The 72,089-nt window shown below is 37.2% G+C and overlaps 1 pseudogene; it reads left to right on the top strand.

The window, feature by feature from the left end:
- Window positions 1-28,484: 28,484 nt before the first annotated feature.
- On the top strand, window positions 28,485-62,936 carry LOC104682327 (annotated as a pseudogene).
- Window positions 62,937-72,089: the final 9,153 nt, after the last annotated feature.

Raw genomic sequence — 72,089 nt, 5'->3', positions numbered from 1 at the left:
CTAGTATTTTGTTGAAAATTTTTGCATCAATGTTCATCAGAGGTGTTAGCCTGTAGTTTTCTTTTTTGGATGTGTCTTTGTCTGGTTTTGGTATCAGGGTAATACTAGCCTCATGAAATTAGTTTGGAAGTATTCCTCTTCTTCTATTTTTCAGAATAGTTTGAATAGGATTCGTAATAGTTCTTGAAACATTTGGTAAAATTCAGCAGTGAAGCCATTGGGTCCCAAGCTTTTCTTTACTGGGAGACTTTTTATTACAGCTTTGATCTCATTACTTGTTATTGGTAAGTTCAGATTTGAGATTTTATTGTTGATCTTGGTAGGTTGTTTGTGTCTAGGAATTTATCTGCTTTTTCCTAAGTTTTCAAATTTATTGACATAAAGTTGCTTATTGTACCCTCTAATCATCCTTTGAATTTCTATAGGATCAGTTGTAATATCTTCTTTTTTATCTGTGATTTTATTTATTTGAGGCTTCTCTCTTTTTTTCTTAGTCTGGCTAAAAGTTTGCCAATTTTGGTTGTCTTTTCAGAAAACCAACTTTTTTTTTATTGTTTTCTTAATTTCGAGTTCATTTATTTATTCTCTCATCTTTATTATTTCTTTTCCATTATTAACTTTGGGTTTGGTTTGCTCTTGCTTTTCTAATTCTTTAAGATGCATTATTAGGTTGTTTATTTGAAGTTTTTCTTCTTTTTTGATATAGGCACTTAAGCTATAAACTTCCCTCTTAGTACTGTTTTTGCTGTATCCCATAGGCTTTGTTATGTTGGGTTTTTGTTATCATTTGTTTCAAGAAATTTCTCAATTTCATTCTTCATCTCTTCATTGACCAACTGGTCATTCAGGAGTATATTGTTTAATTTCCATGTGTTTGTATAGTTTCAAAAATTCCTCATTATTCATTTCTAGTTTTATTCCATTGTTGTCAGAGAAGATGCTTGATATATTTTTAATTTCCTTGAATGTTTTAAGACTTGTTTTGTGATCTGACACATGTTCTATCCCTGAGAATAATCCTTGTGCTGAGGAGAAGAATGTGTTTTCCACAGCTGTTGGATAAAATGTGCTGTAAATATTAGGTCTGTTAGGTTTATAGTGTCGATAATATCCAATGTTTCTTTGTTGATTTTTTTGTCTGTTCAGTGTTGAAAGTTGGCTGTTAAAGTCTCCAGCTATTATTATATGCAGATTTGTCTCTCTTGTTAGCTCTAATAATATTTGCTTTATATATCTGGGTGCTCCAGTGTTTGGTGCATATATATTTACAGTTGTTATGTCCTCTTTCTGAGTTGACTCATTTATCATTATATAATATACTTCTTGATCTCTTTTTATAGTTTTGCCTTGAAATCTATTTTGTCTGCTAGAAGTATAATGACTCCTGCTCTTTTTTGTTTTCATTAGCGTGGAATGTCTTCAACCATCTTGTTATTTTCAGCCTATGTGTATCTTTGTAGGTGAAGTGTGTTCCTTGTAGGCAAGAAACTTTAGGTCTTGTTTTTCCCCCATTCAGCCACTTTATGTCTTCTGATTGGAGAGCTTAGTCAATTTATATTTAATGTTATTGTTGATAAATAGAGACTTGTGCCATTTTGTTATTTGTTTTATGGTTGTTTTGTGGTTTCACTTTCTTCTGTCTATTCTGTCTTTTTTTTTTTTTTAATGCGAAGGTGTTTTTTTCTGGTAGTATGTTTTAATTTCTTGCTTCTTATTTTTGGTGTATCTGTCATATGTTTTTGATTTGAGGTTACCATGAGGCTTGCAATAATATCTTATGACCCATTATTTTAAACTGATGACAACACTGGTTACATAAGCAAACATATAGACAAGAAAACTCATAAAAACTTTACGCCTTAACTTCATCCCCTTACTTTTAAACTTTTTGTTGTTTCTACCTTATTGTACTATGTCTTAAAAAGTTTTTATTATTTTTGATTGGTTCATCTTTTTTCTTTCTATTTAATACATAAGAATTTTATACACCACAATTACAGTGTTATAATATTCTTTGTTTTTCTATATATTTAATATTACCATGGAGTTTTGTACCTTCAGAAAAAAATTTTTAGTTAATCTTTGTTATTTACTTATTTTTTGAAATATTTTCTTGTTTTTTAAAATTTATTATTTTTTACATAAATGAGTTCTTTAGTGCTGATTTCTGAGATTTTGGCGCACTCATCACCCAAGCAGTGTACACTGTACCCAATGGGTATTCTTTTATCCCTCATCTTCTTCCCACACTTTCCTCCAAGTACCCAAGTCCACTGTATCATTTTTATGCCTTTATGTCCTCATAGCTTAGCTCCCACTTATGAATGAGAACAGTCAATGTTTGGTTTTCTATTCCTGAGTTACTTCACTTAGAGTAATGGTCTCCAATTCCATCTAGATTGCTACTAATGCCATTATTTCAATCCTTTTTTATAGCTGAGTAGTATTCCGTGGTATATATCACATATTTCCTATATCCACTCATTGATTGATGGGCATTTGGGCTGGTTCCATATTTTTGCAATTGCAAATTGTGCTGCTATTATACAAATATGCATGTGCAAGTATCTTTTTTGTATAATGACTTCTTTTCCTCTGAGTAGATACCCAGTAGGGGGATTGCTGGATCAAATGGTAGATCTACTTTTAGTTCTTTAAGGAATCTCTACACTGTTTTCCATAGTGGTTGTACTAGTTTACATTCCTACCAGCAGTGTAAAAGTATTCCTTTTTTACTACATCCATGGCAACATCTTTTTTTTTTTTTTTTTTTTTTTTTTGATTAATGCCATTCTTGCAGTAGTGAGGTTGTATCGCATTGTGGTTTTGATTTGCATTTCCCTGATCATTAGTGATGTTGAGCATTTTTTCATGTTTTTGGCCATTTGTATATATTCTTTTGAGAATTGTTTATTCATGTCCTTAGCCCACTTTTTGATAGGATTTTTTCTTTTCTTGCTGATTTGTTTGAGTTTTTTGTAGATTCTGAATATTAGTTTTTTTGTCAAATGTATAGATTGTGAAGATTTTTTCCCACTTCGTGGGTTGTCTATTTACTCTGCTGATGGTTTCTTTTGCTGTGCAGCACCTTAATAGTTTAATTAAGTCCCATTTATTTATCTTTGTTTTTGTTGTATTTGCATTTGGGTTCTTGGTCATAAAGTCTTTGTCTAAGCCAATGTCTAGAAGGGTTTTTCCACTGTTATCTTCTGGAGTTTTTATGGTTGCAGGTTTTAGATTTCAGTCCTTGATCCATCTTTAGTTGATGTAAGGTGAGAGATGAGGATTCAGTTTCATTCTTCTACATATGGCTTGCCAATTATCCCAGCTCCATTTGTTAAATAGGGGGTCCTTTCCTGACTTTATGTTTTTGTTTGCCTTGTCAAAGATCAGTTGGCTGTAAGTATTTGACTTCATTTTTGGGTTCTCTATTCTGTTCCATTTGTCTATATTGCCTATTTTGATACCAGTACCATGTTTTTTGGTGACTATTGCTTTATAGTATAGTTTGAAGTCAGGTAATGTGGTGTCTCCAGATTTGTTCTCTTTTGCTTAGTCTTGCTTTGAATATGCAGGTTCTTTTTTGGTTCCATCTGAATTTTAGGATTGCTTTTCCTAGTTCTGTGAAGAATGATGGTGGTATTTGGATGGGAATTGCATTGAACTTTTAGATTGCTTAAAATTTTTAATTTTGTCATCCATCTCCCATTTCTCCCATTTCATTTGCTTTTGCTTTTTATCCCTTTACACTTTAATCTGATTTGCTTCCCTTCTGTATCATTTTTCTCATTTACCTAGAGGTTATCCTCCTCTCTGTTTTTCTCCAAATCTGAAAAGTCCTGTGCTCTTTTGAAGATGCTAAACAATTGTGTGATCTGTCTTCTGGTTTTAAATTTTTCAATTTTTTTTTCTTTGGTCTCATTTCCTCCCCATTTCTTTATGTATTTCTCTCTCTCTCTTTTTTTACACTTGTTTTTCTTCCTTTTTTTCTCATTCTCCAACATATTTGCTTAATCCTGGTATTGACGAAAAGGTAAGGTAAACAAGTAGAACTCCATTTTTTTTTTTTTTTTTGCATGAGACTTAAATAGCTTTTTAGATATAAGAGAGTGGAGGTTGTGATTCACAACTTCCAGCAAAATTCTCAATTTTTAATAATCTACTTAGGGTATTTCTCCCAACTTCGTTTTATAATACTTGAGACTTTGTTCCTAAAATCTAATTCCTAGCTAAATTCCTATATGTTTTTCTTCTCAACAATATGGTTTGTATAATATATTGATATATTGTAATCAATCCACACTATTTCTTAATCTTTCAGGCATATAGAAATCAAATTATTCTTCTTCATGTCTACTCTTCTTGAATCTCAGGGTTAGTTTGAATTCTGAGTCCAGTGCAAGTCAGTTCTTGTTAGTTCTAAATTGATTCACACATTTGTATTGCTTACATTTTTTCTTCATTTCCCCATGGAGTTCTCCAACAATGAGAAATATAGCTCCCAAACAACCACCATTCATTTAGTAGTTGTTCAGTTGCAGTATGCATGTTTTAAATTGTCAATATTATTAACCTGGATCCCATGTGAAACTTTTCTCTACTAGAGCCCAGTGATTTTGTACAGCATGTTTTGCTTTTTGCCTTATAGACTTCACTCATTTCTGAAGTTACTTGGGTTAGTGTCTTTTTCCCTTCTTCTCTTCAGTGCGATTATATTATACATATTTTAATAAGATAGGTTCTTCGGTCACAATCCACATTCAATGCTGGAATTCCCCCAACTTCCTAAACATGTTTTAAAATTTGCATATATTAAGGCTTACTTTGTGCTGTAAAATTATATGGGATTTGACATATGCGTACTGTCGTATATCCACTATTGCAGTATAATGCAGAATAGTTTTGTTGCCCTATACCACCCTCTTTGCTTCACCTGTTCAACCCTTACTCCTCTGAAAATCCTGGCAAACATTTGTCTCCTTCACATCTCTAGAGTTTTGCCTTTTTTAAAATGTCATGTAAGTTGAATCATGTAGTAAGTACACTTTCCAGGCTGGCTTCTTTCACTTAACAATATGCGTTTAAGATTATTCTATGTCTTTGTATGGCTTGATACCGCATCCTATTTTATAACTTAATAGTATGCAGTTGTATGACTGTACCAGTTGTTTGTCCACTCCTCTATTTAAGGATATCTTGGTTGCTTACAGTTTTTGATCGTTACAAATAAAGTTCCCATAAGTATTCACTTGTAGGTTTTTGTGTGAACATAGGTGTTTTGAGCAGTTGGGTAAAGACCTAGGAGGACAACTGCTGGATTGTATGGTGAAACTGGGTTTAGGTTTGTAAGAAACTTCCAATTGTCTTCTAAAGTGGTAGTATCACCTTGTATCCCACCCACAGCAGTTACTGATGGTTGTCGTACCTCCACATTCTCACTAGCAATTGGTGTTTTCTTTTTTGCTTGTTTGTTTTATAGCCATTCTGATAGGTCTGCAGTTAATATGTAATTATTTTCTTTCTCTCCTTTTAAAATATCTTTTTAAATTTAAATTTTTATGTTTTCTGAGACAGGGTCTCACTTTGTTGCCCAGGCAGGAGTGCAGTGGTGTGACTGCAGTTCAGTGTAGCTTTAACCTCCCTGGCTCAAGTGATCCTCCCACCTCAGCCTCCCTAGTAGCTGGGACTAGGTATATGCTACCAAACCTGGCTAACTTTTGTGTTTTTTTTTTTGAAATGGGGTTTCATCATGTTGCCCAGGCTGGTCTTACACTCCCGTGCTCAAGCGATCTGCCCATTTCAGCCTTCCAAAGTGCTGGGATTACATGAGTGAGTCACCATGCTCTGCTTAATTATTTTCTTAAATTGCGTTTCCCTAATGACAAATGATATTGAGTATCTCACAGTATACTTATATGTCATCTGTATATCTTCATTGATGAGTATCTGTCTAGAACTTTTGCCCATTTTAATTAGTTGTTTATTTTCTTATTGTTAGGCTTTGAGAGGTTTTTTTTGTGTTTTTTTTTAGATCAACTTCTTTATCAGGAGCGTGTTTAGCTAATATTGTCTCTCAATCCATAATCTGTCTTGATTCCCTTTATAGTATAATTTGCAGAAAACTTTTCAGTTTTAAAGAAAGTCCAACTATTCTGCTTTTTTCTTTCATAGATCATGCTTTAGTGTTGTATCAAAAAATGCATCACCAAACCTGTGATGGTTAATATTGAGTGTCAACTTGATTGGATTGAAGGATGCAAAGTGTTGTTCCTGGGTGTGTCTGTGAGGATGTTGCCAAAGGACATTAACATCTGAGTCAGTGGTTTGGGAAAGGCAGACTCACCCTCAATCTGGGTGGGTACCATCTAATCAGTTGCCAGTGCAGGTAGGATAAAATCAGGCAGAGGAACATGGAAGAACTAGACTGGCCTGAGTCTTCTGGCCTTCATTTTTCTCCCATGCTGGATGCTTCCTGCCCTCAAACATCAGACTCCAAATTCTTCAACTTTTGGACTCTTGGTCTTACACTAGTGGTTTGCCAGGAGTTCTCGGACCTTTGACCACAGACTAAAGGCTGAACTGTTGACTTCCCTAGGTGAGGTTTTGGGACTCCTCACCTTGCAGATGGCCTATTGTGGGACTTCACCTTTTATGATTGTGTGAGCCAATACTCCTTAATAAACTCCCCTTTATGTATATGCCTATCCTATTAGTTCTGTCCCTCTAGAGAACCCTCACTAATACAAAACCTTCTAATGAATCTATGTTGTACAGGTATTTCATCTGTAATCCACTGTTTTTGTACTGGAGTTCTGTTGATGTGGTGGTAAGGTAGGGGAACAGGTAGTACTCTATAATCTTCTTAATAAATCTCAGTCTTTTAGTGGACTTAGATGTTACAGTTGAACCCTTTGCAATTGTTTCTCCTTGATGTAACTTTTTCCCCATATGCTTCCTGGCTGCAGTTGATCCCTGTTTACTCTTTTTGTTTTCATTTAAGTGAGATAGAAGGGCTGCCAGTCAGAGTGGTAGTTCTTTCTTTCCTCCAGCTGGGATAAGGCTCTGACAAAGTGCTTTTCCCTGTGGAGTTAACCTTTGTTATAGAGAAGGCTCTGGATACATTTCTCAGTGATTACTGTCTTCTCCTCATGCGACAGTCATGAGGGAATATTTTTTACTCTTCACTGTAAGAACTGCATGTGGTTCCTAGATATAAAGTCCACAAAGTGTTTGCTTCCTGTTAGACCACAGTCTTCAGGATCTTCTAATGCTAGTCCATACTCAGCCACTGGCATATTTGCAAAATGATCACTTGTGTTTTTACTAGTTTATGTTTTTATTAGCTTTAGCTCCAGGTAAACAGGTATTCATTGGGGCACCTGCTTCTCTAGAATTTAGATCGGTGATATGCCCTGTGATGTTAAATTCTCTGTTATGTTCAAGGAAAGTCAATGATTTTCAGCTTGTCTAGCTTTTTTTGTTACAGGAATGGGAGGAATGTTGGAGCTGTAATAAAAATGCCTCATATTGTTAGTTTTTTTATTAATGAGTCCTTAAGTATTTTTATTGTTTCCATCTTCATAGCAATTATTTTATTTTGTATCTTCCATAAAGATCACCTGTGAGAATTTCTATTAACACTGATAGTATAACCTATACAATTCTAGTGTACATAAGTTGTGCCTTAAGTATTTTGTGCCTGAAAATGTAGCATTTAGTTTACAGTTTCTATAAACAATAATAATCTGCTGATAAATATTATCCTGATTACCTACATATTTCATAGCATATATCTAATTCTCTGTGAAAGTCATTTTATTACTGAAAAAAAAAAACATGATTCTAAATGTAAAGAGAACAGGATGACTATGGTACATGGTCCTAACTTTTTGGAGTCCTAACCCTTAAAGGACTTGAAATTTAATATTCTTCCAAAATATACATAGAGTGCATTTACATGCTTCTAGTCACAAGGTAATTATGCTGCAATCTCAGATTTTTATGATCCATGTCATCCCTTAAATCCCATACACCCATCTGATTGTTGAATATTCCTATATGTCTTGTAAGCATCAAATATCCAATAAAAGGAGTAATCAAGTAATTAAGATGAAGTGGGACTGAAGTAGAAAATGAGGCAAACTTAACATTATCCTGATAACAAAACCTGGCAGAGAGAGAACAAAAAAGGAAAACTTCAAGCTGATATTTTTTATGAATGTCTGTGAAAAAATCCTTAAGAAAATCTCGCAAACTGAATCCAGCAGCAAATCAGTAAGCTTATCCACTATGATCAAGTAGGGTTTATCCCCGGGATGCAAGGTTGATTCAACATATACAAATCAGTAAGTGTGATTCATCACATAAACAGAACTAAAGACAAATCCACATAATTATCTAAATAGATGCAGAAAATGCTTTTGTTAAAATTCAACACCCATTCATGTTAAAAAAAAAAAAAAAAACTCTCAATAAACGAGGTACGAAGGAACATACCTCAAAGTAATAAGAGCCATATGTGAGATATATGAGCCACAGCTCATATAATAAGAGCCACAGCTTACATCATATGAATAGGCAAAAGCTGGGAGCATTCCCCTTGAAAACTGGCACAAGACAAACATGCCCTCTCTTACCACTTCAATTCAAAATATTAATGGAAGCACTGGCCAGAACAATCAGGCAAGAGAAACAAATAAAGGGCATCTAAAGAGGAAGAGGAAGAGAGGAAGTCAAGCTATCCCTGTTTGCAGAAGACATAATTCTATATCTAGAAAAACCCATAGTTTTAGCCCAAAAGCTTCTTAAGCTGATAAACAACTTCAGCAAAGCCTCAGGATAAAAAATCAACATTAAAAAAAAAAAAAAAAAAAAAAAAAAAAACCACTAGCATTCCTATACATCAACAATAGTCATGCAGAGAGACAAATCAGGAATGAACTCCTATTCATAACTGCCACAAATATAGTAAAATACCTGGGAGTACAGCTAACCAGGGAAGTGAAAGATCTCTACAAGGAGAACTACATATTACTGCTGAAAGAAATCCTAGATGACACAAATAAATAGAAAAATGTTCCATGCTCATGGATAGGAAGAATCAATATTGTTAAAATGGCCATACTGCACAAAGCTATTTATAGATGCTGTTCCTATCAAACTTCTGATGACATTCTTCACAGAGCTAGAGAAAAACTATTTTAAAATTCATATGGAACCAAAAAAGAGCCTGAATAGCCAAGACAAACTTAAGCTGAAAGAACAAGCTGGAGGCATCATACTACCTGACTTCAAACTATATGTTACAGGGCTACAGTAATCAAAACAGCATGTTACTGTTACAAAAACAGACACATAAGTTAATGGAACTGTTAAATAAAGTTTAGCCTAAAGCTGCCTTCTTACATATTTTAAGTTTGGCCTAGAGGTTTCTTTGTACGTCGTAAACTATAACAAGTGCAATAGTAAACAGACCATAGCCCACACATGACCAAGTTTTGGCCAATCAAATATAGCCAACTGTTCAAACCATGTTCAATAGCTGTGACCAATCTGGCTGTTTCTGTACCTCACTTCCATTTTCTGTAAGTTACTTTCCTTTTTTTGTCCATGAGTCCTGTTCTACCATGTGGCTGTCCTGGAGTCTCTGAGCCCACTCTGGCTTGTGAGGCTGCCAGATTTGTGAATTATTCATTGCTCAATTAAACTCTTATAAATTCAATTTGGCTGAAGTTTTCTTTTTTTTGTTTTTCAGAACAGATAGCCCAGAAATAAGGCCACATACCTACGACCATCTGACCTTTACAAAACTGACAAAAACAAGCAATGGGAAAGGACTCCCTATTCAATAAATGGTGCTGCAATAACTGGCTAGCCATATGCAGAAGATTGAATCTGGAGTCCTTCCCTACACCATATATAAAAATCAACTCAAGATGGACAAAAGACTTAAATATAAAAATTCAAAACTATAAAAACCCTGGGAGGCAACATAGGCAATATCGTTCTAGATATAGGAATGGGCAAAGATTTCATGACAAAGGCACCAAAAGTAATTGCAACAAAAGCAAAAATTGACAAATGGAATCTAATTAAACTAAACAGCTTCTGCACAGTGAAAGAAACTGTCAACAGAGCAAACAGACAACCTACAGAATGGAGAACAATTTTGCAAACTATGCATCTGACAAAGGTCAGCATCTATAAGGAACTTAAATGAATTTACAGGAAAAAAAGATTAAAAAGTGGGCAGAGAACATGAACAGACACGTCTCAAAAGAATACACGCTGCCATCAAGCATATGAAAAAAAGCCCAACATCACTGATCATTAGAGAAATGTAAATCAAAAACATCTCACACCATTCAGGATGGCTATTACTAAAAAGTAAAAAATAACAGGTCCTGGTGAAACAGGAGAGTTCCCTCAACTTCCTTGCAGGACATGTGACAGGGGTGTGGCTCGCCTGTTCGATCAGTCACCGCTGCTGCTGCTGCTCAAACCCCTGGCAGGAGCGGGAACACAGAGACAGGCAGGTGCAAGAGCCAGGGAGAGAGTTTTGGTCTCCAGGGCTGCAGTAGTGTCTAGGGGTGGGTGCCTGTGGCCCCAGTGTTACAATGCTCTCTTAGCCTTGCCTTCCTCAGACAGCTTAAGTGTTAACCAGCTCAGTGAACCCTCTGCCTTTTCACAAGGGCAGAGGGCCAGTGTGACAGCTTTCTGTATCCCAAGCTCTTGCCCAGCCTCCTGGAAGAATCGATCAAACACAGGCTTGAAGGAAGAATGTGGGGTTTTATTGAGTGATGGAGGTGGCTCTCAGCAGGGTGGATGGGTAGCCAGAAGAGGGAATGGAGTGGGATCTTCCCCTGGAGCCTGGCCATCCAGTGGCTGAACTCCTCTCCTACCATCCCCAGCCAAACTCCTCTCAGCATTCAGACGTTCCTCCTCTTCTCTCTTTCTCTGCTGTGTTGTTCTTCCATTTGTCTGCTTGTCTTGTCTCTTTGTGTGCTTGTCTGCTTCTGGAGCCTAGTGTTTGGGATTTATATGGGTACTGGATAGCGAGGCATGGCAGGCCAAAAGGTAATTTTGGGGGCATGAAAACAGAAATTCTGGCTCTACTTAGGGCTGTCGGTCTCCAGGCTTGAGGATGGGGCCTTTGCCGGGGAACCGCCTTCTTCTACCCAGTATTTCCCTGTCTCTTGTCCATATCCTTTGTGAGGTTGTGGAGAAAAAGGAGTGCTTATATGCTGTTGGTGGGGGTGTAAATTAGTTCCACCACTGTGGAAAACAGTGTGGCGATTCCTCAAAGACCTAAAAATTGAAATGCTATTTGACTCAGAAATTCTGTTATTGGGTATATACCCAGAGAAATATGCATTCTTCTACCATAAAGACACATGTGCATGTATGTTTATTGCAGTGCTATTCACAATAGCAAATACATGGAATCAACCTAAATGTCCATCAATGGTAGACTGCATAAAGAAAATGTGGTGCCTTTACAACATGGAATACTATGTAGCCATAGAAAGAATGAGATCATGGTCTTTGCAGAACATGGATGGAGCTGGAGGCCATTATCCCTGGCAAACTAAGACAGGAACAGAAAATCAAATACCACATGTTCTCACTTATAAGTGGGAGCTAAATAATGAGAACATGTGGACACATAGAGGGGAACAAGAGAACAGACACAGGCCTATTGGAGTGTAGAGCATTGAAGGAAAAAGAGGATCAGGAAGAATAACTAATGATCACTAATCTTAATACCTGAGTAATGAAATAATCTGTATGAGAGACCTTCATGACACAAGTTTACCTAAATAAAAAACATGCACATGTGCCATGAACTTGAAATAAAATTAGAGAAACTGTTATTGTAATTGCGCTTGAGAACCTCTAGGTGAATAAAATTTGCTAACTTAAAAAGTAAAATAAAATGTGGCAAAGTATTCTAAATTGGGTGAAATGAATTTTAAACTTTCCATGTTTAATACATCTGCATATGCTGTATTACCTCTGTTAAGAAGAATGTGCCCTGGGGCAGCATCCTCATTCCCAGCTCCAATCTTGTAACAAAATAAAATGAAAACAGAAAGAAAAATAGAAAGAGGGAAATATCCTTAAAAACTAGAGCACAAGCATTAGTATTTTTGTGAGGCCATCTTTGATAGGCTTGTGCAGGTGCAGATATGTCCTGTCTTCCATGTTCCCAATGACTCACTTTTAACTTTACCACATTGTATGAAACCCACTGTTTGTATTTATCTTTCTGCTTATGAGGCACTGTTTGACAGCAGTGAACATGTCTTTTCTCTGGGACCTGTGATTAATATGACGTTGACATTTAGTTAATACAAAAGTAATATATTTGAAATAAAAGGATATACTTAGACCAAAAACTATCAAGGAATATGATTAAACTTTGGTTATCTTTAATTTAGATAAATACATTTAAACTAGCTCAGATTCTTTTCTTTATCTCCTAACATTGATTTTGAAAGAGTTGAATTGTTGTGTCAAGTTACTTTGACATTAAATTGACATGGAGGGGTAAATGTTTGGCTTTGTTGTTGGAATACTCAGATTTCCAGTATAGACTTCAGCTGTCAAAATGACTTGGGGAATTACAAATTTGTTTTTATAGCTCTCATCTCTTCACCTATAAAATTGAACTAAATGTCCTGTCCTAACTTTGAATACAATAAAGTTACACAGTTTTGCTAAAAACCTTAGTAGCTTATAGCCTTTACATACTCATTTTTCTTTCTATGATGTCCTTTACCTATCTTGTCTGTTCTCCATCTGGTCATACACAATATCCTCAAATCATTTTCTGCTTCTCTGTGAAAGCTAAGCTTTTGGTTCCATTTATTTTTAAAGAATATGTAAAATATTATATGACATGGGATCAAACTAAAGTGGCAGAAGAAAACAGATTTTTTCACAATACTTTATTTTACTGTAGACACTGAATTAATTCTACGCTGCGTAACTATGAGATCAACTACTATAAGAAACACTACACCGAAACCGTGTTCCCAGCACACAGCAATTAAAGACAGGTTGTCATGGGTATGGCCACTAGTGTCTAAACATTAGCTGGAAAGGGCCTAAGAAAGAAGAACTTAATGTGTTTGGAATTTTATTACTCGTAAATGCAAAAGAAAAAGAAGACTAGTGGTTTGGCTGATAGGATTAAATATGGCAAATAGAAGGCAGGACTAGCTTGTAGCTCTTGCTAGGACAGACAGAGCAGTGAGTGGAGACTCACATTGTGAACTCTTGCTCCAAGAACTACTGCAGGAACATACCAGGAAAGCTGAGAGAATCCACAGACCCTTTGAAGGAACTGGATCACTGCTGTAGGCTCCCTGAGATGCCGAAAACTGTGAGTCCACTTGCTTTCTCAGGAGGGAGGCTGGTGGTCTGGGGCAAGTTCTCAGCCCTGGTCACTGGCTGCCTGGAAATAGACTTAGTGCTGTTGCAGGGGGCACAGCGGGAGTGAGACCAGCCTTTAGAACTGCAGGCTGCATGGGAATGGGGTGAGGCTTGTGACTACTGGCTTTCCCCCACTTCTCTGGTGACCTGTATAACTCAGCAGAGGCAGCCATAATCCTAAGAACATAACTCCATTGGCCTGGGAACCACACCCCCATTACCCACAGCACCCTCAGAAAGCCCCATCCAAGGAGAGTCTGAGCTCAGAGACACTTAACCCTGCCCCAGCCTGATGGGACAAAAGAATCTGAACAGCAGCCCTTGAGTCCCAGATCTTCCCTCTGACATAGTCTACCCAAATGAGAAGGAACCAGAAAAGCAATTCTGGTAATATGACAAAACAGTGTTCTTTAACACCTTCAGAAGATCATATCACCTCACCAGCAATGTAGGTAAACCAAGATGAAATCTCTGAATTGCCAGAAAAAGAATTCAGAAGGTCGATTATTAAGCTAATCAAGGAGGCACCAGAGAAAGGTGAATTTGAAATCAAAAACATGATACGGGAAATGAAGGGAAAAATCCTCAGTGAAATAGATAGCATAAATAAAAAACTATCACAACTTCTGGAAATCAAGGAAACACTTAGAGAAATGCAAAATGTACTGGAAAGTCTCAGGAATAGAATTGAACAAACAGAAGAAAGAACTTCAGATCTTGAAGACAAGGCTTTAAAATTAACTCAATTCATCAAAGACAAAGAAAAAAGATTTTAAAAAATGAACAACACCTCCAAGAAGTTTGGGACAATGTTAAGTGTGGAAGCCTAAGAATAAGTGGTGTTCCAGAAGAAGAGAAATCCAAGTGTTTGGAAAAAATATTGGAGATAATAATTGAGGAAAACTTCCCCAGCCTTGCTACAGATTTAGACATCCAATACAAGAAGATGAAAAAACATCTGGGAAATTTATCACAAAAAGATCATTACCTAGGTACATCGTCATCAGGATATCTAAAGTCAAGAGGAAGGAAAGAATCTGAGGGCTTGTGAGGTAAAAGGATCAGGTAACCTATAAAGGAAAACCTCATATTGAGTAACAGCAGACTTCTCAGCAGAAACCCTGCAAGCTAAAAGTGATTAGGGCCCTATCTTCAGCCTCCTTAAACAAAACAATTATCAGCCAAGAATTTTGTATCTAGTAAAATTAAGCTTCATAAATGAAGGAAAGATACAGTCTTTTCCAGACAAACAAATGCTGAGAGAATTCATCACTACCAAGCCAGCCATATAAGAACTGCTAAAAGGACCTCTAAATCTTGAAACAAATCCTCAAAATACACTAAAATAAAACCTCCTTAAAGCAAGACCTATGTAAAAATAACACAATGAAAAGAAGGTATTCAGGAAACAAATAGGACGATGAATAGAATAGGTACCTCACATCTCAATACTAACGTTGAATGTCAGTGACCTAAATGCTTCACTTAAAAGATCCAGAATGGCAGAATGTCTGTTCACCAACCAAATTTCTGCTGTATTCAGGAGATTCACTTAACACATAGACTCACATCAACTTAAGGCAAAGGAGAGGAAAAAGATATTCCATGCAAATGGACACCAAAAGCAAGCAGGAGTAGCTAGTCTTAGACAAAACAAACTTTAAAACAACAGCAGTTAAAAAAAGACTAAGAGGGACATTATATAATGATAAAAGGACTAGTCCAATAATAAAATATCAAAATCCTATATATTAAATCAGGGCAAAGGTAATTGTGGTTTTTGCCATTCAAAGTAATGGCAAACCAGCAATTACTTTTGAATACACCTACTATATATGCACCTAACATTGAAGCTCCCAAATTTATAATTACTACTAGACCTAAGAAATGAGAGAGAGAGCAATGCAATAATGGCATGGGACTTCAGTACTCCACTGATAGCACTAAACAGGTCTTCAAGATAGAAAGTCAACAAAGAAGCAATGGACTTAAACTATACCCTAAAACAAATGGACTTCACAGATATTTACAGAACATTCTGCACAACAACTGCAGAATATACAATCTATTCATCAGCATGTGGAATATTCTCCAAGATAGACCATATAATAGGCCACAAAACAAGTCTCAGTAAATTTAAGAAAACTGAAATTTTGTCAAGTACTGTCTCAGGCCACAGTGGAATAAAACTAGAAATAACTCCAAAAGGAACCCTCAAAACCATGCAAATACATCGAAATTAACCTACTCCTGAAGGCTCATTGGACCAACAATGAAATCAAGATGGAAATTATAAAATTATTTCAACTGAATGATAATATTTCAGATAACACAACCTATGAAAACCTCTGGGATACAACAAAAGCAGCACTAAGAGGAAAGTTCATGGCATTAATTGCCTATATCAAAAAGTCTGAAAGAGCACAAATAGACAATCTAAGGTCACCACTTATGGAACTGGAGAAACAAGTATAATCTGAACCCGAACCCAGCAGAAGAAAAGAAATAATGAAGATTGGAGCAGAACTAAATGAAATTGAAACAAACAAAAAATACAAAAGTTAAATGAACAAAAAATTTGTTCTTTGAAAAGTTAAATAAAATTGATAGACCATTAATGTAATTAACCAAGAAAAAAAGAGACAAGATCCAAATAAGTCCAATCAGAAACAAAATGGGAGATATTACTACTGATACTACAGAAATACAAAAGTTATTGAAGGCTGTTATGAACACCTTTAGTCATATGAGTTAGAAAAACTAGAGGAAAGATGGACTAATTCCTGGAAATATACAACCCTCTCAGATTAAACCAGGAAAGTATAGAAACTCTTAACAGACCATTAACAACCAGTGAGATTAAAGTGGTAATAAAAAAATTGTCAATAAACAAAAGTCCAGGACCAGACAGATTCACAGCTGAATTCTATCAGACACTCAAAGAAGAATTGGTACCAATCTTACTGACATTATTCCACAGGATAGGGAAAGAGAGGATCCTCCTTAAATCATTCTATAAAGCCAGTATCACCCTAATACCAAAACCAGGGAAGGACAGTGAAAAAAAAAAGAAAATGACCAATATCCCAGATGAACATATATGCAAAAATCCTCAACAAAATACTAGCTAACTGAATCAAACCGCATGTCAGCAAAATGGTCCATTATGATCAAGTGGATTTCATACCAGGGATGCAGAGATGTTTTAACATCCACAAGTCAAAAAATGTGATACACCACATAAACAGAATTAAAAATCACATGATCATCTCAATAGATACCAAAAAAGCATTGACAAAATCCAGCATTGCTTTATGATTAAAACTCTGAGCAAAATTGGCATAGAAGGGGTGTACCTTAAGGAAATAAAAGCAGTCTATGACAAACCCACAGCCATCATACTAAACAGGGAAAGGTTGAAAGCGTTCCCCCTGAGAACTGGAACAAGACATATATGCCCACTATAATCACATCTGTTAAACAAGCATGTGGAAAAATGCTTAATATCATTAATTATCAGGGAAATGCAAATCAAAACCACAATGTGATAGCACCTCACTCCTACAAGAATGGCCATAATCAAAATATCAGAAAAATAATATTAACCGATGTTGCCATGGATGTGGTGAAAAGGGAATACTTTTACACTGCTGGCAGGAATGTAAACTAGTACAACCACTATGGAAAACAGTGTAGAGATTCCTTAAAGAACTAAAAGTAGGCCGGGCGCGGTGGCTCAAGCCTGTAATCCCAGCACTTTGGGAGGCCGAGACGGGCGGATCACGAGGTCAGGAGATCGAGACCATCCTGGCTAATATGGTGAAACCCTGTCTCTACTTAAAAATACAAAAAAAAAAAAAAAAAAAAACTAGCCGGGCGACGAGGCGGGCGCCTGTAGTCCCAGCTACTCGGGAGGCTGAGGCAGGAGAATGGCGTAAACCCGGGAGGCGGAGCTTGCAGTGAGCTGAGATCCGGCCACTGCACTCCAGCCTGGGTGGCAGAGCAAAACTCCAAAAAAAAAAAAAAAAAAAAAAAAAAAAGAACTAAAAGTAGATCTACCATTTGATCCAGCAATCCCAGAGGTATCTACCCAGAGGAAAATAAGTCATTACACAGAAAAGATGCTTGCACATACATGTTTAGAGCAGCATAACTCACAATTGCAAAAATATGAAACCAGCCCAAATGCCCATCAATCAATGAGTGAATGAAGAAAATATTGTGAGATATATGTTTATCTATATAATTATATATAATATATCTATATAATTATAATATATATAATATATATTATATATATATAACTCATCCATAAAAAGGCATACAGTAATGGCAGTTGCAGCAACCTGGATGGAATTGGAGACCATCATTCTATGTGAAGTAACTCAGGAATGGAAAACTAAACCTTGTGTGTCCTCACTCATAAGTGGGAGCTAAGCTATTAGGATGCAAAGGCATAAGAATGATACAATGGACTTTGGGGACTCAAGGGAAAGGGTGGGTGGTGGTGAGGGATAAAAGACTACACAATGGGTACAGTGTACACTGCTTGGGTGATGAGTGCACCAACATCTAAGGAATCACCAGTAAAGAACTTACTCATGTAACCAGACACCACCTGTTCTCCCAAAGCGATTGAAATAAAAAATAAATTTTAAAAAAAGAAGACTAGTGGTTTTCTGATTATGGGATTTTGAGAAAAAATTAAAATTTGTGAAGTTAATAATTGGAAAACCTTGTTCATTCCCTTACATTTGAAAAATTCACTTATAAATTCCAACTAATTAAAAACTGAGTCTCTTTTAATATGGTGGAAACAGATGTCTCTGGAGTGAAAATACATTCTGTATTTCCATGTGACATTCATATCTGTGGCAGCACTGGCAGCAGGAAATGAGTGAAGGATGATATTTGGAGGCACAAGGTTAATATGATAAGTCATGAGAAAGTATGTGGAGTAATAAATATAGTAACACATTTTTTAGACAGTGATATGCTCTCCAGAAATCTGAGAATAAATTGACCATTAAGGCCAGGTATATAAAGAGCTTCATACATAGATCCTAATGCTTTTGAGGTATTATGAATCATGAAATTATTTTAACCTGACATAGACTTGTATCACTTGCTGCTGAACTGCCTAATGCTATAAGCAGGTGGGGATTATGCTAATAAGTCACACGAAGAACTCTTGTGAACATTTCTTTGACAAATATGTTAATACTTCATTTTGGGGTAAATTGGATTTCTAAATGTGTGAGTAAAAGATAAAGTCTGGATGATTATTCTTTTCAGAGAAAAATAAGGATAAATTGATGGGTATTAGCCCAAAAACCTATTTAAGGCAAAAGAATCTGATTTAAGAAAAATATTTTAAGTAATTTATCTTGATAATTACTTCTTTCTTTACCTTTGTGTTTGAGGGATCACCATTTTGTATTTCCCTAATTTATTTAGCAGCCAAAAAGCAAATTAAAAGCTGTTTTTAGTTTTTAATTGTTAGGATTAATTCTCTTAAAATAAACCTGTCTTTTTAAAGCTTAAACTTGTCATAGTGAGATGAGAAAAGGATATATTTAGAAGGAATTGAAATTTGCAAATTTAAACACAAGTACTTGAGAATTTAATTTTAGATATAAATGCAAAGTTCATTTAATCAATAATTCAGTTAAATCCAACCATAGTATGTGGATAGTATGGTATCACAGAAATTGGATGATCTTAGTTTTCTCATTTTGAGGACACCTGTAACTTGATATTATAGGTTAATAGATAACAAAATTTTCGTTACATTTGTGACTGCTTAGTTTCAATTTAAGAGGAAATATAAGATGAAATGTTTGATGCTCAGTACCTACAAAGGCTCTGCGAAATACTTTGGTGTCTTTTTGACGGTGATTTATTTAAGACAGTTTTGCTAAATGCCAATGACGGTGGAAATAAAATTACCTCAAAATAAAATTGTTTGCTTTTATCTCACTGAGTGATTGGTTTTACAGCATTTTCATTAACTCAGTAAAGGAGAACTGGACCATCTATACTTGTAACTATTATAAAACTAATTTGGCAAGTTCTCAAGAAACAAGAAAATCTGGCCTTTTAATTTGTGATTTTAGGTTGTATTTTTGTGAAATTACAAAAAGATTTAGGAGTTAGAAGCCTGAAAGAAGCAGCAGTGTTTCGTCTTGCAAATGTTTTGCTCTAAAGTAATAAATGTCAAATTGAGTTAATAGATTAAAATTTAGATATTTTACAAAGTAACAGTTGATCATGAACAATAGTTATTAAAGTAGCAACAAAATTTATGTAGAGAAGGAAAAAGAGAAAAGACTCATGTTATCTAACAAAAAAAAATGTACCTTATAATTGAGTCACAAAATACAAAACGGTGAACGAACACCGTTGTATATTAGAATATTTTTTATCTCACAAATGTATCATATCTCATAAAATGGCAACAAGGAGATCAATTCTGGATCAAGTTCTGGAATGTAGCTGTTTTTTATCGCCAATTCATTCATCAGATCTTTACTACTTATCATGTGCCAGGCTGATGTGGACGACCAAGATAGTTTCTCCATTCAATAAGCTTTCAGTGAAATTTGCAGCAACTCAGGAGGACTGATGTGGATGTGAGAAATGTGTAGATGGCCAATAGCAGTGCATTTTTCTTTCTTTGTTTGAAAGGATGTGTTTAGTACTGAAAGGATGGATCAAAGAAAGAATGGCAATTATAGTAAAATGATCTTGAAATAATGGAGCTTGGGCTGGTTTATGTCTGAACCCTTGACACCCCTGGTTTAACCCACCTTGTTGTTTCTCTTAGCATACACCTCTATTAGACTTTCTTTAAACATCCCATTGTTACTCTTTTTTTAATTGTATTTTATATATGTGTGTGTGTGTATGTGTATGTGTGTATGTACTTGTTTGTCTTCTAAATTTATATGTATATTTACATACACGGATTATATATATATATAAACTCAGAAGATACACATATATAAGAAAACGAAAGTATTCTTGCCACCTCTTTCTTTCAACCACCTAAGTCCCTTTCTGCCAGCAACCAGTTTTAATTTTTACTGGCAAATATATATATATATATATATTATATATATATATATATATATATATATTTATATAGATAATATTATTATAGATAATATTGTGACTATGTTCTCCCTGAAGACATTAGTAATAATACAAATTGGTAACATTGTATAATGTGTACTGTTCACTGTGTTTAAATGTTATATAGTTTTATTCTAACAATAATACTTTGAGATGGTTATTATTTTTATCTTTAATTTATAAATGAAAAAAATTAATCCTAGTGAATTGAAGTAAGTGTCCTATGGTTACACCACTAATAAGTGATGAAGCAACATTGAGAACCAGAGAATCTAATTCTAGAGCCAACTCTTTTAAATATTAAACTCTGTTATCTCACCAAATACAATACGTAAAAAGAGTCAGGCAGAGGTAGAGCTGCATTCTTCTCTATGATGATGAAGATTCACATACTATGACATACGACTTAAAGTAATTACAAAGAAATAACTTAGTACATTTTTTGACAAGCTATTAGGAAGTCACATGTCAATACATTTAAAAAAAATTAAAAACCAGACTAGCCAACATGGTGAAACCCTGTCTCTGCTGAAAATAACAACAACAGTAACAACAACAGCAAAAATTAGCCAAGCGTCATGGCAGGTGCCTGTAATCCCAGATACTCAGGATGTTGAGTCAGGAGAATAGCTTGAACCCAGGAGGTGGAGTTTGCAGTGAGCCAAGATTGCACCATTGCACTCCAGCCTGGGTGACAGATCAAGACTCTGTCTCAAAAAAAAAAAAAATAATTATATCAAATATTATAAGTCAATCTTTATTTATACAAATCAGAACAGAGATAAAGTGTTTCAGCTTTTTAACATTTTTGTTGATTCTTTTCTAGCTATCTTTGGATGTGGCAATCATATTGCTACTAAACATTTCTAATATCAAAGGTCTCATATATTAATATGTGCTGTAGTTTATGTCTAACCATATGTTTAATAGAAATGCTAGCTTATAAAAAATTCCCACTGTATAGTAATGACCGTGTGTCCAGAAAATATTATATATACATCTATCTATCTATCCATCCAACCCCATTTTTACATGACCTAGTTTGAGTGGGTAGTTTTACACTCCATCACACACAAGTTGGCCTAGAACAGTGAGCATCAAGGATTACCTTCTGCTGAATCCCTGTATATAGCCCCAACTCTCTGCAGAATTGTCAAGTAGGAGAAATGTGTCTTTTGAAGTTCTAGTCTCTTTTTACACTATCATTGCTTCTCCAATGGACATGACTGCTCCCTGGCCTTCAACATCCTAGTAATTTAAACTTATTTTTGTTAATGCAGTATTTGTTTTGAGAAATAATTTAATAAATTATATATTTCTCAGAATATACTGAATTTTATTAGTGCAAAGTCATTTTGCCATTTTTGGGCTTCGTTAACATGTAACTTCCACTTCTGTGTCAGGAAATTCCCAATTATGTGTTTGGACAGTTTGAAAGTGTGCCACATTGCCATTTGCACTCAGGTACACCTTCTTCCTCTTTTACAGTCCCCCATTTATCACAAGGGCTGGAAATTTGGGAACTGTATTTTCCAGAATCCTTTCGTAGATGATTTTTCCCTATAGTCAAACAATGAGATATTACACAAAATTGGGAAAGTTGAAAGCAACCAGAAGCTCTTTTCCTCTTCCAGCAATGGCAAGTCAATAACGGGCTTCAGCAGAGATTGCTTTAGGAACATCATCTAAGAATTCCACCACAAATTACCTATCCCAATACTACAGGCAACTGCAACTCCTGACCAATATCAGCTACATCCTGAGAGCCTCAGGGATGGAAGTAAATCTGAAAGCTGGAGGCAGTTCCCCCATGACTTTGTCATTTCATGCTGTCCTGTGGTTTTCTAAGTGCCTAAATTCCTGTCTTAAATACTATTTTATCTGAAATGTCTAGACTCAATCCTCTGTTACTCACTATTCACTGACTGATACAAAGGAATTTCTACTTTTTGGTATCAGTGTAGACAAATCCCACTTCTCTCTTAGGTGTTAGAGATAGGGGCTTAAGCACGTGAGTTAGCCTTGTCTAATGCTCCTTTCTGGGAAGCCACGATAAGTATTAGTTAGAATGCACTGGTGGAGTCTTAATGTTAGTGTTCAGAAGCAGAAGCTGCAGTATACAACCATTGATGTGATATCCAGGCTAAAAAATTACTGATTTTTTTCCTAAAAAAAGTTTTATGCTCTTTAAACATTTTAAAACTACCTTAATGTTGGCCAGTTTTCCATGTCTGGTTATCTCCTATATTATCAATTGTACATATTTCCAATAGATTTTGTTTTTCCTTTCTTAAGAAAATCAGAGGCAGTTCTGTTGCTTGCACACAAGTTTTGTTGCTGATACAAAGGGCGACAGATAAGTCATGTCATCGGATCTATTGCTAATTATGGAATTTCATATAGCAATCTTTAATGTGGAAGTATCATATTCGAGAAAACTGAAATATGAAGGTGAGTAGGTTCTAAAATGACTTCCTGAAATTACACCGTATGCATGTGGGCTTACTACCTATCCTGTTTTATATAAGAAGTGGTTTCTGTTTTAAGATATTAAGGATCATAGCATCAGTGTAACTTTTTCCCCTAGAGAGGTAGAAACTGCAGGTCCTTAGAATTTGGCCTGGGGAGATTCCTGAGGAATAATTGATAAGTTTATTTTGGACAGCAATAGTCAAACTTGCACGACTGACTTATTTTAAAGGAAGTTTTCAAAGCAATAGAAGATAGACAATGAAATATGTCATTTAAAAATTCTCTAATTTTAACTCTGTGATATGTTTGCTTTAGACTTAATTCAGAACCCATCTACTATTTAATAATAAAATAATTGTCAAAATATTTTTTAAAATTTTGTAATTAATTGGCCATATTTTCACTTGTTACTAAAACATGCTATTTATTTTTTCTTATGCTCCTTTAAAGACAATAAATCTAATCAATTTATTTTCCATACTTATTTTAAACTACACAGTTGAAAAAAAATGTTGCATTTCCTTCAAAAGTTTTCAACTCTTGTTCCCAAAGTGAATTCTCTGTGACTGTAATATAATGCCTCAGAAAATTTTGTCCTACTTCAGAGCAGGACAATAGAATCCTTAATAAAGTCTACATTCTGTTAACATGTATTTTCCTTTAACTTTGTTAGACTTTTATTTTTCCAGTCATCAATGTAATAATTTATTGTATTTTTGTTGAGTTTCTTCTCAGGTTTTAACATTTTTCAGTTTGTATTTTGTCTTAATATCAGATTAATTTAGTATGGAACCTCAAAGTCAGACATTTTTAATGTTTTGGCTACATAAACACCTTTAAGAATCTAGTAGTGAGCTCACCTAGTTATCTATAATGTTGACTTCAGTAAAATTTCAGTCTTTTACAGGATATTCTGCTCATCACAAAATGCTCGTTAGTTGAAGCATTCAAATATACATTTAAATATCATTAAAGTAGATCAACCTAATAAAACAAATGTAGCTGGCTGTATAGACTGTAGCTTAAAACTCTTGCTCTAAAATAATATCCTAATTGCAGATGTTATGCCAAGTGAAATAAGCCAGTTACATAAGGACAAATATTCTATGATTTTTCTTACATAAGATTCCCTGAATGCTCAAAATCTTAGAGATGAAAAGCAGAAAGGTGGTTGTCAGGAACTGGGCAGGGAGTGGGGTAGGTGGGATGGAGAGTTAGTATTTAAGGGGTACAGAGTTTCAGTTAGGGAAGATGAAAATTTCTGGAGGTGGGTGGTAATAATGATTGTACAACAGTGTAAATATATACAATCTTAGAACTGTGTACTTAAAAAACAATAAAATGGTAAATTTAAAAAAATTGCTGGCTCTTTCACTATATATTTTGTATCTATTAGGAAAGTTTCCTCTAAATTTAACAGTTCCAAAGTAGTTCTGAAAAATAATTTTTAAATGTCATACATATTTAATTTTGTTAGGTTTCCAATTAGTAGAAAATCTGTGGTATGTGGATTTATTAAAACTCATTAATTCAGTCATATTTAACCAACTTGTTCCAATGACAACCTGTGTTTTTTTTCACTTTTATGCTCTGTTAGTCAATTTATTTCACTTAGTTGCCTGTCAATTTGGGTTCCAGAATTTCTCACAAATACTTAATTGCCACCTGGAAGATAAACATTTTCTTTTCATTTTAACTACATTGACATATTGTGAAAGTGCTCTAGATTTGTTAATATCTTTAAACTTATTTCTCTCCCTGACCAGGCGGTTATTATTCACAGCTTCCATTTTCATATTCAAGCAGTGACAATACTTGATATTTTATAGGTTTGCTCCTTATAGACAGTCAGTAAGCCATCCATTTCACCTTATTTGTATTAATTCAGGTTAAAATGAATCTAATGTTACTTCACTTATTTATCCTTAGTAACTAATAAGTATAGTTTATATCTTTAAAATTAATTATTTTATTATTATTACAATCAGCTAACATATGTAGATGGTTAGTACAGCATGGCTAATATCACAATACTCCGCTGCGTGAGCTATCTCACTTATAACTTCACAATGATATCACCATTAAAAACAAGGTTGACTGAGTGTGCAATTGTGTGTGTATGTGTATGTGTCTTGTGTAGTGTGTATATGTATTTGAACTGTGGTCACTAATGCTTTATGGATTTCATAAAACAAATGCAAATGTTGTAATTTTTTGTTCTTAACAGTGACAATGTAAGGTACATACTTTTTTCCCCCCAGGAATATACCATTCTTCGCATATTTTTATAACTTTTTTTTGTAATTTGCCTCTAAGCTTAGATAATAAATGACACAGAAATTTAGGCTTTTTATTTTGAATCCACATCTCATTCTTTACCTACACCTGTAATACCAGTGAGCTCACCTAGTTATTCCATAATGTTGACTTCAGTAAAATTTCAGTCTTTTACAGAATCTCTCACCTTCAAATGAACACACCTTGCCCTTTATGAAGTTACTTATGATGCTTTGAAGAGTATTTTGGGAATGTGAAATTTTATGCAACTTTTGATTAGAAAAGAAGCCTCACATAGAAGCTAAGGATACAAACCAAGGGGTCAGACAGACTTGAGTACTAGTCACAGCTGCACTCTCAGACAAGTCAACAACTTCTGTGGGCCTCAGTTTTCTCATTTAAGATATGGAGATATTCCCAAGTTATAGTGTTCTTATGAGAATTAAATGACCTCATCCATAGGTCCCACTGAACTTAGGATGCAAGAAGCCCTGAATAAATTGCAGCCCCTCTTTCTCATACACATGCTTGATGGCATGAAAACACTGGCACAGGCATTACCTGAATGCCTTCCTCTCTCAGACACCACATAAGAATTTTGTCCTTGATAAATCCATTCCTGTGCTTTTGTGATTGAACAAGAGGATAAAAAGAAAACAGAAGCTCATAAAGAAAGAGATGGAGTGAAGAGGGCTGATTCTGGAGGTGAGGGTGGTGTTGGGAGAAACCCAAGACAAATAGCTGTGAAGAGCAGTAGGTTTGAAAGAAGGAAAAGGGGAGAGTACAGCACTACTAATGAGTACATGTGTATACTGTGTAGAGTTTATGAGATGTATTTATATATTATTTTTTAAAAAATACTTTTGTTATATCCTTTGATCAACATCTCCCTACCTACTGCCCCAATCCCCCACATAGCCAGAACCACCATTCTACTCCTTGCTTTTATGTATTCAACAATTTTTAGATTCCACATAGGTGAGATCATGCGGTATTTGTATTTCTGTGCCTGGCTTGTTTCACTTAACATAGTGCCCTGCATGTTCATCTATATTGTCACAAAGGAACGGATTTCCTTCTTTTTGTTAAAGCTGAAAAGTACTCCATTGTGTGTAGACACTACATTTTTTTTTCTCCATTCATTCTTTGATGGACATGTAGACTGACTCCATATCTTGTCTACTGGGAATAACGCTGCAAGAACATGGGACTGCAGATGAGATTTTTCTTGTTTGAAAATCAGTATTATGATGCTCATATAATACTTTAAGAACACCAGAGCGTAAAATTGAGAGAACTTTGAAAAAGCTAAAAGACTTTTTGAAAGTGTTTCTCTTCTGAAAAGGATAAAATACAAAAATGGAGTGAGCACGTAAATTATTTTTGGACTAGGTTTCAGAGACAAATGGAAAGTGTAAGCCAAGATGCAGAAAGCAAAAAGGAAAATAAAATTATTTGAAATAGGTTAAAGAAATGTTTCACTTACATCATGGCTAGAGGTAGACAGGTGTTTTTCAGGCCTCGATTTTACATGATTTAAAGTGCCATCTTTAAGAAAAAGGAATCAAAGTTAGAAAAATAAAACAGAATATTTACTGTGAATGAGGAAAAAAATCACAATAAACTAAAAAATGGCATAATTATAAAATATCTTTATGGCTGCATATGGTGGCTCATGCCTGCAGTCCCAGTACTTTGGGAGACAGAGGTGGGCAGATTGCTTGAGCTCAGGAGTTTAAGACCAACACGGGCAACATGGTGAAACCCCACCTCTACAAAAATTACAAATATTAGCCGGGCCTGGTGGCGCAGCTGTAGTCCCAGCTATTTGAGGGGCTGAGGCAGAAGGATCGCGCCACTGCACTCCAACCTGGGTGACGAAGTCTCAAAATAAATAAATAAATAAAATTACAATATATTTTCCCATATATTTTGGCTTGATACTCTTGATCCCTGTTTTAAATGAAAGAAAATTGTATCATAATTTTTAAAGATAGAAGAAAAAGGTCCTAGCATGGTAGATTAAATTTGTTTAATTGGTGTCTGTGATTCATAAAACCTGCAACTACAGGTTATATAGATATTTGCTGTTGGTTCTAATTTTGCAAGTTTATGTCCTACAAATGAATGAGTTATGGTAAATATTGTTTTGGGAAATTCCCACTAACAATGGGACAAAGAGGAGATTTTATATATAATTATGTAGGCTTCACTATCAAGTATGTTACTACAGGAAATGTCATCGTGCATGAGTATTGACCAAAACGAAAACAATCCTACACTTAAATTATTTTCATATTTGATTAGAAGGATTGTCCACAGACAGCTTTGTGACTTCATTCATGTCAAATTGTGTTTCTCCTCTAGTGCTAACTTCTCCTTAGCTAGATACTATATATATGTGCCCGTGGACACTCTAACACTACCAAACCACAAAGGGACTTGGGAGGAAGGAGAGGTGGTTCTCTTAAACAATTGTTGTTATATGCTCAATTTTGTTTCTCCCTGATCAGGACCAACCATGGAAGAGACTCCTACAAGTAAGAGGCCTTGAAATCTAGAGTTTTGATACCTTAGGGACGTGTCCACTCCTGAATGTAAATCTTGAATTTTACAAGGCAATGAAAAACAACTGTTATTTTTAGAAACGCAGTTCGTAAACTGGCCTGAAGGCACCGTGGACACAAGGGTGCTGCCAAATATTTTAAATTTTCTTTGGCCCTAGAAGTACCATGAAAAAAAAAAAAACCCCGAGATATTAAAATCATTATGAACTGAGGAAGTTAGAGAAATTTCTTTTTCTCAGACAGTGTAGAGGGGCTGATTGGTAGTTGAAGACCCTGGTGTTGGTAGATGTGTTTTGGGCGAGCTTTGCAGTTTGCTGTTGCCATTTTGGAGGATCATGCCTGTCCACATTTTCCACTTCAACTGAATGTTGAGTTACAGTGGATTAAAGTACATTAAAGGTGATCTCATATGAAATGAATCATCTTCAGCTGAGCCAGTTGCTCATGACCATATAACTGAGAAAAATAGGAAGATCATTAAGGATGTCAAGCACCCATCCAGAGTTTGCAAAAACGTTCATTAGCATTGCTCATGGCTGTAATGGCTTATCTAGATTTTCATCTGTATAAGTGCTGAGTAGGTTATCTCTTAGAATAATGAAATTATTATTTCACCTTGGGAAGACTGTTTCCAATGTTATGGTCATAGGGCCTAATGACTCTAATGTCAAGCTACCAAAGATCGTGGAACCATTACTGGTCTCAATGTACTTAAAATTTTCAGTGATTGGGAGGCCAAGACGGGCGGATCACGAGGTCAGGAGATCGAGACCATCCTGGCTAACACGGTGAAACCCCGTCTCTACTAAAAAATACAAAAAACTAGCCGAGCAAGGTGGCGGGCGCCTGTAGTCCCAGCTACTCGGGAGGCTGAGGCAGGAGAATGGCATAAACCCGGGAGGCAGAGCTTGCAGTGAGCAGAGATCCAGCCACTGCATTCCAGCCTGGGTGACAGAGCGAGACTCCGTCTCAAAAAAAAAAAAAAAAAAAAAAAAAAAAATTTCAATGAGCCAGCTGCTGCTTCTATTGTTTATGGTGCAGACATAAAGGTTGGAGCTGAAAGAAGTGTGCTCATCTATGACTTAAGAGATGAAATTTTTGATGTGTCTATCCTCACTCTTGAGGATGAAATATTTGAGATCAAATCTATAGCTGGAAATACCCACTTAGGTGAAGAAGATTTTTGACAACCAAATGATCAAACATTTTATTGCTGAGTTCAAATGCAAGCATAAGGACAGTAGTGAGAACAACAGGGCTGTCTGATGCTTCTGTACTGCTTGTGATGGGCTAATTGCATTCTCCCTTCCAGCACCCAGGCCAGTATTGAGATGGATTCTCTCTGTGAAGGAACAGATATGTATACCTCCATTACCCATGCCCATTTGAAGAACTGGATGCTGTCCTGTTCCATGGCACCCAGGACCCGATAGAGATAGCCCTTCAGGACACCAAACTAAACAAGTTGCAGATCCATGTTATTGTCCTGGTAAGTGGTTCTATCTGTATCTCCTAGATCCAAAATCTTCCTCAATAATTATTTAGTGGAAAAGAACTGAGCAAGAGCATTGACCCTGATGAAGCTGTTGCTTATGGTGCAGCTGTCCAGGCAGCCATCCTATCTTAAGACAAATCTTAAACTGTTCAAGATTTGCTACTTTTGGATTCACTCCTCTTCTCTTTGGTAATGATGCTGCTGTCAAGTCATGACTGTTCCTACGAAATGCAATATACTTTTCTTACCAAGCAGACCCAGACCTTCACTACCTATCCTGACAACCAACCTGTATGCTCATTCAAGCTTTTGAAGGTGAGAGTGCCATAACCAAGGATAACAATTTGCTAGTTATCCAGGGCAAGTTTGAGCTCACAGGCATACTTCCTGCTCCCTTTGCTGTCCCTCAAATTAAAGTCACTTGTGATATTGATGTCAATGTCATCCTCAACATCTCCTTGGTAGGAGGGGTAATAATGCCACTGTGAACTACAAACTTCAGATATATTATTTAATGTATACCTTAGGAAATTTTGAGGTTAGGCATTAGAATAATCCCATTTAAAAAAATAAGTAAATCAAGGCTCTTAGGTTAAGTAAACTCTATGGCCTCAGAGTCAGTCATAGGATCTAGGACTCATACAGAGGAGGTTTCAATTTAGTGCCTACACTAACCACTGTACCATCCCTCCTCCTGCCTGTCTCCATTCTCTCTTCTGTTGCACCTGTTCCACTGTTTGAACTTAAGTGCCCAAATACTGCCACATCCTGAAAAGCAATTTCTATCATAATAAATGTTAAGGAGGCTCTGATTGAAAAATTGTATAGCATCAGAATCCTATCTTTGTGATTGATGATGTCGCTGTTTAATTATCTCATTTCCCCAGGTCCTTGATATTGTCAGGCTCTCTGTAAAGGAATCTGCTAAAAGGCTTGGCAAAAATCTTGAGAGCTATGCATTAACATAAAACTGAAAAAGCATATGAAATTTTAGAGTTTTCACTTTTAAATCTTTGTATTACCAGCTTGACATATAAGAGTTATAATTGGACATATTCCTAATAACTTTCAGTAAGAACAAATAATTACATTGTGAAAGATCAACCACATAATTTTGAAAGGACCAACTTGTCATGGTGAAAATCACTTCTCTCATTCCTTTGCAGTTATTTTTAAGTATTATATAAATGCACTTAGCTCTTCACGGTAATACTTTTGCTTCCTTCTATGGTAATTCATACCTATTACTTAATTTTCCACATGACATTTTTATGAGATCTTAGTCCCATATAAAAATAAAGCATTATTATGTGAAAAAAGAAAATGTAAGCAGATCAAAAGAAAAAGTAAGTTTTTAAACTCAGTTTCTGAGAAGATGTAGTAGACATACTTTCTTTTTTAATTAAAAAAAATTTGTAGACATTTTTGGGATATATGTGCAATTTTGTTCCATATATAGGTTACATGGTGGTCATGTCAGGGCTTTTAGGGTATCTATCGCTTGAATAATATATATTGTACCCATTAAATAATGTTTCATTATCATGCTAAGTATAGCTAAAAACCCTAGATGTTATCCATAAAATAAATAGGCTCTGACAGGTGAAGAGAAGAGAAGACAGTCTGGCTAGGGACCTCAGAACTCAAAGAATAACATAGTGTGAATTTCTTGGATACCCTAGTTAAGTACTGGAGAAGCTGGCAACAAGGAATTTCTAATGGACTCAGACAAAAAAAAAGAAAAGGTAAAAGGAAAAAAACTCAAGAAAAGACAGCTGTGACTAGTCAAAAAACCACTAAGAGGGCAGCCTAGAAAGACAGGACACTTTTAGATGATTTTATTGATACATAGTGTTTTTACATACTATGGGGTACAAGTGGTATTTTGTTACATGCGTAGAATATGTCATTATCAAGGCAGGGCATTTAGAATTTCCATCACTTCAAGCATTTATCATTTCAATATATTGAGAATATTTCACATCCTCACTTCTAGCTATTTTGAAATATATCGTACATTTTTGTTAACTATAACCACCCTACTTTACTATCAAACATTATGACTTTTTTTTTTCTTTTTCTTTCTTTTTTCTGGGGGGTAGACAGGGTTTTACTCCTGTCTCCCAGGCTGGAGTGTAGTGGTGTGCTCTCGGCTCACTGCAAACCACAACCTAGACCTCCCAGGCTCAAGTGGTCCTGCCTCCTCAGCCTCCTGAGTAACTGAGACTACAGGCATGCACCACCATGCCTGGCTACTTTTTGTATTTTTAGTAGAGACGGGGTTTCACAATGTTGGCCAGGCTCATCTCAAACTCCTGACCTCAAGTGATCCACCCACCCAGCCTCCCAAAGTGCTGGGATTACAGGTGTGAGCCAACATGCCTGGCCTGGACTTGTTTTTTTCTCTCTCACTGTATATCAGTACCCATTTGCCAACCTCTCTTCATCCTCCCCTTCACATCCACATCCTTCCCAGCCTCTGGTATCCAGAGTAGAATGATAATTCTAGTCTCCATGTCCATGAGATCAGCTTTCTTAGATCCCACATATAAGTAAGTACACATGCTAATTGTCTTTTTGTGTCTAGATTATTTCACTTAACTCAATGACCTCCAGTTCCATCCATGTTTTGCAAGTGACATGATTTTTATTCTTGATGATTGCTCTACTCTGCCTAATACAACAGTATGAACTATGGGCCCACCCCCACCTCCACCAGCAAAGGCTAAGGGGAAAGAGGCTTCTCCCCTTGCCAGTCTATAATGGAGTGTCTCAATCCCCTACCAAAATGGAGCCAGAGAAGGGCAAGTAAGAAGCCAGGATTTTTGGTTCCACCAGCTAGTAAGCAGGCCTCCCCCACACCCACGGTGTCAGTGAACTTTTACCACACCAGCCCTGCACTATCAGAGGAGGCCTCGTGGGGGGTTAAGACTTCCTTTGATCCTCAGCTTGGTAACAAAACCACCCCACTGCAGTGTCAGTGGAGACTAACTACTATGAGAGAGCAATAATGAGCTGGCCCTCCCCATCCCAACCAGGGTGGCATCCACAAAAGCCTAGTGGAAAGCCTCAACTCCCAACCCCACCCGGCAGTGACAAGGAGCCTTTTCTACCCTCAGGTGTCAATGAAAGCCAAGAGGAAAACCTGGGAGTTTTCTAAACTTACGTGGCAACAATGAGAAGGTGTCTCTATTTTCCCCGCAGGCATGCTGTCAGAGGAGACCTTGGCTATGAACTATAAGATATAAATAAGGTCCAGATAATTATAATATAATCCCCTAAATGTCTAATTTTCAATAAATAACTCATACAAACAACCTGAAAAAAATATATTGAATTTCATCAAAATTAAAAATTAGGCATCATCTCAAGAGGAAGAAAAGACAAGCTACCAACTGAAAATATTTACAAACCACATATCTTATAAAATACTCATCTATAGAATACATAAATACCTTCCAAGATTCAACATTAAACACCAAACCATATAATTGCAAAATGGGAAAAATGTAAAGAGACCCTTCACCAAAGAAGACACATAGATGGCAAATTGCCACGTGAAAAGATATTCATGAGTACCCATTAGGGAAATGCAAATGAAGACCACAATGAGATATCACTATACATCTGTTAGAAAAGTAAAAACAAATTCATGGTGACACTAAATTCTGCCATGAATGTGGAGAACCTGGATACACATGTATTGCTGGTGAGAAAATACGACAATTTAGTCACTCTAGAAAATAGTTTGGTAGTTTCTTTAAAAACTAAACATAAACTTACCTTGCAGCCCAGAAATTTCAGTTCTCAGCATTTATCCCTCCAGAATAAAAACTTAGGTCCACACAAAAACCCATGCATGATTGCTTATGGCAACTTTATTTGCAATAAACCCCAAACTGGAAACAACCAAAATGTTCCTCATAGGTAAATGGTTACATAAAATGCAATAGAAACAAACATACCCTGAAATACTACTCAGCAATATAAAGGAAGGAACTCTTGATTGATACACCGAATTGGATGGATCTTATATTAGTTTGCTAGGGCTGCCATGACAAAATACCAATCTGTGTGACTTAAACAACAGAAATTTACTTTCTCCCAGATTTGGAGGCTAGAAGTGCAAGATGAAGGTGTGGGCAGGTTTGGATTGTTTTAAGGCCTCTATCCTTGACTTGCTGATAGCTGTCCTTTCACTGTATCCTCACAAGATCTCTCCTGAGTGCCTGTGCATCCCTGGTATCTCCTTAGATGTCCAAAGTTCTTCTTTAACAATACTAGTGAGGTTGGGTCAGTGTCCACCTTAATAGCCACATTTTAACTTAATCACTTCTTTGAAAGCCCCATCTCCAAATACAGTCACTCTCTGAAGTACTGAAGACATAGGACTTCAACATAAGAGTTTTGAGGGAGCGCAATTCAGCCCATAAAAGATCTCATGGGTGGTAAGCCAAGTGACTAAAACCAATTTTAAAGGTCACACACTGTATGAATCCATACAATATTCTGCAAATGACAAAATTATAGAGATAGAAAACAGAATAGTGTGTGCCAGTGATTATGGATGGTGGATGCAGGTAGATATGACTATAAAGGATTAGAATAAGAGAGATCTTTCTGATGATAATTCTGCATCTTGATTTTGATAGTAGATCCACAAATCTACTGGAATAAAATGACATAAAACTATACACATGCCTTGTACTGATACCAAATTCCTAGCTTTTATATTTTATCAAATAATTGGTCTCATTTACTGAATGATGCAAGCAATGGTGGAAACTGGCTTAAAAGTACAGAGGACCTCTGTACTACCTTTGTAATTTCCTGTATAATTATTTAAAACAAACAACAAAGAAACCTAGGCCGGGTGCAGTGGCTCACACCCATAATCCCAGCACTCTGGAAGGCTGAGGTGGGTGGATCACCTGAGGTCAGAAGTTCGAGACCAGCCTGCCCAACATGGCAAAACCCTGTCTCTACTGAAAATACAAAAAATTAGCTGGGCATGGTGGTGGGCGCCTGTAATCCCAGCTACTTGGGAGGCTGGGGCTGGAGAATTGCTCGAACCTGGGAGGTGGAGGTTGCAGTGAGTGGAGATTGTGCCACTGCACTTCAGCCTGGGCAACAAGAGCAAAACTCCATCTCAAAAAAAGAAACGTCAAGGCTAGTCTTCAACTATCAAAGAAAATCTTGAAGTTACTGCCTTTACAGATGTTACCATATTAACTTTGGTTTTGCAAGTGCAAAGAAGTCTGATATTTTAGTTTTAAAAAAGATCTCAATTTTAGTCGAATAGCATTTGGAATGATGTTAGTGACAATTAACACATGGACCTTTTTTCTTCATTTTGTGTTATTTTTTGAAAACGCCATACAGATATTTTTATTTCTAGCAGGCAGATGTCAAAACCCTCAGTGAGATTACTTGACTTACTTCCTCCCTTAGCAAAGGTGGACATTCAGCACAAGGTGGACATTCAAACATTTTGTTTGTGCTGACAGAAGGTGATGAGAGCACCCAAGGTTAGCTCTACTTTGTGTCTGCCATTTGGGCAACACTTATGATATTTTGGCATTCATCTTTAGTGGTTTGGTCAATATTTTCAATTAACAAAATAAGAAAACTTAGTGTTTAATTTTTTTTTTTTGAGACGATGTCTCACTCTGTCACCCAGGCTGGAGTACAGTGGTGCAATCTCGGCTCGGCTTACTGCAACCTCCACCTCCTGGGTTCAAGCGATTCTCCTGCCTTAGCCTCCTGAGTAGCTGGGACTACAGGCACCTGCCACCATACCTGGCTAATTTTCGTATTTTTAGGTAAGACGGGTTTCACCATGTTGGTCAGGCTGGTCTCGATCTCCTGACCTCGTGACCCACCCGCCTTGGCCTCCCAAAGTACTGGCATTACAGGCGTGAGCCACCACGCCCGGCCTCATTGTTTAATATTTTTTAAAGAATACCACATATTATTCCACTATTCAATCACCATTACCATCATCTTCACCAACATTGTTAAATTAAAAAAAATGAAACAATGCTAATAATAAAAGTTCTCAATTTAGTCATAATTGTATAGTTGTTCATGGAGGTGGTATTGATATTTGCAATTACACATATTTTATAATCATCAAATCCTAGAGCTGAGTAAAATATTATCTCATGTCTCCAGTGCAGTTCCTTCTGTGTGTTTTTTAAACACATAGTTTTGTTTAACAAATGTTGCCAGATTTAGTCATTTTTATATAATAATTTTATTTATAAAAATAAATAATTTCATAACAAAGCAGCATCTCAATAAAAATTCCCTCTGTACACATAAGTACAACTTCACTCATCCTGTTATTGTATGTCTCTTTACAAAATCAGAATAGGATGCCACTTTGCAGGAATAAAGATTAGAAAATAACTTTGGGGCTCTTAGGGGATTTTGATTTATGAGTTTTTTTATTCTGATTATTCTGATTTGACTCTTATGAGTTTTTTATTCTGATTTGATTTATGAGTTTATTTTCTTCTATTAGGTACATAGTGTTCTAAGTCTCTAACGGCTGTTTAATATCACTCCCGCAGCAGTTGAATTTATTGTAAAAATTGATGTGTTAGGTCATGCTATTCTTCTAAATACTTCAATTCCTTCTAGCCAAACTCAGATTAAAATTTGTTGTGCCCTATATTATTTAGGGACAAATTAAAGAACGGAATTTATTTTATTTTGGCTTTTGCATACAAATATAAATTTGCTGCTACATATATGGCTATATTTCAAATTTTACTGATTTAATATCTCACAAAATTCAATCTTCTGTAGTTGGAAAGTTGTTGATAACTTTGGTAGATGTAATCTGACTTACAGCTTAGACTTATAAAAGCTAAGAGAGAGGGAGTTAGCATTCAGAATTTCTAAGTGGTGATGTTACCATATATGTCTTACACGTAAACCCAGATTCTTCTGACCTGAATTTCCGGTTGACATTAAAATTTTCTCTGTATCTTGGTGCTTTAGAAACAGGCAGGCTGGAACCAATTAGGGAAGATAATTTAAACCCTACTGAAAATACAAATGAAGTGCTTCCAACTCTAAAATCCTTTCAGGAATGTAATCTGATCACAGTAGGTTTAGGTTAGATGAATAAGCTTCGAAAATGGGTAATTTTGGATTTTTTTCTTTTTTCTTTTTCTTACAAAAGCAGAAGCATAAACTGTCTTATTATCAACCCCCTACCATCTTTTAAACAGGATCTATTATGGAGAATCTGATGAATGCAGGGGAGAAAAGCTCCGTAAATTTTGCACTACTCTTTCCTCCCTCCCTCCCTCCCTCCCTCCCTCCCTCCCTCCCTCCCTCCCTTCCTTCCTTCCTTCCTTCCTTCCTTTCTTCCTTCCTTCCTTCCTTCCTCTTTCTTTCCTTTTCTTTTCTTTCCAGCAAAAAGCAGGAATGACGAACCTGCAGTTGTAAAATACGGTAATAAAAATTCAAGCTCTAAAATTCCTGGAGCACGTCTGCATGGAAGTCAGGGCCATGTCCTTCTTGTGTGCCACATACTTCTATCTGCTGGTGATTTGAGACAACACAGTGTGTTGTCTCCCTGGGAGAAGCTCCATGAGCCCTCTCGAAAAGTATGCATCTTTTTTTTTCTCTCTCATAGTAGGAACCTCTGTGTACTAGTGAGACTACTGTGCCGTTTGTCCACCACCATCCTAGTTTAAACCTTTATTAACATTCTGACATTCATTTTTTTTTTTTTTGAGATGGTGTCTCACTCTATTGCCCAGGTTGGAGTGCAGTGGCATGATCTCAGCTCACTGCAACCTCCTCCTCCTGGGTTCAAGTGATTCTCCTGCCTAAGCCTCCAGAGAAGCTGGGATCACAGGCGTCCACCACCAAGCCCGGCTAATTTTTTTGTATTTTTAGTAGAGACAGGGTTTTGCCATGTTGGCCAGGCTGGTTTTGAACTCCTCACCTCAAGTGATCCACCACCTTGGCCTCCCAAAGTACTGGGATTACAGGCATGAGCCACCATGCCTGACCATGACATTCACATTTGCACTTCTTATAGTGGGTCAAATAGTCTTTTGTGAAAATGTGAATGAAGGTATATTCTGGACTGCATTGTTAAACACAGTGTTCATCAAAATAATTTCAGCCAGGGTGGCTGAAGAATTAAAGAAAAGCAAGAATCGGTAGTGTTTTCTTAAAAACTCTAAAATCTTAGTTGTCTCTCTTCTACCAAAGGAAAATGTGAAACTTTGACAAATAACACACAAAAAATCAATTTTCCCATGTTTTAAGGTATAGCTAGTTCTCTCTTCTAAAAACAATTGTTTTGGAATGATAGAATTATATAATTGAACCCCAGTAATTTTAAGGATACTATTAGCATGTTAAAATGTCAATAGAGTAATCTATACATCTGCTGTACTTCCCCTAAACAATGTAACCAAGATATTACAAACATTTCAAAAACTGAGAAGGAAAAATAAGAAAGCCAAGAGCTTTAGTAACTAGTAGATCAATGTTCAATTTATAATCACACAATATAAGTCACCTACTTAGAACAGAAACCTTCCCAGGAAAGTGTAATACATGTTGTGCATAGTTGTCATACTTATTTTACTTGCATAGTCTTGAATAATGCAAAAACTACGTATAACTTTATACATAACCCAGGAAAAAATGTACGATAATGAGTAAATTTCTGATTTCCATGATTTTTGCTTTCATGTTCATTGACTTAACAGTCAAAATCAGTCACTTAAAGGGTGAATGGTATTTTGCCTTGGCAGGAACTGCACTTCAGTGTAGCAGACTGTTTAATATAACTGTGGTATAGTCTGCATGCTATATTATGCAGTTAGGGTATTTTAGGGTATTTTATGTACTAATATACAGAAATTCAGAATATATTGTTTAATGAGAAAAACAGATTGCAAAACACTGTGTATGTAAAAAAGGAACAATTAAGAATCTATATTTTTGTCTGCTTATAAATGATGTAAAGAAATATTAGAAGATATATAAGAAACAAATACATTTATAAATAGTGTAAAATATATAGAGGTGACTGGAACATGAAGGGGTTGAGTTGAGACTTATCAAAGTATGGCTTTGTTTATAGTTTTGATTTTTAAAACATGCAAAAGTATTACTGACTTAAAAATTAAAGTATATTTAGAAATAGTTATTAGTTATTTAAAAATTCCCTTTTGTCATTAGTAATGCCCATCATTCTTGATAGATATATCAACAAGAATTTATACGATTTTAAAAATTCACTAATTATGTCTCTAAAATTTGTCATAAAGTTCTTCTTTGCTTTTACCACTAACACTAGGTTGATTTACGTAAATAGAAATATATATATACACACTCTGTATACATAGTTACATATAACATTTATGTCAATACTTACACATCATTCATATACACATGCATATTAGAGATAATATATTTTCAAGGTAAACTAGGGTTTACCAACTTTGTGCTATTTATTATGGTTGCAATCTTTTCACTTGCAGCCTAGGATGAGATTAAGTCAAACTTACTTTGAATTTCATTCAATCTAACAAATATTTTGGGGGATCCCATATGTACCAGTGAATAAAACCCATGGGTCTCCCTACCCTTGTGGATATAACATTTGAAGTGGCTGGAAAGGACAGGAAGACAGGCTATAAACAAGAAATGTAATGCATTCGTATTTTTGCATTTTTTTTTTTAAGTCCTATGAGAAAAATGAGAAAGTAGAGCCATGTAAAAGGGATCAGAGTACCATGGAGGTTGAGAATTTAATTTTAAGTAAAATAGGGTGTATCTAATAGAGAAGATAGCATTTGAATGAAGACTTGAATAATGTGTGAGTGTTAGCCATGTGGACGTCTGGGGGAGGAGTATTCTAGGAAGATGTAGTAGCTAAGGCAAAGGACCAAAGGTAGGGGCATGCCTTAGTTACTTAAGGAACAGCAAGGAGGCTTTTGCAAAATGGATACCAGGGAGAACGGAAGGGGTTAGGTCAGAGAAAATGGACGAGAACACATATATCGTGTATACTTGGTTTTCGTTCTTGGTGAAACTGGAAATCATTGTAGAGTTCTGAACAAATAAATGATATGATCTGACTTATGTTTAAAAAGAATGAGTTATTGGAGGCCAAGGTAGAAATAAGAAGAACATTCATGAAAATTTTTGCAGTAATCCAGGCAAGAGAGGTAGTGACTTGGGCCAAAGTGGTAGGGGGTGGGTTGTGGGAAGTGTTCAGATTCTGGATATATTTTGAAGGTACAGCCAAAATGATTTGATGACAGAGTGGCTGTAGACTATGAGAGAAAAAGAAGTCCAGCATGATTTCACATCTTTGGTCTCAGACACAGAATGAAGTTGAAACCATCCTTGTAAACTTCATAAAATTTATCAAGAAGAAGGGAGTGGGAGAAATGAAAATAAATCAAGCCTGAAGCACAGCAGTAATCATGGGGTCAGTTTGCTCTCTGATCTGCTTACTGATAGTTGTTTGGCACCTATTGCCCTGGAATCATGCAGACCCTGTTAAAAGATTATAGTTCCCTGACCGGGCGCGGTGGCTCATGCCTGTAATCCCAGCACTTTGGGAGGTCAAGGAGGGCGGATCACAAGGTCAGGAGTTCGAGACCAGCCTGACCAACATGGTGAAACCCCACCTCTATTAAAAATATAAAAATTAGCTGGGCATGGTGGTACATGCCTGCAATCCCAGCTACTTAGGAGGCTGAAGCAGGAGAATCACTTGAACCCAGGAGGCGGAAGTTGCAGTAAGCTGAGATCATGCCACTGCACTCCAGCCTGGGAGACAGAGTGAGACTCTGTCACCAAATATATATTTCCCATTAACTACTCTGTGAGTGACAACTTTAACATTATAAACTCTTTTCCATTTGAACTATTCTTTGTGGTCCTGCATACCAGTAAAACTGCTGGAATAAACTGATCCGAAGAACCCCATGAGAAGCTGAATGCAGTTTCCTCATCCCTAGGATATCTTCCTTACGCTGACTAGTCAATGACCCCAATTTTCCAGCCTGTCACCCTGCACTATCCCCTTAAAATCCCTAGCCCAGAACTCTTCAGGGAGATAGATTTGAGAATCCCTCCCATCTCCTTGCTCAGCTGCCCTGTGATCATTAACTTTTTCTTTGTTTCAAACCCTGCTGCCTTGGTATGTTGGTATGTTACTGCACAGCAGGCATATGGTGGTCCTGTAACATTGTCTTCAACCACGACTGGAAAGTATTGTACAAGATAGTCATGGGCAAGCATCAGTAGGACCACAAAGGAAGAAAAAACCTGGAGTGAACTAGATAAGACTCCCTAGAAAAGAAATAGTAGGATACAGATCAGAATAAATTAGTTCTCCCAAGTGTCTTGTGCAACACTATAAGTTATAAGTGACAATGTTGTTGCTTCCATGACACTCACCAAATCTCTTGTGTGATACAATGAATTCTGCTGCTGTTTACCTTGGAGACTGAGGATTCTAAGCACAGCTTCGTCCCAACCAGGAGTCAGGACTGTAGCCCTATTCCACCAACCTAAAATTACATTAATAAATTCTAGGTATACCTGACTATAATGTAAGCTTATAATGCAGCTAATCGTCCAATGTTGATAATAAAGATGATAATAAAAGGTAATGAATAGCTCAAAAGTCTTGTATGCTGACTTTGTAGTACCATGTATAATTTTGTTAAGCAAACTTGCTTCCCTAGCTATTTTTGAAAATTAATGTTTAAATTAACCAATGTTTGGGATGAAAACTGAATTAACTGAGCTAAATTAAATTCTGCTATTAGGTCTATAATTGTAAAACTTGAGAATAAAATATTTTGAATACCAAGACTACTCAAGTACAAAAGACAGAGAAAATCTTGTTATGGAAGAAATAATCCAGAAACAAGCTATTTATTATATTTTTCTTATTTTGGTAGAATGTATGTCTTAGTTGAGAATCTGTGATCAGTATACAAGTATAAGAATGATGACACAATTTTAATTAAGCATGGCAATATAATAAAGAAATGTGAAGAAGGCATTTCAGATTTGTTTCATTGAAAGTAGTTTATTGATTTTTTTCAAAAAGAGAGAGAGAAAAACAAACTATCACATCCAAAAGAGTGCCATCTGGGTGTCTCCTGTTGTGTACTAGGGTTCACAACTAATTGTATGACATTGTCCCATTGGGATGGGTTAAGAATATGCTTTATCAAAAAAAGGAAAACTTGTAAGACCAGGGTCAGCATTAGAGATGTGAAGGCACAGGTTCCCATCTTCTCTCATTACTCCACAGAGACCCATGCGAGAGCCAGGGCACTGCTGGGTCCCATTTCAGCTTGAGGGACCCCTCCACACTGTGGGTTTTCTTTTTCTTTTTTTTTTTTTTATTCTTAATAAACTTGTTTTCACTTTGCACTGCAGACTTGCCCTAAATTCTTTTTTAAACTATACTTTAAGTTCCAGGGTACATGTGCACAACGTGCAGGTTTGTTACATATGTATACATGTGCCATGTTGGTGTGCTGCACCCATTAACTCATCATTTACATTAGGTATATCTCCTAATGCTATCCCTCCCCCCCTGCACCCACCCCATGACAGGCCCAGTGTGTGATGTTCCCCACCCTGTGTCCAGGTGTTCTCATTGTTCAATTCCCACCTATGAGTGAGAACATGTGGTGTTTGGTTTTCTGTCCTTGTGATAGTTTGCTCAGAATGATGGTTTCTAGCCTCATCCATGTCCCTATGAAGAACATGAACTCATCCTTTTTTATGGCTGCATAGTATTCCATGGTGTATATGTGCCACATTTTCTTAATCCAGTCTATCATTGATGGATATTTGGGTTGGTTCCAAGTCTTTGCTATTGTGAATAGTGCCGCAATAAACACAATGTGCATGTGTCTTTGTAGCAGCATGATTTATAATCCTTTCGGTATATACCTAGTAATGGGATGGCTGGGTCAAATGGTATTTCTAGTTCTAGATCCTTGAGGAAACGCCACACTGTCTTCCACAATGGGTGAACTAGTTTACAGTCCCACCAACAGTGTAAAAGTGTTCCTATTTCTGTTGTTTTCTTTTTTCTTTTTTTTTTTTACTATTATATTTTAAGTTCTAGGGTACATGTGCACAACGTGCAGGTTTCTTACATATGTATACTTGTGCCATGTTGGTGTGCTGCACCCATCAACTCGTCAGCACCCATCAGCTCATCATTTACATCAGGTATAACTCCCAATGCAATCACTCCCCCTCCCCCCCACCATAATAGGCCCCAGTGTGTGATGTTCCTCTTCCCCACAAGTGATCTCATTGTTCAGTTCCCACCTATGAGTGAGAACATGGAGTGTTTGGTTTTCTGTTCTTGCAATAGTTTGCTGAAAATGATGGTTTCCACCTGCATCCATGTCCCTACAAATGACACAAACTCATCCTTTTTTATGGCTACATAGTATTCCATGCTGTATATGTGCCACATTTTCTTAATCCAGTCTGTCACAGATGGACATTTGGGTTGATTCCAAGTCTTTACTATTGTGAATAGTGCCGCAATGAATATACGTGTGCATGTGTCTTTATAGCAGCATGATTTATAATCCTTTAGGTATATACCTAGTAGTGGGATGGCTGGGTCATATGGTACTTCTAGTTCTAGATCCTTGAGGAATCGCCACACTGTTTTCCATAATGGTTGAACTAGTTTACAATCCCACCAGCAGTGTAAAAGTGTTCCTATTTCTCCACATCCTCTCCAGCACCTGTTGTTTCCTGACTTTTGAATGATTGCCATTCTAACTGGTGTGAGATGGTATCTCATTGTGGTTTTGATTTGCATTTCTCTGATGGCCAGTGATGACGAGCATTTTTTCATGTGTCTGTTGGTGGTATGCATGCCTTCTTTTGAGAAATGTCTGTTCATAGCCTTTGTCCACTTTTTGATAGGGTTGTTTTTTTCTTGTAAATTTGTTTGAGTTCTTTGTAGATTCTGGATATTAGCCCTTTGTCAGATGAGTAGATTGCAAAAATTTTCTCCCATTCTGTAGGTTGCCTGTTCACTCTGATGGTAGTTTCTTTTGCTGTGCAGAAGCTCTTTAGTTTAATTAGATCCCATTTGTCAATTTTGGCTTTTGTTGCCATTGCTTTTGGTGTTTTAGACATGAAGTCCTTGCCCATGCCTATGTCCTGAATGGTATTACCTAGGTTTTCTTCTAGGGTTTTTAAGGTTTTAGGTCTAATATTTAAGTCTCTAATCCATCTTGAATTAATTTTCGTATAAGGAGTAAGGAAAGGATCCAGTTTCAGCTTTCTACTTATGGCTAGCCAATTTTCCCAGCACCATTTATTAAATAGGGAATCCCTTCCCCATTTCTTGTTTTTCTCAGGTTTGTCAAAGATCAGATGGCTGTAGATGTGTAGTATTATTTCTGAGGACTCTGTTCTGTTCCATTGGTCTATATCTCTGTTTTGGTACCGGTACCATGCTGTTTTGGTTACTGTAGCCCTGTAGTATAGTTTGAAGTCAGGTAGCGTGATGCCTCCAGCTTTGTTCTTTTGACATAGGATTGTCTTGGCAATGCGGGCTCTTTTTTGGTTCCATATGAACTTTAAAGCCGTTTTTTCCAATTCTGTGAAGAAACTCATTGGTAACTTGATGGGGATGGCATTGAATCTATAAATTACCTTGGGCAGTATGGCCATTTTCACAATATTGATTCTTCCTATCCATGAGCATGGTATGTTCTTCCATTTGTTTGTGTCCTCTTTTATTTCACTGAGCAGTGGTTTGTGTCCTTGAAGAGGTCCATTACATCCCTTGTAAGTTGGATACCTAGGTATTTTATTCTTTTTGAAGCAATTGTGAATGGACTTTATTCATGATTTGGCTCTCTGTTTGTCTGTTACTCGTGTATAAGAATGCTTGTGATTTTTGCACATTAATTTTGTATCCTGAGACTTTGCTGAAGTTTCTTATCAGCTTAAGGAGATTTTGGGCTGAGACAATGGGGTTTTCTAAATATACAATCATGTCATCTGCAAATGGACAATTTGACTTCTTCTTATCCTAACTGAATACCCTGTATTTCTTTCTCTTGCCTGATTGCCCTAGCCAGGACTTCCAACACTGTTTTGAATAGGAGTGGTGAGACAGGGCATCCCTGTCTTGTACAGTTTTCAAAGGGAATGCTTCCAGTTTTTGCCCATTCAATATGATATTGGCTGTGGGTTTGTCATAAATAGGTCTTTTAATTTTGAGATACGTTCCATCAATACCGAATTTATTGAGAGTTTTTAGCATGAGGGGCTGTTGAATTTTGTCAAAGGCCTTTTCTGCATCTATTGAGATAATCATGTGGTTTTTGTCTTTGGTTCTGTTTATATGGTGGATTACGTTTATTGATTTGCGTATGTTGAACCTGCCTTGCATCCCAAGGATGAAGTCCACTGGATCATGGTGGATAAGCTTTTTGATGTGCTGCTGGATCCGGTTTGCCAGTATTTTATTGAGGATTTTTGCATCGATGTTCATCAGGGATATTGATCTAAAATTCTCTTTTTTTGTTGTTTCTCTGCCAGGCTTTGGTATCAGGATGATGTTGGCCTCACAAAGTGAGTTAGGGAGGATTCCCTCTTTTTCTATTGATTGGAATAGGTTCAGAAGGAATGGTACCAGCTCCTCCTTGTACCTCCGGTAGAATTTGACTGTGAATCCATCTGGTCCTGAACTTTTTTTGGTTGGTAGGCTACTAATTATTGCCTCAATTTCAGAGGCTGCTATTGGTCTATTCAGTGATTCCACTTCTTCCTGGTTTAGTCTTGGGAGAGTGTAAGTGTCCAGGAAATTATCCATTTCTTCTAGATTTTCTAGTTGATTTGCGTAGAGGTGTTTAGTGTATTCTCTGATGGTAGTTTGTATTTCTGTGTGGTTGGTGGTGATATCCCCTTTATCATTTTTATTGCATCTGTTTGATTCTTCTCTCTTTTCTTCTTTATTAGTCTTGCTAGCAATCCATCAATTTTGTTGATCTTTTCAAAAAACCAACTCCTGGATTCATTGATTTCTTGGAGGGTTTTTTGTGTCTCTATCTCCTTCAGTTCTGCTCTGATCTTAGTTATTTCTTGCCTTCTGCTAGCTGTTGAATGTGTTTGCTCTTGTATCTTTAGTTCTTTTAATTGTGATGTTAGGGTGTCAATTTTAGATCTTTCCTGCTTTCTCTTGTGGGCATTTAGTGCTATAAATTTCCCTCTACACACTGCTTTAAATGTGTCCCAGAGATTCCGGTATGTTGTATCTTTGTTCTCATTGGTGTCAAAGAACATCTTTATTTCTGCCTTCTTTTCATTATGTACCCAGTAGTCATTCAGGAGCAGGTTGTTCAGTTTCCATGTAGTTGAGTGGTTTTGATTGAGTTTCTTAGTCCTGAATTCTTGTTTGATTGCATTGTGGTCTGAGAGACAGTTTGTTATAATTTCTGTTCTTTTACATTTGCTGAGGAGTGCTTTACTTCCAGCTATGTGGTCCATTTTGGAATAAGTGCGATGTGGTGCTGAGAAGAATGTATGTTCTGTTGATTTGGGGTGGAGAGTTCTGTAGATTTCTATTAGGTCTGCTTGGTGCAGAGTTGAGTTCAGTTCCTGGGTATCCTTGTTAACTTTCTGTCTCGTTGATCTGTCTAATGTTGACAGTGGCGTGTTGAAGTCTCCCATTATTATTGTATGGGAGTCTAAGTTTCTTTGTAAGTCTCTAAGGACTTGCTTTATGAATCTGAGTGCTCCTGTATTGGGTGCATATGTATTTAGAATAGTTAGCTCTTCTTGTTGAATTTATCGCTTTACCGTTATGAAATGGCCTTCTTTGTCTGTTTTGATCTTTGATGATTTAAAGTCTGTTTTATCAGAGACTAGTATTGCAACCCCTGCTTTTTTTTGTTCTCCATTTTCTTGGTAGATCTTCCTCCATCCCTTTATTTTGAGCCTATGTGTGTCTCTGCATGTGAGATGGGTCTCCTGAATACAGCAGACTGATGTGTCTTGACTCTTTATCCAATTTGCCAGTCTGTGTCTTTTAATTGGACCATTTAGTCCATTTATATTTAAGGTTAATATTATTATGTGTGAACTCGATCTTGTCATTATGATGTTAACTGGTTATTTTTCTCGTTAGTTGATGCAGTTTCTTCCTAGAATCGATGGTCTTTACCTTTTGGCATGTTTTTGCAATGGCTGGTACCAGTTGTTCCTTTCTATGTTTAGTGCTTCCTTCAGGGTCTCTTGTAGGGCAGGGCTGGTGGTGACAAAATCTCTAAGCATTTGCTTGTCTCTAAAGGATTTTATTTCTCCTTCACTTATGAAACTTGGTTTGGCTGGATATGAAATTCTGGGTTTAAAATTCTTTTCTTTAAGAACGTTGAATATTGGCCCCCACTCTCTTCTGGCTTGGAGAGTTTCTGCCGAGAGATCTGCTGTTAGTCTGATGGGCTTCCCTTGGTTGGTAGCCCGACCTTTCTCTCTGGCTGCCCTTAACATTTTTTCCTTCATTTCAACTTTGGTGAATCTGGCAATTGTGTGTCTTGGAGTTGCTCTTCTCGAGGAGTATCTTTGTGGCGTTCTCTGTATTCCTGAATTTGAATGTTGGCCTGCCTTACTAGGTTGGGGATGTTCTCCTGGATGATATCCTGCAGAGTGTTTTCCAACTTTTTTCCATTTCCCCCCTCACTTTGAGGCACCCCAATCAGATGTAGATTTTGTCTTTTTACATAATCCCATACTTCTTGAAGGCTTTATTCATTTCTTTTTCCTCTTTTTTCTTTTGGTTTCTCTTCTCACTTCATTTCATTCATTTGATCCTCAATCAGTGATACTCTTTCTTCCAGTTGATCGAGTTGTTTACTGAAGCTTGTACATTTGTCACATATTTCTCATGTCATGGTTTTTATCTCTGTCAGTTCGTTGATGGCCTTCTCTGCATTGATTATTCTAGTTATCCATTCTTCTATTCCTTTTTCAAGATTTTTAGTTTATTTGCGCTGGGTACGTAATTCCTCCTTTAGCTCTGAGAAGTTTGATGGAGTGAAGCCTTCTTCTCTCAAATCGTCAAAGTCATTCTCCGTCCAGCTTTGATCCATTGCTGGCAGTGAGCTGCGTCCTTTGGAGGAGGAGATGCGCTCTAATTTTTGAATTTCCAGCTTTTCTGCCCTGCTTCTTCCCCATCTTTGTGGTTTTCTCTGCCTTTGGTCTTTGATGATGGTGACATACTGATGGGGTTTTGGTGTAGGTGTCCTTCCTGTTTTTTAGTTTTCCTTCTAACAGTCAGGACCCTCAGCTGTATGTCTGTTGGAGATTGCTTGAGGTCCACTCCAGAATCTATTTGCCTGGGTATCAGCAGCAGAGGCTGCAGAAGATAGAATATTGCTGAACAGCGAGTGTACCTGTCTGATTCTTGCTTTGGAAGCTTCGTTTCAGGGGTGTACCCCGCCGTGTGAGGTGTGGGGTGTCAGTCTGCCCTCAGCCTTGCTGCTGCCTTGCAGTTAAATCGCAGACTGCTGTGCTAGCAATGAGGGAGGCTCTGTGGGCATGGGACTCTCCCAGCCAGGTGTGGGATATAATCCCCTAGTGTGCCGTTTGCTAAGACCCTTGGTAAAGTGCAGTATTGGGGTGGGAGTTACCCGATTTTCCAGGTGTTGTGTGTCTCAGTTCCCCTAGCTAGGAAAGGGGATTCCCTTCCCCCTCGCGCTTCCCAGGTGAGGCGATGCCTTGCCCTGCTTCCACTCTCGCTGATCGGGCTGCAGCAACTGACCAGCTCCGATTGTGTGGCACTCCTTAGTGAGATGAACCCAGTACCTCAGTTGAAAATGCAGAAATCACCCGTCTTTTGTGTCGCTCGTGGTGGGACCTGGAGATTGGAGCTATTTTTCAAGTGTTTCTATTTCTCCACATCCTCTCTAGCACCTATTACTTCCTGACTTTTTAGTGATTGCCATTCTAACTGGTGTGAGATGTTATCTCATTGTGGTTTTGATTTGCATTTATCTGATAGCCAGTGATGATGAGCATTTTTTCATGTGTCTGTTGGCTGCATAAATGTCTTCTTTTGAGAAGTGTCTGTTCATATCCTTTGCCCACTTTTTGATGGGGTTGTCTGTTTTTTTCCTGTAAATTTGTTGAAGTTCTTTGTAGATTCTGGATAATAGCCCTTTGTCAGATGAGTAGATGGAATAAATTTTCTCCCATTCAGTGGGTTGCCTGTTCGCTCTCGTGGTAGTTTCTTTCACTATGCAGAATCTCTTTAGTTTAATTAGATCCCATTTGCAATTTTGGCTTTTGTTGTCGTTGCTTTTAGTGTTTTAGTCAAGAAGTCCTTGCCCATGCCTATGGCCTGAATGGTATTGCCTAGGTTTTCTCCTGGGGTTTTTATGGTTTTAGGTCTAACATTTAAGTCTTTAATCCATCTTGAATTAATTTTTGTGTAAGGTGTAAGGAAGTGATTCAGTTTCATCTTTCTACATATGGCTAGCCAGTTTTCCCAGCACCATTTATTAAATAGGGAATCCTTTCCTCATTTCTTGTTTTTGTCGGGTTTGTCAAAGATCAGATGGTTGTAGATGTGTGGTATTATTTCTGAGGGCTCTGTTCTCTTCCATTGGTCTATATCTCTATTTTGGTACCAGTACCATGATGTTTTGGTTACTGTAGCCTTATAGTATAGTTTAAAGTCAGGTAGCATGATGCCTTCAGCTTTGTTCTTTTGGCTTATGATTGTCTTTGCAATGTGGGCAATTTTTTGGTTCCATATGAACTTTAAAGTAGTTTTTATTCAATTCTGTGAAGAAAGTCATGGTAGCTTGATGGGATGGCATTGAATCTATAAATTACCTTGGGCAGTGTGACCATTTTCACAATATTCATTTTTCCTATCCATGAGCATGGAATGTTCTTCCATTTGTTTGTGTCCTCTTTTACTTCATTGAGCAGTGGTTTGTAGTTCTCCTTGAAGAGGTCCTTTACATCCCTTGTAATTTGGATTTCTAAGCATTTTATTCTCTTTGAAGCGATTGAGAATGGGAGTTCACTCATGATTTGGCTCTCTGTTGTCTGTTATTGGTGTATAGGAATGCTTGTGATTTTTGCACATTGATTTTGTATCCTAACACTTTGCTGAAGTTGCCTATCAGCTTAAGGAAATTTTGGGCCGAGACGATGGGGTTTTCTAAATATACAATCATGACATCTGCAAACAGGGACAATTTGACTTCCTCCTCTCCTAATTGAATACCCTTTATTTCTTTCTCTTGCCTGATTGCCCTGGCCAGAACTCCCAACACTGTGTTGAATAGGAGTGGTGAGAGAAGGCATCCCTGCCTGTGCTAGCTTTCAAAGGGAATGCTTCCAGTTTTTGCCCATTCAGTATGATATGGCTGTGGGTTTGTTATACATAGCGCTTATTATTTTGAGATACATCCCATCAATACCTAGCTTACTGAGAGTTTTTAACATGAAGCGCTGTTGAATTTTGTCAAAGGCCTTTTCTGCATCTATTGAGATAATCATGTGGTTTTTGTCTTTAGTTCTGTTTATATGACGAATTACATTGATTCATTTGCATATGTTGAACCAGCCTTGCATTCCAGGATTGAAGTCCACTTGATCATGGTGGATAAGCTTTTTGATGTGCTCCTGGATTTATTTGGTTTGCCAGTTTTTATTGAGGATTTTTGCATCGATGTTCCTCAGGTATATTGGTCTAAAATTCTCTTTTTTTGTTGTTTTTCTGCCAGGCTTTGGTATCACGATGATGTTGGCCTCATAAAATGAGTTAGGGAGGATGCCCTCTTTTTCTATTGATTGGAATAGTTTCAGAAGGAATGGTACCAGCTTCTCTTTGTATCTCTGGTAGAATTCAGCTGTGAATCCGTCTGGTCCTGGACTTTTTTTGGTTGGTAGGCTATTAATTATTGCCTCAACTTCAGAACCTGTTATTGGTCTATTTAGGGATTCAACGTCTTCCTGGAAGGGTTTTTAATCTTGGGAGGGTGTATGTGCCCAGGAATTTATCCATTTCTTCTAGATTTTCTAGTTTATTTGCGTAGAGGTGTTTATAGTATTCTCTGATGGTAGTTTGTATTTCTGTGTGGTTGGTGGTGATATCCCCTTTATCATATTTTAATGCGTCTATTTGATTCTTCTCTCTTTTGTTCTTTATTAGTCTTGCTTTCGGTCTATCAATTTTGTTGATCTTTTCAAAAAACCAGCTTCTGGATTCATTGATTTTTTGGAGGGTTTTTTGTGTCTCTATCTCCTTCAGTTCTGCTCTGATCTATTTGTTGCCTTCTGCTAGCTTTTGAATGTGTTTGCTCTTGCTTCTCTAGTTCTTTTAATTGTGATGTTAGGATGTCAATTTTAGATCTTTTCTGCTTTCTCTTGTGGGCATTAGTGCTATAAATTTCCCTCTACACACTGCTTTAAATGTGTCCCAGAGATTCTGGTATGTTGTATCTTTGTTCTCATTGGTTTCAAAGAACATCTTTATATCTGCCTTCATTTCGTTATATACCCAGTAGTCATTCAGGCACAGGTTGTACAGTTCCCATGTAGTTGAGCGGTTTTGAGTGAGTTTCTTAATTCTGAGTTCTAATTTGTTTGCACTGTGGTCTGAGAGACAGTTTGTTATAATTTCTGTTCTTTTACATTTACTGAGGAGTGCTTTACTTCCAACTATGTGGTCAATTTTGGAATAATTGCGATGTGGTGCTGAGAAGAATGTATGTTCTGTTTATTTGGGGTGGAGAGTTCTGTAGATTTATATTAGGTCTGCTTGGTGCAGAGTTGAGTACAATTCCTGGGTATCCTTGTTAACTTTCTGTCTCATTGATCTGTCTAATGTTGACAGTGGGGTGTTAGAGTCTCCCATTATTATTGTGTGGGAGTCTAAGTCTTTTTGTATGTCTCTAAGGACTTGCTTTATGAATCTGGGTGCTCCTGTATTGAGTTCATATATATTTAGGATAGTTAGCTCTTCTTGTTGAATTGGTCCCTTTACCATTATGTAATGACCTTCTTTGTCTCTTTTGTTCTGTGATGGTTTAAAGTCTGTTTTATCAGAGACTAGGATTGCAACCCCTGCTTTTTTTGGTTTCCATTTGCTTGGTAGATCTTCCTCCATCCCTTTATTTGGAGCCTCTGTGTGTCTCTGCATGTGAGATGGGTCTCCTGAATACAGCACACTGATGGGTCTTGACTCTTTATCCAGTTTGCCAGTCTGTGTCTTTTAATTGGAGCATTTAGCCCATTTACATTTAAGGTTAATATTGTTATGTGAGAATTTGATCCTGTCTTTATGATGTTAGCTGGTTATTTTTCTCGTTAGTTGTTGCAGTTTCTTCCTAGCATCGATGGTCTTTACAATTTGGCATGTTTTTGCAGTGGCTGGTACCAGTTGTTCCTTTCCATGTTTAGTGCTTCCTTCAGGAACTCTTGTAAGGCAGGCCTGGTGGTGACAAAATCTCTCAGCATTTGTTTGTCTGCAAAGGATTTTATTTCTCCTTCACTTATGAAACTTAGTTTGGCTGGATATGAAATTCTGGGTTTAAAATTCTTTAAGAATGTTGAATATTGGCCCCCACTCTCTTCTGGCTTGGAGAGTTTCTGCCGAGAGATCTGCTGTTAGTCTGATGGGCTTCCCTTTGTGGATAACCTGACCTTTCTCTCTGGCTGCCTTTAATATTTTTTCCTTCTTTTTCACTTTGGTGAATCTGACAATTATGTGTCTTGGAGTTGCTTTTCTCGAGGAGCATCTTTGTGATGTTCTCTGTATTTCCTGAATTTGAATGTTGGCCTGCCTTGCCTCATTAGGGAAGTTCTCCTGGGTAACATCTTGAAGGAGTGTTTTCCAACTTGGTTCCATTCTCCCCGTCACTTTCAGGTACACCAATCACACATAGATTTGGTCTTTTCACATAGTCCCATATTTGTTGGAGGCTTTGTTCATTTCTTTTTACTCTTTTTCCTCTAAACTTCTCTTCTCACTTCATGTCATTCATTTTATCTTCAATCACTGATACCCTTTCTTCCACTTGATCGAATCAGCTTCTGAAGCTTGTGCATGTGTCACATTGTTCTCATGTCATGGTTTTCAGCTCCATCAGGTCATTTAAGGACTTCTCTACATTGTTTATTCTAGTCAGCCATTCGTCTAGTCTTTTTTCAAGGTTTTTACCTTCTTTGCAATGGGTTTGATCATCCTCCTTTAGCTTGGAGAAGTTTGTTATTACTGATAGTCTGAAGCCTTCTTCTCTCAACTCGTCAAAGTCATTCTCTATCCAGCTTCGTTCTGTTGCTGGCGAAGAGCTGCGTTCCTTTGGAGGAGAAGAGTTGCTCTGACTTTTAGAATTTTCAGCTTTTCTGCTCTGGTTTCTCCCCATCTTTGTGGTTTTTATCTATCTTTGGCCTTTGATGATGGTGTCATACAGATGGGGTTTTGGTGTGGATGTCCTTTCTGTTTGTTTGTTAGTTTTCCTTTTAACAGTCAGGACCTCACCTGCAGGTCTGTTGGAGTTTGCTGGAGGTCCACTCCAGACCCTGTTTGCCTGGGTATCACCATCAGAGGCTGCAAAACAGCAAAAATTGTGGAACAGCAGATGTTGTTGCCTGATCCTCCCTCTGGAAGCTTCGTCTCAGAGGGGCACCCAGCTGTATAAGATGTCAGTCGGCCCCTACTGGGAGGTGTCTCCCAGTTAGGCCACTCGGGGGTCAGGGACCCACTTGAGGAGGCAGTCTCTCCATTTCAGATCTTAAACTCCATGCTCAGGGAACCACTACTCTTTTCAAAGCTGTCAGACAGGGAAGTTTTCATGGGTTTTCATCTATAAGAGACATCCACGGGAAAGCAGCCTTGTCAGTGAGAGAATATATAACCTATTTGTTGTCAGGCTGTTTTGATTTGGAGTGCTAGCTTTTCTACTGAGCTGTCTAGCTCCCCTCCTCCTGGAGATACTGAGGATATCTCTCCATGTGTCCGTAGTCTTTTATACTACTTGCAGCTTCTCTTGGTTCATGCTACCCAGAGTAAGCTCCTTACATTACTTCTAGACAACTCTGCCTGTTGCATCACAGATATTTCTCAGGTATGTCTATATGTGGGTTAAATAAAATATTTTGTATTACAAAATGCAGGACATTTCCATAAATTTCTGTGATGGAAGATATGGAAATAGTTTCAGCCTGATAATAAAACTTTAATTTTATTCATGACTGAGTTTATGACATTTCATATAAGCTTCTGAGGAAAGAAACTAAGCTTCTGAGTGTAGGAAGGTTTTCTGTTATCAAAATTTTTTAAATATATTGTTCTTTGCAGCAATTGTAGATTGCTTTGCAACTGCACTTGGTTTATAAATCTCTATAATTTCCCACATGTCTCCGAAAACTTTCTTTTAACTTTTGTCAATATAAAAATCAGTCATAAATAATTAAAATAGAACATGAACTAACTAAAAGAATAAAAACTGGGCCCCATTAGAACTTTTTTAATAGATGAGGTATTTTAAGCCAGTTTTTCCCCTTATTTCTTCCTTAATCAGCAACCTGGGAACAATGGTAGACAGTTTTAGGAAGTGTTAAAATGCTACTTAATGTTTACTGATTATTTGTAATATTCACAAACTCCTCTCTTATGTCATAGATACTGTGAATTTAGTGGCCAAAACAACTCTCACTACTCTCAGCTCCTAGTAACTTATAAAACTGAGAGAAATAATTTAATTCCCTAAAAGTTGTGAAGCTCTCATGTATACAAAAATATCTGAAGGGGAAACCTTAAGGACCTGATAATAAGAAAACCTATGCAGAAATCACCTACTCTTTCTTTAATCTGTTAGCACTTGGGATCATTTTCATAGCTTCAAAAACTCTATGAGCATATATAGAATATATAGTAAGAAGTGGGCTATAGTGGTCATGAAAATGCACACTTCAGATCTCTTGTTGGGATGAGTGCATTTGTGGGACAACTCTAGCTGTTGCTGCTCTGGATCTACCACCAGGCTTTCACTGAGTCCATGCTTTCTGCATATTGCCAGAGGCAATAACTGAGCATACTACAACTGTTCATTCAAATCTGCTCCCATGAAATGAGGGATTTCTCTGGTGGGCAACTTTGGCTGGAGGACATTCCATCAACCTGACTGAAAACTCCTTAGACCTGCTTCCTGAACAATTCACTTTTTTCTCCAGACCCCTTGACAGATATCATAGGCTCATGTAACATCAAATGTAGTCTGAAGTTTCTTCCTGATTACTTCTGCTCCTGAACAATTCACTTTTTTTCTCCAGACCCCTCCACAGATATCATAGGCTCATGTAATATCAGATATAGTCTGAGGTTTCTTCCTGATTACTTCTGCTCCTCTCCTTTATCTTTCATTGCTGTTTCCCCAATAAATCTCTTGCTTGCACCTTTAATTCCGTCTTAGCATCTGCTTCTTGGAGGACTCAACAAAATATATGCTTGTTCTTTCAGTGTCATACTGAACTTCCTCCCATTCACTCTGCTGCAGCATGTACAATGATATTTATTGTTTCTAAAGCATGATAAATTGTTTCTACCTCAGAGGCTTTGCACAGGCTATCCTGGATTTCCATGGGACATGGCTACTGAGGGCTATTTGGGATTCTCATGGGCTACTGAGGATTCTAGTTATCCACCACCTGGGGGAGGATTGAGACTCATCACTGAACAGAGGGGCTAGGTTGTCAATAAATATTTTTCTAGGGAAGAGGTACTAGTAATATGTCAAATGAACATTCCAAACATGAATTCCAAATATTAATATTCCAAATTTAAGGACATCTTGAGATAGTACACTTTCATTATACAACTGCATACAATTTATATATATACAATTTCAATAAGTTTGGGAGTATAAGTATTTTTGGTTACATGGATGAATTTTATAGCAGTGAAGCCTGCGATTTTAGTGCACCTATCAACTGAGTAGTGTACGTTGTACCCAATAAGTAGGTTTTTTTTTTTACTCCCTCACTCACCTCCCATCCTTCCCTTTTCTGAATCTCCAATATCCGTATATCATTTTGTATGCTTTTGAGTAACCATAGCTTAGCTCCCACTCATAAATGAAAACATAGGGTATTTGGTTTTCAATTCCTGAGTAACATCAGTTAGTATAATGGCCTCCAGCTCCATCCAAGTTGCTGCAAAAATCATTATTTCATTCTTTCTTATGGCTGCGTAGCCTTCCGAAGTGCACCACATTTTCTTTATCCACTCAGTGGTTGATGGGCACTTAGGTGAGTTCCCTATGCTTGCACTGTGAATTTTGCTGTAACAAACATACGTGTGCAGATGTCTTTTTGATATAATGACCTCTTTTCCTTTGGGCAGATATCCAGTAGTAGGTTTTGCTGGATCATATGGTAGATCTACTTTTAGTTCTTTGAGAAATCTCCATACTGTTTTCCATAGAGGTTGTACTAGTTTACATTCCCACCAGCAGTGTAAAAGTGTTACCTTTTTACCACATCCATGCCAACGTCTATTGATTTTTGATTTTTTAATAGGCCATTCTGGCTGGGGTAAGTTGATATCTTATTGTGATTTTAATTAGTATTTCCCTGATGATTAGTAATGTTGAGTAATGAGCAATATTGATTAGCATTTTTTTCATATGTTTACTGGCCATTTTTATGTCTTCTTTTGAGAAGTGTCTATTTAAGGAATTTGCTCACTTTTGATGGGATGATTTGTTTTTTTTTTTTTGTTTTTTTTGTTTTTTTTTTTTTTTGCTGATTTGTTTGAGTTCCTTGTAGACTCTGGATATTAGTCCTTCTTCAGATGCACAGTTTACAAATATTTTCTTTCATTCTGTGGGTTGTCTGTTTACTCTGATGATTATTTTTTTGTTGTGCAGAAGCATTTTAGTGTAATTGGGTCCTATTTATTTATTTTTGTTTTCTTTGCATTTGCTTTTGGAGTCTTAGTCATAAATTCTTTGCCTAGGCCAATGTCCAGAAGAATTTTTCCTAAGTTTTCGTCTAGATTACTTATGGCTTCAAATTTAAGTCTTTAATCTATCTGGAGTTGATTTTTGTATCTCAAAAGAGAGAGATTCAGTTTCATTCTCCTACATGTGGCTATTCAGTTTACCCAGCACTATTTATTGAAGAAGGCGTCCTTTTCAAAATATTTCTTGTACACTTTGTCAAAGATTCGTTGGTTGTAAATATTTGGCTTTATTTCTGGGTTCTCTATTCTGTTCCAGTGGTTTATGTACCTGTTTTTCTACCAGGACCATGCTGTTTTGGTTACTATAGCCTTGTAATATAATTTGAAATTATGTAATGTGATATCTCCAGGTCTGTTCTTTTTTGGTTAGAATTGCTTTAGCTAGTCAGGCTCTTTTTTGGATCCATATGAATTTTAGGATTTTTTTCTAATTCTGTGAAAAATTATATTGGTATTTTGATAGGAATTGCATTGAGTCTGTAAATTGCTTTGGGCAGTATGACCATTTTCATAATATTGAATTTTCCAATCTATGAGAATGGGATGTATTTCCGTTATTTGATGCGATGTCATTTTTTTTTTTGTTGTTTTTTTTTGTTTTTTAGCAGTGCTTTGTATTTCTCCTTGTAGATATCTTTAATCTCCTTGGTTCTTGGTTAAGTATATTCCTAGGATTGTTTATTTTTTTTTATTGTTGTGCTTTTTTTTGTTTGTTTGCAGCTTTTGTAAAAGGGATTGAATTATTGATTTGTTTCTCAGCTTGATCATTGTAGGTATATAGCAGTGCTACTGGTTTGTGTACATTGATTTTGCAACCTAAGATTTTACTGAATTCATTTATCAAATCTAGAAGTCTTTTAGAGGAGTCTTTAGAGTTTTCTAGGCATATTATTATATCAGTGGCAAACAGAAAGAGTATGACTCCTTCTTTTCCAATTTGAATGCCCATTATTTCTTTCTCATGCCTGATTGTTCTGGCTAGGACTTCCAATACTATGTTGAATAGAAGTGGTGAAAGTGGGCATCCTTGTCTTGTTCTAGTTCTTAGCAGAGATGCTCTCAACTTTTCCCCATTCGGTATGATACTACCTGTGGGCTTGTCATAGATGGCTTTTCTTATTTTAAGGTATGTTACTCCTACGCCTAGTTTGTTGAGAGTTTTTATCATAAGGGATGCTAGATTTTATCAAATGTTTTTGATGTATCTATTGAGATGATCATATGATTTTTGTTTTTAATTCTGTTTACTTGGCAAATCATATTTCTTGCCTTGCATATGTTGAACCATCCCTGAATTCCTGGGATAAAATCCACTTGATCATGGTGAATTCTTTGATAGTATTTTGTTGAAATTTTACATCTATGTTCATCAGGGATATTGGCTTGTGGTTTTCTTTTTGTTGTTATGTCTTTTTCTGGGTTTGGTATCAGGGTAATACTGGCTTCATATCATGAGTTAGAGAGGGTTCCTTCTTTCTCAGTCTTTTAGAAATGTTTCAGTAGGATTGGTACCCATTCTTTAAAAGTCTGGCAGAATTTTGCTATAAATTCATCTGGCCCTGAGCTTTTGTCTTTGCTCAGAATTTTTTTTATTACAGATTCAATCTCATTGCTTGTTATTGCTCTGTTCAGGGTTTCTATTTCTTGAGCTAGGAGGGTTTTATGTTTCCAGGAATTTATCCATTTCCTCTAGATTTTCTTCTTCATGTGTATCTATGTGTCCATAGTAGTCTTATAAACTTTTGTATTTCTGTGGTGTCAGTTGTAATGTATCCATTTTCATTTCTAGTTGAGTTTATTTGAATCTTCTCTCCTTTCTTGATTAATCTAGCTAATGTTCTATTGACTTTGTTTCTTTTTAAGTAACCAATTTTTCATTTCATTGATCTTTTGTAATTATTTTGTTTCAATTTCACTTAGTTCTGCTCTGATCTTTGTTATTTTTTTCTTTTGCGAACTTTGGGTTCTGTTTGTTCTTGTTTTCTATTTCCTTGAGTTGTGATGTCAGGCTACTCATTTGTGATGTTCCAGACTTTTTGATGTAGGCATTTAGTGCCATAAACCTTCCTCTTGCCATTGCTTTATCTCTATCCCAGAATTTTTATAACTTGTGTTACTATTATTCATTTTGAAAAATTTTAAATTTCCATATTAATTTCATTGTTAACCCAAAAATCATCCAGAAGCTGATTCTTTTATTTCCATGTATTTGTACAATTTTGAGGGATCCTTTTGGAGTTGATTAGTTTTGAAGTTGACTAGTTTTATTCCTCTGCAGTCTGAGAAGATAGTTGATATGATTTCAATTTTTAAAAATGTATTGAGACTGTCTGGTGACCTACTTATGATGTATCTTGAAGAATGTTCTGTGTACTAATGAGAAGAATGTACATTCTGCAGCTTTTGAGTAGAATGTTCTGTAAATCTCTGTTAGGTCCATTTGTTCTAGAGTGCAGTTTAAGTCCAGTGTTTCTCTGTTGACTTTCTGCCTCGGGCTGTCAGTGGAGTGTTGAAGTTCCCAACTATTGTGTTGCTATCTATTCTTTTAGGTGTAGTAGTAATTGTTTTATGAATCTAGAAGCCCCAGAGTTAGGTGTATTTACACTAAGGATTTAAAATTTTCTTGTTGCACTGATTTTTTTTATCATTGTATAATGATTTTTCTTAAAATATGTATCTATTTAGAAAATTTTTCATTCATATTTTCAATTATTTTTAAAGTTTCTTTATGTTGGTTTTCAGCTTTCTCTTGTAAGTCCCTGAGAAATTTAATAATCGACATTTTCAATTTTTATCTGATATTTCAAAGATTTCATTTTGATTTAGATATATTGCTGGAGAGCTAGTTAGACCTTTTGGGGTTGTTATAGAATCCTGTTTTGTCACATTGCCAGAATTATTTTTCCAGTTCCTTCTCATTTGGATAAACTCTTTCTTCTAATTGTCTTTGAATTTATTTTTGTTTTCACTTTTTAAAAATTTCTTTTATTTCTCCTGAGGATGCGACTTTACAATTATATTTTATTGTAACATAATTGGGCTCTGGGTGCTTTCAGGTGTGAAGACTCTGTATGAGTTCCTTGGTTGGAGAGAGTCTTTGTAGGATGGCTTTATAAGATGCTGCTTGTACTAGCAATGTGCTCAGTGTGTGAGCAGGTTCACTGTCTCCTCTGGGGTTGGAATGGCAGAGTTCCCTTGAAACTTATCTCATTCCCCAGTGATGTGCACTTATTTATTTCCCCAGTATTTTATTTATTGGGTTGAATAGTTCAGGCTTTAGACCAATAGGGGAGGTGTCCATGGATAAAAACTTGCTATGCCTAAAGCAGGTGAAAAATGCAATACCCAATGGTGATCAAAGGTCCCAGCCTTGACAGAGGCAGCAAGAGGATCTCTCAGTGAAAATTGCTAAGATCTTTTTAGGGTGAAGGTAGGGAGCCATCTTAGCTCCCCTGCTGGAGCAGAAGAAAGTAATCCATCTCCCATTCTGACTCTGTGTTCCAACTATTCAGATCAGACAGACATCTCTTGCCATTGACAAGAGTACTGGTTTTCCATGTAGAGAGCGTTTTTGACTCTACCTTTTGTTTAAGCCTGAACCTGGAGGGCACTTTTCCTTTGGGAATGCATTTAGTCTGAAGTGTTCCAGAGAGGCTATCTACAGATGCAACCATGCTGAGCTCCTATGAGAGAAGCCCCAGTTATGTTTGCAGTGGTGGGTGAGGGAGCGAAGAGGCACCCTTCTTCAAGACCCTTCATAAGCACCAGAGCTGTCTGACTATTGGGTTAGACCTGCAGACTTGCCCCTGCTGAGCCCAGCACTGGCACTTCTGCCTCTTCTGAAAGAAACTTCCTACAAATGAAAAGTTCTGTGATTTAAGGCCTGCTGTCTCTGTATTTTTTTGTCCCACAGGGTGTCCTCTCAATTTAGTGCATTCCTGCTTTCCCCAGGAGTCAGAGTCCCTGAGGGACAAGTTACTGTGAACACTGTTGTTCCTTTGGTTCTAGCTGACCGGTGGGGCTGCCACACACCAGGATGGTGCTGGGGAATGTCTGCAAGCAATCCAGTGGTGTGACCTGTCCTCAGGTCTCCCAGCAGTGGGTACCAGCACCAGCTTTGATGTGGGTGGCAGGGGAGTGATGTAGACTGTGAGATTTCTTGGTTATGAATAGTCGTAAGGTGTTGGCTTTCTTAAATGCTAGTTTTAGTACTAATGAATAATCACATTTAGTACTAATGAATAGTCACATGGACAGACTCAGGGCCTCCTGGTTAGCCAGGGTGAGGTAGGCAATGGTGGTAGCTGGAGTCATGCACAAGTTTTCTCTTTCCTGGGTGCTGTTATTCATTTTGCAGATTCTGTAATGGACAGTGTCAGTTAGCCTCCAGCTAGAAGGTGGCATTTGCAAAAGACTACCAGCTGTGGTGGTAACACTGGGATTTGTATTTGCCCTGTGTTACCTAGGGGAGGTACTCTTGTGTCTCAGGCAATAGGCAAAGCTATAGAGCTGCCAAAAGCTTAAATCCTTTGTCTTAAGCTACCAGTGTGGGTAGAAGGGCAAAGCCAGGTGGTGGTTGGATTAAGCAGCAGTCCTAGTGGGGATTAGAGGACAGTCCTCTGACCGTGATGTTCTAGAGGGGGAGTGCAGCTGCCTCTGCTGTACACAAGTGTTTGTATGAGGAGTGGCGAGTAGCAGGTTTCAGTAAGCCCCATCTACTACCCACACACTTGGCAAGGCAGGTCTCATATCCGCAGTGTTCCACGAACAGCAGCTAGCTAGGTTTTAGGCAGTCTGCACTCAGAACACAAAACTGCCCCAGGCCATAAGTCATCCCCACGAAGATACAAACCAAAATTTTCAGACCATGCCCCTCCTCGTCTACCCACAAAGCAGGGACACCCAGCTCCTGCACCCATGACTACATCCCACTTCCCACTCACCCCTTGGTTCTGGCCAATGGGGTTCATCCCCACTTGAGATTATATCGTGAATCTCAGCTGGGAGGTTCTTTCCACCTGTTGTGCCAGGAATTTGTGGGTTCTTGGTCTCGCCGACTTCAAGAATGAAGCCGCGGACCCTCGTGGTGATTGTTAAGAGTTCTTAAAGATGGTGTCCAGAGTTTGTTCCTTCAGATGTTCAGATGTGTCTGGAGCTTCCTCCTTTTGGTGGGTTCCTGGTCTCACTGACTTCAGGGGTGAAGCTGCAGACCTTCGCAGAGAATGTTACAGCTCTTAAGGTGGCACATCTGGAGTTGTTCATCCCTCCCGGTGGGTTCATGGTCTATGCTGTCTGTAGCAGTGAAGCTGCAGACCTTTGCAGTGAGTGTTATAGCTCAAAAAGGTGGCACAGACCCAAAGAGTTAGCAGCAGCAAGACTTATTGCGAAGAGCAAAAGAACAAAGCTTCCACAGCGTGGAACCAGACCCAAGCAGGTTGGCACTGCTGGCTCAGGCAGCCTGCTTTTATTCCCTTATCTGACACCACCCACATCCTGCTGATTGGTCCATTTTACAGAGAGCTGATTGGTCTATTTTACAGAGCTGATTGGTCCATTTTACAGAGAGCTGAGTGGTCTATTTTACGGAGCTGATTGGTCCATTTTACAGAGAGCTGGTTGGTCCATTTTGACAGGGTGCTGATTGGTGCATTTACAATCCCCTGAGCTAGGCACAAGAATGCTGATTGGTGCATTACAATCCTCTAGCTAGACATAAAAGTTCTCTAAGTCCCCACCAGATTAGCTAGATACAGAGTGCTGATTGGTGCATCCACAAACCCCGAGCTAGGCGCAGAGTGCTGATTGGTGCATATACAATCCTCCAGCTAGACACAGAAGTTCTCCAAGTCCTCACCCCAGTCAGAAGCCCAGCTGGCTTCCCCTAGTGAACTGCTGGGCCTGGGTCTGGGGCAGAGATGTCCGTCAGTCCCATTTTGTGTACCCGCACTCCTCAGCCCTTTGGCCATAGATGGGACTGGGTGTGGTGCGGAGCAGGGGGCGGTGCCCTTCGGGAGGCTCAGGCTGGCAGCCCACGGAGAGGGGGCTCCGAGCCTCTGGCATGGCGGGCTGCAGTTCCCCAGCTCTGCCCTGCCGGTAGGCAGCTGAGGCCCAGCGAGAATCCGAGCCCAGCGTGGGTGGGCCAGCAGCGCTGGGGGACCTGGTGCATTCTCTGCAGCTGCTGGCCCAAGTGCTAAGCTCCTCACTACCAGGGCCCGAGGCATCCACTGGCCACTCAGAGTACTGGGCACGCCCCGCCCGTGCCCACCCGGAACTTGTGCTGCCCCCTGAGAGTGGCGCACAGCCCCAGTTCCCGCCTGCGCCTCTACCGCCACACTTCCCTGCAAGCGGAGGGAGCCGGCTTCAGCCTAAGGCAGCCCAGAGAGGGACTCCCACAGTGCAGTGCGGGCTGAAGGGCTCCTCAAGCATTGCCATAGTGGATGGGGAGGCAGAGGCGCCGAGAGAGAGGGCTGCTAGCACGTTGTCACCTCTTACTGTGACCACCACCTGAGTTAACTGGCGGACTTCTGCAAGGTCTTCTGTGAGGTAGGATCAGAAATAGCTTCCATCCATTTCCTCTGGAGACTGGGAGGGACATCCTGATGCCACTCCTCCTGTACTCCCCACCATGCTCTATATCCAGCTCCAGTGCTGGGTAGGGTTAAGGCCTTTCCCATGGCTTGGATTGCTAGGTGCTGTGGTAGCAGTGTGTATTCTGCAGTTTATCCCTCCTCACACTCTGTCTAGCTCATGGTGTAGGCTGCAGCCCACCGCTTCTTCTATAGAGTCTGTGGTTTCTTTCAGTATTCCTGTTACATTCTTGTGTTGCTTCTTGGAACAAAGTTCACAGCATGAATCTCTAGACACTATTTTGTCTTTCCAAGTGGGAGAGTCGTGCTAACAATGCCTCCAATTGGTCATCTTGTTTGACTGTTGCATTCAAGAAACTTCTAACAGATGAATTTCAGGCCGAAGGAGGGACACCCCAGAAGGAAGATCTAAGATGGAAGGAAGAATTATAAATACTGAAGTTGCTCAATGAATAAGTTAATAAAGCAAAACCTTCATAAAATGATACAAATAGTAATGGCTAAGCTGTAGAATTTTTAAAAAGCAGAAGTAAAAATATTGATCAAAAATAATTTTAAGACATCATTTATCTGAAAGAGTGGGCAGACGGACTTGCAAAGATTCCAGGAACTGGCTAGCTTGCCCGAGTCCACCGTCTCTGCAGTCTTGTGAGTTCCTCAGGCTGACATGACAAGGGTTCTACAGGCTGTAACAGAAAGCTTTTATGATTGGTGAAAGTACTTCCCAAAATAATCACTCTACTTTTGGTATCCATAAAGCTAAGTAAGCCATTTTTTTTCCAGTATCACCAACATGATATTGTTATTATTTTTTAAATAATGAGACTAATGATTTTCTTACTGTTACTGTTAGTAATACATTCCAGTATTCTCTAGCTTTTTAAAAATTTAGAATATTTTACTTTACCATTAGAGAACAAAACACATTGTTTCCTTTTATCAATGAATTTTTTTCTCTAATGGTAAAGTAAAATATTCTAAATTTTTAGAGTATTTTAATGGTCATTACTTAAATTCTCAGGCTTGCATTTTCTCAGTTTATAAAATGTGAACCATGATATATATTGAAGATAAAATAGATGAGTTAATCTTATTTAGAAAGGTGCCATAGCAAGCCTTATAAATATCAGCTATTATTATTTGATTTTTCTTTGGTTAAAAATGTTTCATTTTATTTATCCTTTAAACCTACTGCCCACTCTAAGTATTTGTCACATAAAGAAACCTTATTTTTCTTGCATACAATTTTAAAAAGCAATCGTAAAATTATTGCATGTATTGTTTTTAATCAACAGAACAATACATTTATCATAGTTGGATGAAATGTAGTTTATCATTTAATTTGTTTCTGTCAAAACATACCCGTGGTAACAAAAACTTTTTTTTCTTATTTATTACATAGTCTTTTCACCTTTCAATCAATTTACTCTGGCCTTCTCTAGAGAGAATGTTTCAATTAATGGTTTTAGAGAAGTTGTTTCCAACTATTGATTAGCAGTCAAACTTGTCTCAGCAATTTTTAGAATACCAGACTAGGTCTGGGATGGAATTGACTCAGAATCTGAAAAGTAAAGTCTTTCTCTTACAAGTGGTAATGGTGCTTGACAGCAACTTTCTTTTAGGAGAAACTAAATTAAAGTGTGTGATTTTAGAGAGGATACAATTATTTTTTCTTTCCTTTCTACTAAATGATCAGAACCCTAGAGTGTGATAGTTCACATTTTTCCATTACTTTTCCCTCAAGCTACCAGATGTATATCTGATTTACAATTTTATGCAGTGATTTTCAGAAAAATTTATTGTGTTTTCTTCGAGGATTCAAAGCTATAGGCAGCTTTAGTATCATCCATGCCAAACACTCATTTTCTTGTACAGAGAGACTGCAACTTGCCCATGCTGATGAGCTCAGAGATGAACCCAGAAGCTCCATGTCCACACTCCATGCTTTAGTTGGGTTGCGTTACCCTGAGTCAGCAACAGGAAGCCAGAGAGCAGTAATGGTAATGATGTTAACTGAAATCTTTCTTAACACGTGCCAGCCATAGTTCTAAGCCCTAAACTCATTTACTCTTTACAGTAACTATGAGGTTAGTACTGTTGTTTTCCTCATGGTAATACTGAGAGAAACGAAGTGTAAATACTTTGCCCAACGCCCCACAGCTAGGAAATGGTAGAACAGGGATTCCAACCCAAGCAGTTTGTCTCTACAGTCTATGCCTTATCACACTTAAAATAGAATCTAAAATTGTTGATAATCCTCAGAAGATCGCATTCACTCCTGTCACTCACCATCATCATTCACCATCATCAAGATGCACTGGCCATTTTATTTCTCTAGGTTTGCTAAATGGCTCAGGGTCATTTCACTTATTGTTTCCTCCTTCTGGAAGATTGGGATACTCTCTTTTTTCCTCCTCAAATTAAACATATACTGGGAAAAAAGGAGAGATAAAAGCATAAACCAAGTGTAGTTATTTCTGAATTTGTTGCTGAAAGAGAACTTCTGAGTCCTGTTTCTCCTGTAGACATGGAAACTGAAGCCCACACAAATAAAGGTCATTCAGTTAGTGTGAAAAAACAGACAATAATATATCTTTTGATTTTCAGACTAGTGCTCCTTTCGCCTGCATTCTAAACATGTCAAATTGTTTCTTGAATATAAGGAAAATTTTACTGGACAACATTTGTAGTTTTCATTACACTTTAGCCTTCATATATGCAGAACTCTTTACTTATTACCTTCCCCCCTTTTACAAATCCTCACTATTCTCCTCCAGTTTTTCCTCTTATTTTTCTCCTCTTTCTCCTTTTCCTATTATTTTTTGTTCTCAATGCTGCATTGCAGATGGAACATTTGGAATTCTCATGCATTGCTGGTGAAAGTGTGAAATGCAGGTGGAGCCACTTTGGAAAATAATTTGACAGTTCCACGAAACTACTTAACACACACTTACTGTGACTTAGATCTTCCACTCCTAGTTACTTACGCAAGAAAATTAAAAGCCCATGTCCATACCCATTTTCTATATCTTTATTTAGCTATTGGCAATAGCTAAAAACTGGAAATAACCCAAATGTCCACTAATACGTGAACAAATGGACAAATAGATTCATGCAATAAGTTACTACTCAGTAATAAAAGGGAACAAACAATTGGTACACAATAGTTACACAAAAATGTAAATGCATTTCAAAATAATTATGTTAATTGAACAAAGCTAGATGAGAAAAAGTACAGTTTAAGATTCCATTTGTATAAAATGCTAGACAATGTAAATGAATCTATAATTTATAGTGGTAGAAAGCAAATAAGTATGTGTGTGGGGGTAAGAATTGGGCAGAGACAGGTAAAAGTAATATAAAATCTTGAAACTCTTTGGGTGGTGAGTTTTTAACAATTATTTTGCTTATAGTAATTGTTTTGATGGTGTACCCATATGCCAAAACTTAATACATTGTATAATTAAAATGTGAGCAGTTTATTATATAACAATTATATCTCAAGAAAACTGTCTTTTAAGAAAACATTTAGAAAAACTAAAAGTTTATTCCACCTGCCTGCCTTAGCTATTCTTTTATGTGTTAAAGTAATTTTTATCTAAAAAATTAATATTTGATTAAAAGTTCCCTTTCTCAAAGTGCCAGAGGGAAATGTAATCACCAGAGGAAAATGATCAGCAAATTAACCCTTTTATTACTTCAATGTAGTTTCTATTGTGGTAGACTTGACCACATGGGAAACTCTTGTTATTTATATTAGAATCAGTCTCAATCAGAGAGCCAAAATTCTAAAGTACCTACTCTTTTCACTTCACCTTCCTTTGTTCAAAATCGGCTATGAAATGCAAAGAAGGGTCATACCAGAGCCTTCTGGACAGGGAAAAAGGGAAGAGAAAATAAAACTAGTGTAGTGTTTGACTGTCCACTTTCCCAAGGTCTTTAGAGGATGGGAAAACCAGGGTAATGGGCTTCCAAGTAGGAGCTTCCCCCCAATCCACCTGTGCTACCACCATGTGAAAGAGACTATTTGAAGACAGTGCAGAAAACAAAAACAGGAGAAGCTTCAGATCGATCCCAAGCACCAGTGACTTCTGGCCTGGCTCTGTCCTACTACTGTAGATTTTGTTGTTGGTGTTGATTGGTTGGCTTTTTGTTTTACATAAGATATATGTAAAAAGGGAAATTACCTCATTTGTTATGCATATTAAAGTCTCCACTCCTAGAAATGTGTTCCAATAAGTGGTACCCACATTTAAAGGATCTATATAAAGAATGCCTCTTCCTTGAGTTGGACATATGTGTTGGGTGGAGGGTTTTTGGAGAAAGTGAGCTTCCCTGGATCATTTGTAAAAGTTAATTTAGCAAGAACAAATTATAACAGTGCTTATTTTAGTAGGGTATAACATAACCCAATGAAACACAGGTTCTCAGTATCAATACTGGGTTTGTGGTCTTTATTTAATGGTAATTGGTTCCATGATAAATTTTTTTTCTGTTTCAGTAATAGTATTATTTTAACTTGAAAAAGGTAAAAAGCTGCTGAAATGAAAATTTTAAAGAGTGACTCAGTCCTGCTTAATGTGATTTGTGATTTACCACACCTATTACTCAGGATCTAGCCCTTACCTAAGCTTTTAGAGGGAATAGAAACAACATTTCCAACCAGTATGTGAAAAGCAAGAGCCATGTGCTTAGACACAGGAACCAACAGAAGAACTGTCCCAAGTGGTATTTGAGGCAAAGTAGATCACAAGGGTAATATTTTAAAACCCTAAGGGGGATCTGCAAAATTTGCTATTATCATGTTGAAAGGTACTTCATGTTGCTGAAACAGATAAATCTTTTGCTATTTTCTTTCACCAAGTAAGTTTTAGTGGAGTAACAAAATAGCTGTACAAATTTCAATATATTTTTAGTAAGTAAATATCAAGGGTTCATTTGGCACCTGCTGTGTGCAGGGCATTTAGCTAAGCATGAACCATACATAGAAAAGGATATATGTGTTGTTCAAAGAGCTGATACTCCTCTTGAAAAGTGTAAGACTGATATATTTGACGTAACTAAAGAATAATAAGGACAAGTATAATTAAGTGTGTAATGGTTTCCAAACTTCAGGGTGCTTATGAATAATCTATGTTTCTTAGGCCCCAACACCAGATATTCTAATTCAGTGAGCCTCTGGCCCACATATGATCATGATAATGTTTTGAAACCATAATTTTGTACAATAAAATGAGTAAGATGGATTGTCATAATTAGCAATATGTTTTTAACATCTAAATAATAAACTAGCAGATACATAGAAGGTCAGTGAGGCATGGAATTGTAACTCAAGAAAGTAAATTAAAATATGCTTTTCTGAACTACTAGTTTCCATGCTAATCTCTCACATACCCTTCAGCGAGGGACAATATTCAAGACCAAGCATGTTACAAATCCCTTCCCAGACATAGTCTCGCATATAATAATTGAGTAGCAGTGAGTCAGAATGTACTCTAAGCCTCATCAAAAAGTAGAATCAAACTTTACATTGCATTGGAAGAAATTTGAAAATAAGTAGGAATGTGTGTGTGTGTGTGTATGTATATATGTTTATTTGATATTGGACTGTTGGCATTCATATCCTAAAACTGGATGATAATTTCAGAACTAGGAGGCTGTTTGATTGAGGGTCTATGGAGAATGTGAAAAAGCACCATTTTTAGTCTCCATGTCTAGTGAATTAGTGTTTTATATCAAACTGATAAACTTATTCATAACTGTATATTGAGTAATATGAAAGGAACATATGTGACCATTATAATAGCAAAAACGTTCTCAACTTGTAAGACACAATGTAAAAAGAATAAAATATTCTATAACATTTTTCTATCATTTTACTTTTACTTATGTGTATATGCTTCCATGTATGCAGTAAGAGTTAAATATCTGTCATTAAGAAAATAATGGCAAATTAACAATACATTAAATTCAAAATTGAGCAAAGAAAACTTTACAAACATATCATTAAGAAAATAATGGCAAATTAGCAATATATTAAATTCAAAATTGAGCAAAGAAAACTTTACAAACATAAGCAAATTCGATTGCATTTATTCAACAAATACCACATCCAATCAGAATATAAATTAGTTTCTAAAATTAATTATTTTCTGAGGTACCATATACATTTAAAATACCAAAATTATCAAAAGAATTCATACAAATTATAGTACAAAGGTATTATGTTGGAAAATGATATATCATTATTATGTACATGTATATTATATTAGAATAATAACTTGTTCAGTAATGTTACTAAAGTAAGAAAAATAGATGTTCTGTATTGGTAGGTACCAAGAGATGTGTACACTTAGATAGGTATATACACAAGACATGTATATTAAGAATCTGTGGACAATTGGGCTATTACTCCTGATCAAGAAAGATGGAATTTTTAAAAAGACACTTTGAAATAAGAATCTAATGGGCAGATCAGTTTCTTTTTTTCATGCTGTCTCTTTAAGAAAATAAAAAAAATAGTGAAAGAAAGGGTTAAGAATTGAATGAGGAAAATGTATTTTCAAATGTAAAGAATGCAACTATTGCAGTTTACTACCAAGTCTTGAGTCAGATAGAGTATTCATGATGTTTACAGTGAGTGAGAAACAAAAGTAATGATGATATTTACAATTGAGGATTATTTTTATTGCCATAAATTAACCAGTCCTATTGAATTATTACAAGATAAAGTTTTGTATCTTGCAAACAAATTCAAGTTTTAGGTGATTGCCGCAAAAATAAAATGAATTATTGCCTGCTTTCAAATCAACTGGTGTGAATACATTTCTAGTTTAAAAATTAACGTAATAGGCGAGGCGGGATGGCTCATGCCTGTAATCTCAGCACTTTGGGAGGCCAAGGTGGGCGAATCACCTGAGGTCGGGAGTTTGATACCAGCCTAACCAACATGGAGAAACCCCGCCTCTACTAAAAATACAAAATTAGCCGGGTATGATGGCGCATGCCTGTAATCCTAGCTACTTGGGAGGCTGAGACAAGAGAATCACTTGAACCTGGGAAGCAGAGGTTGCGGTGAGCCGAGATGGCACCACTGCACTCCAGCCTGGGCAGCAAGAGCGAAACTCCATCTCAAAAAAAAAAAAAAAAAAGAAAAGTTAATAACTTTGCCTTTTAACCATAATGAAATCACAAGGATCATAACCTCCTCCCATAAATAACTATAAAATTGGAAAAAACACATGAAATAGTTATTGTTAGACATTGGAAACGTGCAAGACAGGCATATGACCCCTGTGACAAGGAGGAGTGTCAAGCGGTTTCACAGAACTGAGGACATGGAGATTAGGTACCAGAGAACGGAGGTGAGAGGAAATTGTGTAAAAGACAAACAAAACCAGCTTCAGAATTTGCCATTTGTGTCTTTGGTGAGAACTGTGCTACACTTCCATAGGGTGAAACTCCTTGAGGCAGGACTACAGAGTTTTAACTGAATAATTTTCTAAGCTCATATAAAGTAGGGAGATAGTCAAACCTTGGCCAGCATTCTTAGTCTCAGTCATCATCCAAAGCATTTATTAATTTCAGAAGTGTCATGCTTCAGTGGTGGATTAAAACATCCTTAGAGTAAAAGACACTCCAGAATTATAGGGGAGAAAACCATACTGTTTAATATCAAAAACATGAAGTAGCAAAATATACACAAAGCCTACACACTGAAAACTAAAAGACATTGCTAACGAACATTTTTAACATTTAAACAAATGGAAAAGAATATTTTGTATGTAGTTCAGAGGACTTAATAGTTTTCAAAGGGCATATTTCCCAAGATTGATCCATAAATTCAATGGAATCTCAGTGAAAATCTAAATACCAAAATTTAATTAAAAATTTTTTTTTTTTTTTTTTTTTTTATTATACTTTAAGTTCTAGGGTACATGTGCATAACGTGCAGGTTTGTTACATATGTATACTTATGCCATGTTGGTGTGCTGCACCCATCAACTCGTCAGCACCCATCAATTCATCATTTATATCATGTATAACTCCCCAATGCAATCCCTCCCTCCTCCCCCCTCCCCCCTCCCCATGATAGACCCCAGTGTGTGATGTTCCCCTTCCCGAGTCCAAGTGATCTCATTGTTCAGTTCCCACCTATGAGTGAGAACATGCGGTGTTTGGTTTTCTCTTCTTGTGATAGTTTGCTAAGAATGATGGTTTCCAGCTGCATCCATGTCCCTACAAAGGACGCAAACTCATCCTTTTTTATGGCTGCATAGTATTCCATGGTGTATATGTGCCACATTTTCTTAATCCAGTCTGTCACAGATGGACATTTGGGTTGATTCCAAGTCTTTGCTATTGTGAATAGTGCCGCAATAAACATACGTGTACATGTGTCTTTGTAGTAGACTAATTTATAATCCTTTGGGTATATACCCAGTAGTGGGATGGCTGGGTCATATGGTACATCTAGTTCTAGATCCTTGAGGAATTGCCATACTGTTTTCCATAATGGTTGAACTAGTTTACAATCCCACCAACAGTGTAAAAGTGTTCCTATTTCTCCACATCCTCTCCAACACCTGTTGTTTCCTGACTTCTTAATGATTGCCATTCTAACTGGTGTGAGATGGTATCTCATTGTGGTTTTGATTTGCATTTCTCTGATGGCCAGTGATGATGAGCATTTTTTCATGTGTCTGTTGGCTGTATGAATATCTTCTTTTGAGAAATGTCTGTTCATATCCTTTCCCCACTTTTTGATGGGGTTGTTTGTTTTTTTCTCGTATATTTGTTTGAGTTCTTTGTAGATTCTGGATATTAGCCCTTTGTCAGATGAGTAGGTTGCAAAAATTTTCTCCCATTCTGTAGGTTGCCTGTTCACTCTGATGGTAGTTTCTTTTGCTGTGCAAAAGCTCTTTAGTTTAATTAGATCCCATTTGTCAATTATGGCTTTTGCTGCCGTTGCTTTTGGTGTTTTAGACATGAAGTCCTTGCCCATGCCTATGTCCTGAATGGTACTACCTAGATTTTCTTCTAGGGTTTTTATGGTATTAGGTCTAACATTTAAG

This window comes from Rhinopithecus roxellana, chromosome 14 (genome assembly GCF_007565055.1).
Source record: "Rhinopithecus roxellana isolate Shanxi Qingling chromosome 14, ASM756505v1, whole genome shotgun sequence".
Lineage (NCBI taxonomy): Eukaryota > Metazoa > Chordata > Mammalia > Primates > Cercopithecidae > Rhinopithecus > Rhinopithecus roxellana.
The sequence above is the reverse complement of the archived record's forward strand: the minus strand, read 5'-3'. Positions and strand labels throughout refer to the sequence as shown.